At 45.7% G+C, this 71,725-nt stretch overlaps 2 protein-coding genes across 3 annotated transcripts; one reads left to right on the top strand and one right to left on the bottom strand.

Moving 5' to 3' along the window:
- Positions 1–12,005: 12,005 nt before the first annotated feature.
- Positions 12,006–34,925, top strand: LOC120034514 (MAGUK p55 subfamily member 3-like). Of its 2 annotated transcripts, none has more exons than XM_038981105.1 (18): positions 12,006–12,064; positions 12,297–12,415; positions 18,749–18,826; positions 19,354–19,434; positions 20,450–20,587; positions 20,826–20,907; positions 22,673–22,758; positions 22,954–23,028; positions 25,965–26,161; positions 27,030–27,094; positions 28,579–28,599; positions 30,324–30,365; positions 32,688–32,846; positions 33,315–33,395; positions 33,530–33,623; positions 33,737–33,845; positions 34,141–34,281; positions 34,555–34,925. In XM_038981105.1, the coding sequence occupies exons 1-18, from the start codon at positions 12,028–12,030 to the stop codon at positions 34,732–34,734; spliced, it is 1,785 nt and encodes a 594-aa protein (XP_038837033.1). In that variant the 5' UTR covers positions 12,006–12,027; the 3' UTR covers positions 34,735–34,925. The 2 variants fall into 2 exon arrangements, with proteins under 2 accessions (XP_038837033.1, XP_038837032.1); XM_038981104.1 differs by having other exon boundaries at positions 18,749–18,830; positions 19,313–19,434.
- Positions 34,926–37,607: 2,682 nt separating this feature from the next.
- Positions 37,608–62,120, bottom strand: LOC120033956 (sterile alpha motif domain-containing protein 14-like). Its single transcript, XM_038980356.1, has 9 exons — positions 62,081–62,120; positions 55,740–55,897; positions 52,995–53,328; positions 52,538–52,637; positions 52,349–52,417; positions 52,044–52,200; positions 48,030–48,158; positions 44,221–44,376; positions 37,608–38,485 (listed from the first exon to the last, which is right to left on the bottom strand). The coding sequence occupies exons 1-9, from the start codon at positions 62,118–62,120 to the stop codon at positions 38,321–38,323; spliced, it is 1,308 nt and encodes a 435-aa protein (XP_038836284.1). The 3' UTR covers positions 37,608–38,320.
- Between the last annotated feature and the right edge of the window lie 9,605 nt (positions 62,121–71,725).

The raw sequence follows: 71,725 nt of genomic DNA, 5'->3' as shown, positions 1-71,725 counted from the left end.
ACCGTAGGGATGGTGCCAGGTTTCCTCCAGATGTGATGCTTGGCATTAAGGTCAAAGAGTTCAATCTTGGTTTCATCAGATCAGAGAATCTTGTTTCTCATGGTCTGAGAGTGCTTTTGGTGCCTTTTGGCAAACTCCAAGTGGGCTGTCATGTGCCTTTTATTGAGGAGTAGCTTCCGTCTGGCCACTCAACCATAAAGGTCTGATTGGTGGAATGCTGCAGAGATGGTTGTCCTTCTGGAAGGTTCTCCCATCTCCACAGAGGAACCCTGGAGCTCTGTCAGAGTGACTATCAGGTTCTTGGTCACCTCCCTGACCAAGGCCCTTCTCCCCCGATTGCTCAGTTTGGCCGGGCGGTCAGCTCTAGGAAGAGTCTTGGTGTTTCCAAACTTCTTCCATTTACAGTTTTTTTGCGAATGCTTACACACTTGTTGCAGAATTTGGCTCATTGTGTCAAAACAAAGACACAACACTTGGAGATAAATATCTCACTTCTACGTCCAAATGAAACTCTGCCATCAAAATCTAACAATCCTTTTTCAAAATGGCATTTTTGCAACAAAATGAGACACACCTGCACCATTTGAATTACTCTTTCAAAGCAGCAGCAACACACTGATGGACTTTATACAAAACACTGCTGTCTTTAGTACTTTGTAAACCTTTTTCATTTTTCTCATACAGGCTTCTGTGAAAGATTGTTCCAGCACAGTACATCTACTCACATTTCAATGAACACAAACATAGAAAGGCTTCAGAAAGAAATATATACAGCTTATTTATGGCTTTTGCCATTGCAGGTTTTTAAAACAACAACAAAAACACAAAGAAAAGTAGAATTACAGTATAGTTATCAATACTATATGTTACTGTAAACTCACAGAAACAAAAATAATTACAGTAAAATTACAGTGCGATGGTGAACAAAAAGCATTGTAAGGGATTGTAAGAGATGGGGTGGATGGTTTATGGATCCCGCCTTCTGTTAGGGTCTGGTCACATCACCTCATCCACATCACAAACAATGTCCTCCCTGGCTGGGCAACAGAGAGAATATTGCCTTGCATCCAACCCTGGACTGATCCCACCTCAATGTCTCCGCATGCCTCTTCCTTTGCTTGCAGAAGAGGCAGGTGGTCATGTGGTTGGCGGTCATACACTTTCCAACGCCAAGCCGAAAGTAATTCCTCAATCGGATTGAGAAATATGGAGTCAGGGGGCAAGTATACAACTGTGAAGTTATTGTGGTTGGTGAACCAGTCCCTGACCAGAGCAGCCCGGTGGAAACTAACATTATCCCAGATGACAACAAACCGGGGCTGCTCTGGTCCGTCCTGTACAGCTGCATTATGTCGTGCATCCAGAAATATAATAATGTGTTGCAGTATTGTAGGGACCCAGGTTACCATGGTGATGGAGAACTCCTTGCAGACTAATGGTGGCACACAAGGTGATATTTCCCCCACGCTGCCCAGGGACATTCACAACGGCTCTTTGTCCTGTAACATTTCGGCCCCGACGCCTGGTTTTAGCTAGATTGAATCCAGCTTCATCAATGGAAATGAACTCATGAGGCTGTGCAGCTGCATCAACGTCCAAGACTCTCTGTAACAGAAAATGCAAACACTGTACCGTGAATATGGTGTAACTCAAAACACAGGACTACAATGTCTATGGGGGTGGGGGGTGGGGTGGGTTGGGTCAGACACATTCAGTCAAAACTACAAGCTACCGGCTGTCATACTGTACACAGTAACATCAAAACTGTATTACATGTACTTCACAGCACTATACCTATTTTGTTGTTCATTGAGGAGCATAGACCTAATATTGTAGGACAACTACGTTGTATTGTACTGTGACGCAGAATGATGTGCAACAATTACATAGGTACAGTCTAGTGTAGAAAGTTGAAGACATACCTGTTCTCCAGTCTAAATGTCCGTATTCTGGATTTACCGTGTAGCGACTCAGGTTGGGCTGGACTCTCTGCCTCCCTCATCATCAGGCCATGATTTATGACATGGTCCACCAAAGTGGCCCTAATGTCGTCGGAAATACGTCTCCGTCTATTGCCTGGTCCCCTTCTTTGTTCTTGTCCTCGTCCTCCTCCCACTCCTCTCTCTCTTCCTCTTCCTCTCGCTCTCACTGCCTCCATGTTTGCAAAGTTCTCACCAAAGAGGTGATGTTACCTGAGGTCTATATGTAGCGCTGAGGCTGAGACTAACTGGTGTTCAATTACTGTAGAAGTGTTTTCATGTGTGTGTGGGTGTTGCCAATTTCAGGTATGTTTTGCATTTTGAATAAAAGTGTTTTCCCGATGATTGCAAGAGATTTCATTCTTCAACGAAGTGTCTAATGTAAGAAACAGTGTAGTGTTGTGCAGAATTGCAAACAAAGTGCAAACAAAGTGCAAAGTGTGTTGCAGAATTGCAAACAAAGTGCAAAGGAGAAAATGTGTTTGTACTTTTGGTGCCTTTGTTTAAGGCATGGTTACAAAAGGTTTGATGCTTTTGTCTAAGCATTCCCTTTCAGTGTGTAAGCAATCGGCAAAAACTGAAAGAATGATGGAGGCCACTGTGTTCTTGGGGACCTTCAATGCTGCAGAAATGTTTTGTTACCCTTCCCCAGATCTGTTCCTCGACGCAATCCTGTCACGGAGCTCTACAGACAGACAATTCCTTCGACCTAATGGCTTGGTTGTTGCTCTGACATGCACTGACAACTGTGGGACCTTCTATAGACAGGTGTGTGCCTTTCCAAATCATGTCCAATCAATTGGATTTACCACAGGTGGACTCTAATCAAGTTGTAGAAACATCTCAGGGATGATCAATGGAAAGAGGATGCACCTGAGCTCAATTTCGAGTCTCATCGCAAAGGGTATGAATACTTACTTTGCTTTTTATTTTAAATTTGCACCAAAAAAAACTGTTTTCACATTGTCATTATGTTGTATTGTACGTAGATTGATGAAGATTGTTATTTAATCCATTTTAGATAAGGCTGTAACATAACAAAATGTGGGGGAAAAGAAGGGGTATGAATACTTCCAAATGCACTGTATGTGGTGACGGGTGGTCCAGTCCATATGAGACATTGAATCCTTCTTTCTCATTCTAACCTGAATGATATGAATCATAGAAACAACACAAGATAGGTAGTATTAGTCTGTCTCTCCCTCAGCTGTCTTTGTAGACTGAGATATCAGTGTGTCACGTGTTAATTGCAGACCAAGTCTCTGTGACCTATATGTGAAATGGAGGGCCGGCTGAGAAAAGGAGAGAGGGGGAGAGGGATGCTATGAAGAAACAGACAAGCACATAATGTACAGTACAGAAAAACAGACAGATGGTAATGCCCCTTTTTCTATTGACGACCCCCCCCCCACACACACACACACTCCCCAAATCCCTCCATTGGTCCATCCTTTCTCCCCAGAGAGGATGAGGTTAACAGATGCCTGTGAATCAGATAGACCAGAGACCCATAACGACCTCTGCTGTAATTAACGAAGTCTGTTGTTGGCAGGAAGGAGGACACCCCTCGTATCATGTGACCTCTCAGAGGCCAGGGGTGTCATGATGCTGTTATACACACGTATTCCAGGTCACGACAGCAACAGCGTGTGTCTGTGGGGGTGTGGGGGTGGGGGTGTGGGGGTGTGTGTGTGTGCTTGCCCCAGTGTCAGTGCACAAAGTCATAACATACAGAGAACACACTAAGACAGAGGAATGGCTGTCTGTCACATCTTCATCCTTTATTGATGTGTGTAGGTCTGTTTATGTTGTTTGTTTGGCACAGCGGTCTAAAGCACTGCATCTCCGTGCAAGAGGTGTCACTACAGTCTCTGGTTCAAATCCGGGCTGTATCACATCCGGCTGTGATTTGGAGTCCCATAGGGCGGTGCGCAATTGACCCGGTGTCATCTGGGTTTGGCCGTCACTGTAAATAAGAATTTGTTCTTAACTGACTTGCCTGGTTAAATAAAATAAGTACAAATATGTGAGAATGTGTTTCTTTATTTGAGAATTATGACTGTCTTTGTGTGTGTGTGTGTGTGTGTGTGTGTGTGTGTGTGTGTGTGTGTGTGTGTGTGGGTGTGTTTCTCTGTGCTGCTCACTTGTTACCCCGAGGACCCTGGGAGAAATCCTCACATGACACAAAAGCACACAGACAACACTTATTACCATGAGAATACAGGGGGGGAACCCCTTATTCAGACGATGTGTGTCTCTGTGAGAGAGCTGCACGTTAGCGGACAAAGGAGAAGCGGCCGCTAGCTAGCCATCGTCCATAGCCTCAGCCAGCCAGCAGCCACAGCACCGACACAGGAGGAGAGGGGGAGGGGACAGCACTCTCTCTCTGTCTCTTTTTCATCCTCTAGACTGACTGTAAATGAGAGAGAGAATGAGCAGAGTATCGAAGACAGCCGGGTGAAGACAATTAACCAGGAGGGCAGAAAGGAGAGGATAGGAGAGAGGGATTGAGAAAACAGAGGGAGAGAGGGCTAACGGAGGAGAATAGATGCTCTGTTCTGGAGGGTACTGACCATATACAGTATGCCCTGCATATGTCATAACAGATAGCAATATAAAGATCCCAGCTGTCAGCTCCAATACAGCTCCAAAGCAGTCTCATGAGAGAGAGAGAGAGAGAGAGAGGTAGAGTGAGAGAGCTGGTGAAAGGGGAGGGGAGGGAGGACCTTGAGGGGAGAGTTGAGAGAGAGAGAGAGAGAGAGAGAGAGAAGGGAGGAGGCGGACATTCTGTAGCAGCAGGTTTGTGAGCGCAGAAGCCGGGGGAGGAATCGGAGCGAGAGAAACAGTGTGGCTGCAGTGAGGAAGGAGAGACACATACAGAGAGAGGACAGAGAGACAGAGAGAACGGTAAGGAAACGTCTGTGTGTACATTACTGTCATGTCGGCTCCTGATGTTTTGTGTTTCTAGTCTGTCTGTGAAGCGTCAGCTAGAGGAAGACACTCTGTGTTCCTTCTCGGCCGGCCGGCCGGCGACGTGAGGAACGCAGAGCATCGTAGCACTGCAGAGAGAGAGGAGGATGACAGAAGGAGGGAGGAAGAGGGAGAGAGGGCGCATCAGGCAGAGGATGCTACGCAGACAGAGGAAGTGGGGATGGAGAGAGGGAGAGGAAGAGAGGAAAAAGAAAGTGAGCCTGCCTGGCCATTAGAACGGTGTGGATGTTTTAGTGTGTGATGGAGAAGAGAAGAGGGACGGGGGGTGTTTGACTGACACCATGCAGCAAGGAGGATGTGAAATGTCAACACTGAAGGTTTTCCACCATATTACACATGGTGACCACACTGCGACCTGGACCACACTGCTACTTCTCCTGTGTGTTCTCAACATGAGATTCCTGATGTTGTCACCTCCCTCTGTGTGTGTGTGTGTGTGTGTGTGTGTGTGTGTGTGTGTGTGTGTGTGTGTGTGTGTGTGTGTGTGTGTGTGTGTGTGTGTGTGTGTGTGTGTGTGTGTGTGTGTGTGTGTGTGTGTGTGTGTGTGCGTGCGTGCGTGTGTGTGTGTGCGTGTGTGTGCGTGTGTGTGTGCGCGCTTGCGTTTATGCGCATGTGTGTGCATGCCTGTGTGTGTGTGTGTGTGTGTGTGTGTGTGTGTGTGTGTGTGTGTGTGTGTGTGTGTGTGTGTGTGTGTGTGTGTGTGTGTGTGTGTGTGTGTGTGTGTGTGCGTGTGTGTGTGCGTGTGTGCGTGCGATTGTACAAAAGAGACAGGGTTTTGGCTGTTTGCCAAGGTACATGTCCCAGCTGCTGTAAAATACATGTCGATTAGAGGAAGATTGAGGGGCCAGTAGTGAGGGTAACGTGTGTTGCATGTGAAAGACACATTTGGACCTTGCCCAAGTCTGCTAACCGCTGCTGTCCGTGCTGTTTAGTGGCAGTGGATTAGTTGAGTGTTTGTTCAGACAGTAGCCAGTGTCGTAGAGCAGAGGTGTTAGACAAGACACAGTCTGCCTCATTATTGATCAGGGCTGTCAGTGAGAAACTGTTCATCACTTAGTCAGTGTGGTGGCAGGGGTACGTTCGTGCAGGGGGGGGGGGGGGGGTGGTAGGTTTGTCATCACTCACTGATTTTAGAGTTTGTATGCACCTCGTGTCATCACCCACTCACTGACTGTTGTGTAGAATGTTGATGTGCTGACATAGTTAGTTAGAAGCTATTTGGTATTGGCATCAGGCCACTCTCTACAGCATTTGGTGCCTGCAACATTACATTTGGTGCCTGCAACATTACATTTGGTGCCTGCAACATTACATTTGGTGCCTGCAACATAACATTTGCATAATATAAACCCACAGGCTCAGAACGGAAGCATTTGACCCTAAAATTGGGACAGACAGTGTTGACCCAAGCCGTGAACTCGTCCTTCTCCAAACGGTAATCTGTTAAAACAGATTTGTTTCGTCATTTGGGACGCACACGCACCCTACAGCCATAGATCACTGAGCTTCTAGTCTACGTACAGTATGTCCACTGGAGCAGCCCTCTGAGTCTCTCCTCATGCTGTATTCTCACCCAACGTCATCAGCCCAGCCACAAAATCTTTGCTCTCAGAAATCGCTGCCGTTTGCTGTGACAACGCTAGAACGACAACAACAACATACGTTGAGGAGTACGTAACACTCTAAAAAGGGCCTGGTAGGCAGGTAGCATACGGTGGCTGTACTGTAGTAGCCTGCCTGAGGGGCTCTTATGGATGCAGTGTTGATAGAGAAGGAACAAATGGTGCTGGGTCGGTTGATAGCAGAGAGACAGAGAGACAACATTATGTTATGTGCAGTTATGTGCAGTGGGGTACCAAGCTCCTCTCACTGCTGTAAAGATGCTATACATTCATATTCACCTAGGGATGGTCCCCTACTCATTTGTCCTCTGCTTAACACTGCTCCTATCCAGTATGCTGGCTTCTGTTCTATTCCGTTAAATCTAGTAGAGTCATTATAATCTATGCTATAGTATGGATTGTAGTCTTTGATGTGGTTGGTGGTTAAAATGATGAAGATGATGACAATGTTCTGCTGATGTTTCTTCCGGGGCATACTCTAGCCTATCAATCAATCAAATGTATTTATAAAAGCCCTTTTTACATCAGCCGATGTCACAAAGTGCTGTACGGAAAGCCAGCCTAAAATCCCAAACAGCGAGCAATGCAGATGTAGAAGCCTATGACCCCTGTATCTCGTTGCCTGGGGCGATGGGGTTGTAGAGCAGTATGGTGCCTGTCATACAGTATGGTGCCTGTCACACAGTACGGTACCTGTCACACAGTACAGTGCCTGTCACACGGTACAGTGCCTGTCACACAGTACGGTGCCTGTCACACGGTACGGTGCCTGTCACACGGTATGGTGTCTGTCACACAGTATGGTGCCTGTCAGACTAGGAGACCCCTGCTGTTCCAAGAGAGAGGCTGAGGCTGTGGCAGGTCTACCCAGGCCAAGGTTACAACCTTGCTGTCAGCACAGGAGGTTGGTGGCACCTTAATTGGGGAGGACGGGTTCACAGTAATGGCTGGAAAGGAATACATGGAATGGTGTCAAACTCATGATACTAGTCCATTCACTAAAATCCAGCCATTATTATGAGCCGTCCTCCCCTCAGTAGCCTCCTGTGGGTTGTCAGGTATACCCAGGCCTCTAATCAACACCCTCATTATCGCCTGGTTACGACCTAAGGTACTGATGCTTCTGCTACCTTGCTAAGGTACCACGTGGGCCTGCGAAGCGCTGTGTGTGTGCATGTCTCTCTGTTTGTGCGTGTTTCCCTGTCCTGTCCTCAGGTGTCTTTCTGTGTGCACGTCTTAGAGGCCCTTTCTCTTTCTAACCTCATATTTGTGGGTATCTTTGTGACTGCGTGGTTTTTCACATGTTCATTTGAGAGGATGATAAGTGTGTTGGAGGCACTGTGAGCCTGTCTTTCCTCTCTTCTCTCTGCAGCGCCAATTCTCTCGGCTGTCTTTGTGCTTAGATTTATTAGGCATTCACACCCTGTCTTTATTCATCTCAGTCTCTGCACATAAGAAAATGATCTCTCTATTTCTGGTCCCCATCCACTGACTCTGCTGTTCAAAGGAGCGGTTAGAGGGAGGAGGGGAACTTTTAAAAGGATTACATACCCATCGTAGGTAATAGGCACGTATAACACATGTAAGTGAACGTTGATGTTGAAGCTCTCATGCAGGGTTTTGTCACGAGTTGTCCTTGATTATAAACTGGGTGGTTCGAGCCCTGAATGCAGATTGGCTGACAGCCGTGGTATATCAGACCATATACCACGGGTAGGACAAAACATGTATTTTTACTGCTCTAATTACGTTAGTAACCAGTTTATAATAGCAGTAAGGCACCTTGGGGGTTTGTGGTATATGGCCAATATACCACGGCTAAGGGCTGTGTCCAGGCACTCTGCGTTGCGTCATACTTAAGACAGCCCTTGGCCGTGGTATATTGGCCATATACCACACCTCCTCGGGCCTTATTTCTTATGTATACTGCTTCAGTTAGATTGTTACCGACTGTCATTCTGGTGTATCTCCAAGAAAGAATTGTGTTCGTGTTTCTTCTTGTTGTCTTCAGTTTCTTAGTGAACAATGGCCGCCCTTGTGGTGTGGCACTTGGGAATAGAAGTTTCTATTCTCACAGTAGGTACTAAACAAGAAAGAGGCATCCATCCTCCCTCCCTCCTAACCTCCTCATTCTCTCATCTCTCCATCCCTCTCCCACTGTTTCATTCTCTCTGTTCATAATTCATGAGCTGGTTGCTGTCTCAGTAGGAGTTAAGCCTGCTGTAGTGATGGAGCATCGCAGCAGCACGGTGAGGAAGGATCTGAAGCACACTAGGAGAATACACTCTGGGTTGCAGCGCTGGACCTGTAAAGAGCTATTATTGTACCCGCTTAAACCGTACATGAAGAACGCTCCACCTCACTAGTTATTGTGCATGCAGAGCTGAATGCCGCCTGTCCTTATAAAACATCAAATACAGCTTTTATATATCACATATATTATGCTGTATAACCGTTTCCACGAGTGGAAGCTCTGTTTCTGCCAAGAGAGATGTGAAAGTGGGCCATGGATGTGTCAGTCTTTTGCATGAGAGAGAGAGAACAGGGCAATGCATTGTTATCCAACCCTATACTATGTTTTATTTTGGTTTGACATGGAAGTTTAGCATCAACACCCTCGCAGGTGAGTGACAAACACCTCCATCCATCTCTCCGTCCACTTGCTCTGCCGCCTACCTCCTCCTTTCCCCTCTTCCCCTCCAGCTCCATCTATTACAGTTACTTGTGTTACTCTCTCTCTCTCTCTCTCTCTCTCTCTCTCTCTCTCACCCCCCTCTCTCTCTCACCCCTCTCTCTCACCCCTCTCTCTTTCTCTCTCGCTCTCTCTCTCTCTCTCACCCCTCTCTCTCTCTCTCTCTCTCTCTCTCTCTCGCTCTCTCTCTCGCCCCTCTCTCGCTCGCCCCCTTTCTCTCTCTCTCTCCCTCTCTCAATTCAATTCAATTTAAGGGGCTTTATTAGCATGGAAAACACATGTTAACATTGCCAAAAGCAATTGAAATAGATAATAAACAAGAGTGAAATAAACAATAAAAAATGAACAGTAAACATTACACAAAAGTTCCAAAGGAATAAAGACATTTCAAATCTCATTTAAAATGTCTCTCTCACACACTCTCTCTCTCCCTCTATCTCTCTATCTCTCTGTCTGTCTAGCTGGTTGGCTGAGTTGATGCTGGGGATTCTGTGTTTAGCTTGAACAAGTCAGGTCCTTTGTGGCCTCACTGTTTGAAGTGCCTGCCTGGCATCTGTGAGTGTGACTGCGACCTGTGAGTGGATCTGCCTGTGTGTGTGTGTGCGTGTCTGTGTTTTTATGGGTGTAATGGGGGTAATTCAGATGCATAAGATGCACTTGCAGAAGTGGTCATTGTTGTTTATTCAAGCCTGTAAAACTGTTAGTTGAATTTCAATAGCGTTACAATAGTATTGAATCAGCTGTGGCTGTAGTGGTGGCATCAGTGTTAACACGGGCCTTGCTGGCAACAGTGGCTGAATATAGTCTACAGTACAGTGACACTATGCCGCCCACAGTCTAGATATGCGTTCCAAATGGCACTCTATTCCAATAGTGCACTACTTTCAACCAGGGCCCATAGGGCTGTGGTCAAAAGTAGTGGACCATATAGAGAATAGGGTGCCGTTTGGGACACAGTAGTCTGGGAGGGAATATACCGGGTGGCTGTCTGTGATGTAGGCAGGTTAAAAGATGGAGTGCATAAAGAGGAGTGGAGATGGGGATTGATCCGTAGGCCTGGTGTAATATTACTCTGCGTTACCGTACATTATTGTACCGTATGCCTGGGTTACCCCAGGAGAAGAGGGGGAAGAGAGAGGGCTGGGGGAGCTGGGAGAAATATGCTGATGCTGTATTGGAATCAGTGTTTTTTTGTATGTGTGTACACTTCTTTAAAAAAAGGTTCCAGAAGGGTTCTTTGCGGAGGGAACCCGTTTTGGAAGACAAGGGTTCTAACTAGAACCTTTAACATCCTAAGGCCCGTTTTTGGAAGAAAGGGTTCTTTGATGATTCTTTGGAAAGCAAGAAGGGTTCTACTTTTCCCAGCATGCTCTATTGCAAGGTGAATTTCAGAATTGTTTGTTTTGATGTCTGTGTGTTTGCATGTACATTGATTGATTGATACATTTTATGCTACACAAAGATAAAGAGCATACATTTTTTAAAACTAGTCCAATCTGTTAGTTGGACTTATTGCACCCGTTACTGAGATGGTTTTTCCAGTTAAGATGAGTGAGATAGTCTCAGTATTTAATCTTTTCTACCATGGCAGTCATTCTGAACAGAGGTTGCGGTTGATTTAAAATTCCACTTGTTGGATATCCTAACTCAGGCTGGATTCCAATAGGAATTAAACATCACTTTGCAAGCCAGCATAATGTTACTTGCATGACTGATGTAGCCTGTAAACCAGGAGATTCCTAACACCCCTGTATTAGGTCAGGGGTTCCCAAACGTTTTCACTCAGGCCCCCTTTCCAGCATTGGGGAACATCCAGCGCCCTCCATGAGCATGCGCCACATCTATTTCTATGGGCACAATCACTGTTTGCAGATTTATAGCACCTTTCATAGAGGGTTCTAGTAAGAACCCTCCAAAGATAAAAGGGTTCTCGGTAGAACCCTTCATGGAGGGTTCTAGGAAGAACCTTTAGATGATAAAATGGTTATTGGTAGGTCCCTTCATAGAAGGTTCTAGGTAGAACCATATACAGGGCGTTCTCTAAAGAACCCGACATGAAGGGTTCTAGGGAGAACTAGATGGTTCTATGGTTCTAGTGTACTTTAGAAGTAAACACAATATAATATCTGTTTTGGGAGAATGTTCCAGTTTCAGTATGTGCAGTATTTGTTATATTTTGAGGGGTATATTTCGTTTTATATAAGCATTTTGCTTCATCCAGGACATGCCGTAATTCTCCCTGCCAACAGACCAGGGAGCTTTATGAGCATTCATTGTTAGTTTGACAGTGAAGGAATGGCTGTTTAAAGGGGTATATCGTCATGATTCTCCCACAGCGGACAGCAGACTTGAGTGTAAAGGATGTGGTTGTGTTATTGGTGTTAGTGGACAGACGAAGCAGAAAGGACAGATTCAGCAGACACACACACACACACACACACACACACACACACACACACACACACACACACACACACACACACACACACACACACACACACACACACACACACACACACACACACACACACACACACGGAGGTACACACCTCATTAGAGCATGCAGCACTTTTAGGATCACCTAAAATTGTCTGCAAAGCCCTTAAACAGTTTTCAACCCAGTGACATTCTCTTTAGGAATAACACAGTGTGTATGAGATGAAGAGAACTAAAGGGAGTATGTGACTCATTTTCATCCATTTTCTCTGCTTCTCTCTGCCAGGCCTCACCTTTTTGCTGACCCATGAAAGAAGCCATGCCGGTTCTCTCAGCAGGCACAGGTGAGATTAAATACACCACACATGCTGCAACCTTTATGGATCAAAATCGAATCCCAGGCTTACTATGTAGCTTAGTTGTCCAGGGTAGCGGGTTTTGACTGAAAATCTCTTTGGATAAAAGTGTCTGCTGAATGGTATCTATTATTATAGATTACATTACTCTGTCCGATCTGAGGATGTAAACAAAAACGGATCCCGGTTCCTTCACCCTCCCTCATCTCCTCCTCCGCAGGCCTGCACGAGACTCTGGCCCTTCTGACATCCCAGCTGCGTCCTGATGCCAACCACAAGGAGGACATGGTCTTCCTCAAAGACGTCTTCAGTGAGAAAAGCCTGGGCTACCTCATGAAGGTACACATAAGACTGGGTAGCAGGGGCGCATCTTTTGTTTTAGAAGTGGGGGGGACATAACTATATATATACAGTACCAGTCAAAAGTATTATACATGGAACTTTAGATAAACCTCACCTTAACCCCTCTGGGCCAATAGCCAGGGAAAATACAGCGCGGCATATTCAAATAACATGATATAAAAATCAAACTTTCATTAAATCACACATGTAAGATACCAAATTAAAGCTACACTCGTTGTGAATCCAGCCAACATGTCAGATTTCAAAAAGGCTTTTCGGCGAAAGCATAAGATGCTATTATCTGATGACAGCACAATGTCAACAAAGAGAGAGTAGCATATTTCAACACTGCAAGCACGACACAAAACGCAGAAATAAAATATAAATCATGCCTTACCTTTGACGAAATTCTTTTGTTGGCACTCCAATATGTCCCATAAATATCACAAATGGTCCTTTTGTTCGATTAATTCCGTCGATATATATCCAAAATGTCAATTTATTTGGACCGTTTCATCCAGAAAAACACAGCTTCCAACTATCGCCACTTCTCTACAAAATATATCAAAAGTTACATGTAAACTTTACCAAAACATTTCAAACTAATTTTGTAATACAACGTTAGGTATTTTTAAACGTTAATAATCGATCAATTTGAAGACGGGATGATCTGTGTCCAATACAAAAGAAAACAAACTGACGCAACTTTTTTCGTAACGTGGCTCTCTCTGTCACGATCGTCTTCTTGTGAGAGATTGGACCAAGGCGCAGCGTGTGCAAAATACATCTTCTTTTATTGAGAAGAGAGAGAAAACACAAAATGAACACTATATACAAACTAACAAAACAACAAACGACCGTGAAGCTAAATAACGTAAGTGCACAGACAAGCAACAAACGTTCAACATAGACAATTACCCACAAACACATGATGCCCATGGCTGCCTTAAATATGGCTCCCAATTAGAGACAATAAACCACAGCTGTCTCTAATTGAGAACCAATCCAGGCAGCCATCGACATACAAACACCTAGACAAGACATTACCCCATTAAACCTACAAACCCCTAGACAAACCAAAACACATACTTCCCCATGTCACACCCTGACCTAACTAAAATAATAATGAAAACAAAGATAACTAAGGCCAGGGTGTGACATAACCCCCCCCTTAAGGTGCGAACTCCGGGCGCACCAGCATAAAGTCTAGGGGAGGGTCTGGGTGGGCGTCTGTCCACGGTGGCGGCTCTGGCACTGGTCGTGGTCCCCACCCCACCATAGTCACTACCCGCTTTCGTAGCCTCCTCCAAATGACCACCCGCCAACTTAACCCCACTGGATTAAGGGGCAGCACCGGACTAAGTGGCAGCACCGGACTAAGGGGCAGCACCGGACTAAGGGGCAGTACCGGACTAAGGGGCAGCACCAGGATAAGGGGCAGCACCAGGATAAGGGGCAGCACCAGGATAAGGGGCAGTACCAGGATAAGGGGCAGCACCAGGATAAGGGGCAGCTCCGGACTGAGGGACGGCAGCTCCGGACTGAGGGACGGCAGCTCCGGACTGAGGGACGGCAGCACCGGACTGAGGGGCAGCACCGGACTGAATGGCGGATCCTGGCTGGCTGGCTCTGGCGGATCCTGGCTGGCTGGCGGATCCTGGCTGGCCGGCTCTGGCGGATCCTGGCTGGACGGCTCTGGCGGATCCTGGCTGGACGGCTCTGGCGGATCCTGGCTGGACGGCTCTGGCGGATCCTGGCTGGACGGCTCATGGCTGGCTGACGGATCTGGCTGCTCATGGCTGGCTGACGGATCTGGCTGCTCATGGCTGGCTGACGGATCTGGCTGCTCATGGCTGGCTGACGGATCTGGCTGCTCATGGCTGGCTGACGGATCTGGCTGCTCATGGCTGGCTGACGGATCTGGCTGCTCATGGCTGGCTGACGGATCTGGCTGCTCATGGCTGGCTGACGGATCTGGCTGATCCTGTCTGGCGGAAGGATCTGGCTGATCCTGTCTGGCGGAAGGCTCTGGCTGATCCTGTCTGGCGGAAGGCTCTAGCTGCTCCTGTCTGGCGGAAGGCTTTGGCTGCTCCTGTCTGGCGGAAGGCTTTGGCTGCTCCTGTCTGGCGGAAGGCTCTAGCGGCTCCTGTCTGGCGGAAGGCTCTAGCGGCTCCTGTCTGGCGGACGGCTCTGAAGGCTCATGGCAGACGGGCGGCTTTGCAGGCTCAGTACAGACGGGCGGCTTTGAATACTCAGTACAGACGGGCAGTTCAGGCGCCGTTGGGCAGACGGGCAGTTCAGGCGCCGTTGGGCAGACGGGCAGTTCAGGCGCCGTTGGGCAGACGGCAGACTCTGGCCGGCTGAGACGCACTGTAGGCCTGGTGCGTGGTGCCGGAACTGGAGGTACCGGGCTGAGGACACGCATCTCAGGGCTAGTGCGGGGAGAAGGAACAGGGCACGCTGGACCCTGGGGACGCACATTAGGCCTAGTGCGTGGTGCCGGAACTGGTGGTACCGGGCTGAGGACACGCATCTCAGGGCTAGTGCGGGGAGCAGGAACAGGGCATGCTGGACCCTGGGGACGCACATTAGGCCTAGTGCGTGGTGCCGGAACTGGTGGTACCGGGCTGAGGACACGCATCTCAGGGCTAGTGCGGGGAGCAGCAACAGGACGCACAGGACTCTGGGGACACACAGGAGGCTTGGTGCGTGGTGTAGGCACTGGTGGTAAAGGGCTGGAGACACGCACCATAGAGCTAGTGCGTGGAGGAGGCACAGGGCTCTGAAGACGCACAGGAAGCCTGGTGCGTGGTGTAGGCACTGGTGGTACTGGGCTGGAGCGGGGAGGTGGCGCCGGAAATACCGGACCGTGCAGGCATACTGGCTCCCTTGAGCACTGAGCCTGTCCAACCTTACCTGGTTGTATGCTCCCCGTCGCCCGACCAGTGCGGGGAGGTGGAATAACCCGCACCGGGCTATGTAGGCGAACCGGGGACACCATGCGTAAGGCTGGTGCCATGTAAGCCGGCCCGAGGAGACGCACTGGTGGCCAGATGCGTTGGGCAGGCTTCATGACATCCGGCTCAACGCTCAATCTAGCCCGGCCGATACGTGGAGCTGGAATGTACCGAACCGGGCTATGCACGTGTACAGGAGACACCATGCGCTCTACTGCGTAACACGGTGTCTGCCCGTACTCTCGCTCTCCACGGTAAGTACAGGGAGTAGGCGCAGGTCTCCTACCTGACTTCGCCACACTCCCTTTAAGGCCCCCCCCCAAGAAATTTTTGGGTTGTACTCACGGGCTTCCAGCCTTGCTTCCGTGCTGCCTCCTCATATCGCCTCCTCTCGGCTTTAGCTGCCTCCAGCTCTTCACGAGGGAGGCGATATTCTCCCGGTTGTGCCCAAGGTCCCTTACCATCCAGTATCTCCTCCCATGTCCATGAATCCTGTGTAGGTGGGTCCTGTTGCCGCTTGACACGCCGCTTGGTCCTAGATTGGTGGGTAATTCTGTCACGATCGTCTTCTTGTGAGAGATTGGACCAAGGCGCAGCGTGTGCAAAATACATCTTCTTTTATTGAGAAGAGAGAGAAAACACAAAATGAACACTATATACAAACTAACAAAACAACAAACGACCGTGAAGCTAAATAACGTAAGTGCACAGACAAGCAACAAACGTTCAACATAGACAATTACCCACAAACACATGATGCCCATGGCTGCCTTAAATATGGCTCCCAATTAGAGACAATAAACCACAGCTGTCTCTAATTGAGAACCAATCCAGGCAGCCATCGACATACAAACACCTAGACAAGACATTACCCCATTAAACCTACAAACCCCTAGACAAACCAAAACACATACTTCCCCATGTCACACCCTGACCTAACTAAAATAATAATGAAAACAAAGATAACTAAGGCCAGGGTGTGACACTCTCAAAAAATGTACTTCATGTGACCCTCATTTACGATAGCCCTACTTCTTCAGTACACAAAGGAATAACCTCAACCAATTTCCAAGGACTGGTGACATCCAGTGGAAGCGGTAGGAACTGCAAGCAAGTCAATTAGAAATCTGGTGTCTCTAAAAAAGACAGTGACATCAAAAAAATACAAATTCTGAATGGTTTGTCCTCAGGGTTTTGCCTGCTACATAAGTTCTGTTATTCTCACAGATATGATTCAAACAGTTTTAGAAACTTCAGAGTGTTTTCTATCCAAATATACTAATAATATGCATATCTTATATTCTGGGGATGTGTAGCATGCAGTTGAATTTTTGCATGCTATTTTTCCGAAAGTGAAAATGCTGGCCCCTGCCCACAAGAAGTTAATTAATGCAACCGCTGTGTCAGATTTCAAAAAAACTTTACGTAAAAAGCACACCATGCAATAATCTGAGTACAGCGCTCAGAGCCGAAACAAGCCATGAAGATATCCTCCATGTTGTGGAGTCAACAGATGTCAGAATAGCATTATAAATATTCACTTACCTTTGATGATCTTCCTCAGAATGCACTCCCAGGAATCCCAGTTCCACAATAAATGTTTGATTTGTTCCATAAAGTCCATCATTTATGTCCAAATACCTCCTTTTTGTTTGCGCGTTCAGTACACAAATCCAAACTCACGACGCGCAGCCAAGTCCATGCGAAAGTTCAGACGAAAAGTCATATTACAGTTCGTAGAAAAACATGTCAAACGAAGTATAGAATCAATCTTTAGGATGTTTTTAACATAAATCTTCAATAATGTTCCAACCGGAGAATTCCTTTGTCTTCAGAAATGCAATGGAACGCAAGCTAACTCTCTCACGTGAACACGCGTAGTCAGCTCATGGCACTCTGCCAGAGCCCTGACTCAAAGAGCCCTCATTCCCCCCTCCTTCACAGTAGAAGCATCAAACAAGGTTCTAAAGACTGTTGACATCTAGTGGAAGCCTTAGGAAGTGCAATATGACCAATATCCCACTGTATATTCGATAGGCGATGAGTTGAAAACCTACAAACCTCAGGTTTTCTCAGGTTTTTGCCTGCCATATGAGTTCTGTTATACTCACAGACATCACTCAAACCGTTTTAGAAAATTCTGAGTGTTTTCTATCCAAAGCTACTAATAATATGCATAAATTAGCAACTGGGCCTGAGTAGCAGGCAGTTTACTCTGGGTACCTTATTCATCCAAGCTACTCAATACTGCCCCCAGCCAAAAAAAATGTTAATTTAAATGTATTCCAGGTGACTATCAATCAATCAATCAATCAAATGTATTTATAAAGCCCTTCTTACATCAGCTGATGTCAAAGTGCTGTACAGAAACCCAGCCTAAAACGCCAAACAGCAAGCAATGCAGGTGTAGAAGCACGGTGGCTAGGAAAAACTCCCTAGAAAGGCCGGAACCTAGGAAGAAACCTAGAGAGGAACCAGGCAATGAGGGGTGGCCAGTCCTCTTCTGGCTGTGCCGGGTGGAGACTATAACAGAACATGGCAAAGATGTTCAAATGTTCATAGATGACCAGCAGGGTCAAAAAATAATAATCACAGTGGTTGTAAAGGGTGCAACAGGTCAGCACCTCAGGAGTAAATGTCAATTAGCTTTTCATAGCCGATCATTCAGAGTATCTCTACCGCTCCTGCAGTCTCTAGAGAGTTGAAAACAGCAGGTCTGGGACAGGTAGCACGTCCGCTGAACAGGTCAGGGTTCCATAGCCGCAGGCAGAACAGTTGAAACTGGAGCAGCAGCTCATGAAGTTTGTTGAGAGAATGCCAAGAGTGTGCAAAGCTATTATCAAGGCAAAGGGTGGCTACTTTGAAGAATCTCAAATATAAAATATATTTTGATTTGATTAACACTTTTTTGGTTACTACATGATTCCATATGTGTAATTTCATGGTTTTGATGTCTTCACTATTATTCTACAACGTAGAAAATAGTAAAAATAAAGAAAAACCCTGGAATGAGTAGGTGTGTCCAAACTTTCAACTGGTACTGCATATATATATATATATTTTATCCAGTTGGATAAACACTCCAAACAGCTTACCTGACCGCTCGGAGGTGTCCGCATGGTCCTAAAGCACATCGTGGCCTCGTTTGTATCACATTCCAATTATAAAACCCCGGGGTGACCAAAATACAAATTCAGAATGTGGGGGAGGCATGTCCCCACCATCCCCAGTGAAAGTTGCACCCCTGCTGGGTGGCAACGTTGCCAATGTTAATGGAAGTTATGGTACACCTTATGTTGTTTAATTTGTGTATGTGTGCGTGCGTGTGTGTTGGACCTCCCTGACCTCTCCTGTGATTGGCTGCGTGTTGCAGATCCATGAGAAGCTGAGACAGTACGAGCGCCAGAGTCCTACACCTGTCCTTCACAGCGCCGCGTCCTTGGCTGAGGATGTAAGTTGAAGAACACACACACCACACACACACTGCCAAAGTGTGAAGCGCCCGTCCTATAGAGTCAGTCCCAGTGTGTTTGCTGAGACCGAGGAGCGGTAGATGCAGGTAGTAAGGTACAGAGATTTATTAGGTTACCGTGCGGTAATGTGTTGTGGTCTGAAATTGCTGATTCATCTAAACACTAATGAGACTCTCTCCACATCCTGCTTCTCCTCTCTCTCCTCACGCCAGTTAAGTGGGAAAGTGCTGAGCCATAAGTCCTGGCTGCTTATTCTCCTGTGTGTGTATTTGTGTGTGCAAGCACACTCTGTTTATTGCTGCTTTAGGCAACAGCCGTGCAACTCTACAGTATATATATCTATATTTGTGGATTCTATTCCAGACTACTAACAGTCTGCTACACTTTCAGTATATATCTGCTACATTTTTCAGTTATATCCCAAGCCCACACTGTTGAACACACAGGTTAATACCAGGTCAGAGGTCATGGTCTGACTGGCAGCTCTCTTGTGATTTGGCGGCAGGTGGCAGAGGAGCTGCAGAGTGGACCAATGAGTGTTGAGGAGAAGGAACTCCTACAGCTGTTGACGTCCCCCCATCTCAAGGTAAACAAAACACCCAATACACACAGAGAGACCTGGTTATGGAAGGTGGGGTGGCTATTCATGCATCCATTTGTATTGGATCGCTCAATCTATGTCAACCTCTATGTACACTAAGTATACAAAAGTGTTCCTAATGTTTGGTACACTCAGAATCAGTGGTGGAAAAAGTACCCAATTGTCATACTGGAGTAAAAGTAAAGATACCTTAATAGAAAATGACTCAAGTAAAAGTGAATGTCACCCAGTAAAATACTACTTGAGTAAAAGTCTCAAAGTATTTGGTTTTAAATATACTTAAGTATCAAAAGTAAATCTAATTGCTCAAATGTACTTAAGTATAAGTCATTTCAAATTCCTCATATTAAGCAAAGCAGAAGGCCACATTTTCAAAAAGAAAATATTTTATTTATGGATAGCCAGGGGCACGCTCCAACTCAGACATAATTTACCAACAAAGCATGTGTTTAGTGAGTCCCTGTAACGATGTACGCTGAGAGTCGGAAGGAGCAAGTTCAGGGAGTGAATACATTTAATAAATAAACAAACATGAACAAAACAAGAGACAGATACAGAAACAATCACGCCTGGGGACGGAACCAAAGGGAGTGACGTAAATAGGGCAGGTAATCAAGGAGGTGATGGAGTCCAGGTGAGTGTCAATAAGGGCTGGTGCGTGTAATAATCAACAGTCTGGTGACCCAGAGGCCAGATAGTGAATACACGTGACAGTCCCCTAGATCAGAGATAGTAGGGATGACCACTCTTGATAAGTGTGTGATCCTTTTCCTGTCCTGCTAAGCATTCAAACTGTAACAAGTACTTTTAGATGTCATGGAAGATGTATGGAGTAAAAAGTACATCATTTTCTTTATGAATGTAGTAAAGTAAAGTACAGATAGCCCAAAAAACGACTTAGTACTTTAAAGTATTTTTACTTAAGTACTTTACACCACTGCTCAGAATGCAGTTCTGCAATTCTAACATTAATCCATCTCTCTCTGTCATCTCCCATCAGGCAGTTTTGTCAGTTCATGACACGGTTGCCCAGAAGAACTTTGACCCCGTGTTGCCACCACTGCCTGACGACTTCGAGGACGAGCTGGAGGAGGAGTCAGTGAAGATTGTCAGACTGGTCAAGAACAAGGAACCACTGGTGAGTCATTGTAACAGAGAGGATGACAGAGAGAAGAGATACAATTGTAGAGGATGGGAGGATGAGGGGATGAGGAGATATAGGGGTGGGGGAAGTGGGAAGTGGGACTGGGGCTGTGTTGATTGATTGGTTGATTGTAAAGAAAACAAAAGAATACAAGGAAGGAACAGAAAGAATAGATGGGAAGAATGAGGATACAATCCCGGGAGGAGGAAACATCCATCTCTCTCTGTTCCAGGGGGCCACCATCAGACGGGATGAGACCACAGGGTCTGTGATCGTGGCCCGCATCATGAGGGGCGGGGCTGCAGACCGGAGTGGTGAGTGATTCAGTCCCATCCTGTCCCTCTCTGTGTCTGGTCTTAACCCATACTGTCTGACACGTCCTGATTCATCATCCCCTTCCTCTGTAACTTGCACAGACAAGACAGTATGTTTTTGTTGGTCTGTCAACTGAGATCTATGGACTGCTCAGATAATATTACCAGACATAATATGTCTGAAAGCATGGCTAACCGAGACGATGTAACTTCGACAAATAATCAGAGGTCTGGATATAAATGGCCTTCTATGCAGCAGTATACTGTAGCCTAAAGTATGTCAGTGGATATACATTTGAACGGTAACATCCTGTATAGAAACTGCAGCTGGGAGAATCCTCCACTGATGATTCCGAGATGTTGCAGAGATTAAAGCAGCAGCATAGCGAGAGAGAGAGAGATAATGGTAGACAGAGAGACAGACAGACGAGGATCTCCGTCGTTATCAGGCTGTTTGAAGCTGTGTTCTGTCTTTCCCCTGAGAGCCAATCACATATCACACATTACACACTCTCTCTCCAACGAGCTGACCGCTGCTGTTACCATGGAAATATCATCTGCAGACGTGCGTGTCTTTAATATGTTTGGTGTGTGTTTAGTTTGTGTGTGTGTAGTGTGTGTGTGTGTGTAGTGTGTGTGTGTGGGGGGGGGGTCGTCAATAGAAAAAGGGGCATTACCATCTGTCTGTTTCTCTGTACTGTACATTATGTGCTTATGTGCCTGTCTGTTTCCTCTCTCCCTTTCTGCCCTCTCTGCCCTCTCTCCCTTTCTCCCTCTCTCCCTCTCTGCCCTCCCTCCCTCGCTCTCTTTCTCCCTCTCTCCCTCTCTGCCCTCCCTCGCTCTCTTTCTCCCTCTCTCCCTTTCTGCCCTCCCTCCCTTTCTCCCTCTCTCCCTTCCCTCCCCTTCTCCCTCTCTGCCCTCCCTCTCTACCCTCCCTCCGTCTCGCCTTCTCTCCCTTTCTCCCTCTGCCCTCCCTCCCTTTCTCCCTCTCTGCCCTCCCTCGATACCCTCCCTCCTTCTCTCCTTCTCTCCCTTTCACCCTCTCTCCCTCTCTGCCCTCCCTCGATACCCTCCCTCCTTCTCTCCTTCTCTCCCTTTCACCCTCTCTCCCTCTCTGCCCTCCCTCCCCTTCTCCCTCTCTGCCCTCCCTCGATACCCTCCCTCCTTCTCTCCTTCTCTCCCTTTCACCCTCTCTCCCTCTCTGCCCTCCCTCCTTCTCTCCCTTTCACCCTCTCTCCCTCTCTGCCCTCCCTCCTTCTCTCCTTCTCTCCCCCTCTCCCTTTCACCCTCTCTCCCTCTCTGCCCTCCCTCCCCTTCTCCCTCTCTGCCCTCCCTCCCCTTCGCCCTCTCTGCCCTCCCTCCCCTTCTCTCCCTCTGTGCAGTAATGAGATGAATTGATCCCATCGCTCATCCCTCTTTGTCAGGTTTCACTGTTGTGACTGCAGTAGATCATGACTGAGGAGAGTGATACCACCACTCCCAAGCCCTATTGTCCATATCTCATCCCAGTTAATAGTGGCATGATTGATATAGTACACCTGCTACTGATACACTGCAGTGCAAGATCTCCTCGATACACGATACGGTGTGCAACCCAAATGGCACCCTAATCCCGACACAGTCCACTACTTTTGACCAGATTCTATAGGCCCTGGTCAAAAGGAGTGCACTATATAGGGAATAGGGTTCCATTTGGAACACAGACATAGATCTCTACTACAGCTCGCCTGTTGTCTCCCCTCACCACCTCCTCCCCTCCATCCAGGACTGGTCCATGTAGGAGACGAGCTACGGGAGGTCAACGGCATCTCCATCATTCACAAGAGGCCTGATGAGATCAGTCAGCTTCTGGTGAGACTAGAGTAGAATACTTCATGTCTTCCTGTTATTTTAGACCACCAGCTCCAGCAGCGCTGTTTTCCCTTGATTTCTGTTGGCAATGCATGCAGCATCAACTCTGTTGGGAAGATGCAGGAGTTGAAATTGTGTTCGAATTGTATTTCTGTGAAGCTAACATCCTGCTCCTCTCTGTGTGTTGCCGTTCAGTCCCAGTCTCAGGGCTCCATCACCCTGAAGATAATCCCAGCCGTTAAGGAGGAGGACCGTCTGAAGGAGAGCAAGGTGAGGAACACAACACAACGGTCTGGGCACGCTCAGTACAGACAAACACAGACACAGCTGCTCTGGAATGGAGGATGGGTCAGAATACAACCTGGGTTCAGGCTCACACATACAGCAGTAGAGTCAATGGCAGAGGAATTAAAACAGTTTGTGCCAACATGCACTGAGATGTGTAGGTGTAATTCGAGACGTGTTTCAGACACACTACATGACCAAAAGTATGTGGACACCTGCTCGTCGAACATCTCATTTCAAAATCATGGGCATTAATATGGAGTTGGTCCCCCCCTTTGGTGCTACAACAGCCTCCACTCTTCTGGGAAGGCTTTCCACTAGATGTTGGAACATTGCTGCAGGGACTTGCTTCTACTCAGCCACAAGAGCATTAGTGAGGTCGGGTACTGATGTTGGGCGATTGGGCCTGGCTTGCAGTCTGAGTTCTAATTCATCTAAAGGTGTTTGATGAGGTTGAGGTCAGGGCTCTGTGCAGGCCAGTCAAGTTCTTCCACACCGATCTCGACAAACCATTTCTGTATGGATCTTGCTTTTTGCATGGGGCATTGTCATGCTGAAACAGGAAAGGGCCTTCCCCAAACTGTTTGCCACAAAATTGGAAGTACAGAATCGTCTAGAATTTCATTGTATCCTGTAGCGTTAAGATCTCCTTAAACTGGAACTAAGGGGCCTAGACCGAACCATGAAAAACAGCCCCAGACCATTATTCCTCCTCCACCAAACTTTACAGTTGGCACTATGCATTGGGGCATATAGTGTTCTCCTGGCATCCACCAAACCCAGATTTGTTCATTAGACTGCCAGATGATGAAGCGTAGTTCATCACTCCAGAGAACACGTTTCCACTGCTCCAGAGTCCAATGGTGGTGAGCTTTACACCACTCCAGCCGTCTCTTGGCATTGAGCTTGGTGATCTTGGGCTTGTGTGCGGCTGCTTGGCCATGGAAACCCATTTCATGACCCGCCCGACAAATAGTTTTTGTGCTGACATTGCTTCCAGAGGCAGTTTGGAACTCAGTAGTGAGTGTTGCAACAGAGGACAGAAATTTTTTACACGCTATGCGCTTCAGCACTCGGTGGTCCCGTTCTGTGAGCTTGTGTGGCCTACCACTCTGCGTCTGAGCCGTTGTTGCTCCTAGACGTTTCCAATTCACAATAACAGCACTTACAATTAACCGGGGCAGCTCTAGCAGGGCAAAAATTTGACGAACTGACTTGTTGGAAAGGTGGCATCCTATGACGGTGCCACATTGAAAGTCACAGAGCTCTTCAGTAAGGCCGTTTTACTACCAATGTTTGTCTGTGGAGATTGCATGGCTGTGTGCTAGATTTTATACACCTGTCAGCAATGGGTGTGGCTGAAATAGCCAAATCCACTAATTTGAAGGAGTGTCCACATACTTTTGTATATATAGCAGAGGTGGGACCAAGTCATTGTTTTACAAGTCACAAGCAAGTCTCAAGTCTTAGCACTCAAGTCCCAAGTCAAGACAGGCAAGTCCGAGTCAAGTCTCAAGTCAAGACCGTCAAGTATCAAGTCAAGTCTCAAGTCCTAAACTTTGAGTTTCGAGTCCTAAACAAGTCATAATGTCCTCGTCGCCAAATGTAATACCACTTCAAGTAGTAGAGTAATAGTTAGTATATTACATTTACGCAAATCATGAATGATTTTAAAAATATCTATATATTTATTACTTTCCAAATAAACATTATATTTCCATGGAAATACATGGGTAGAAAGACCCCCCCCCCCCCCCCCCCCTCTGTAACAGCGGGAGAGACGTGGTAGGCTGGGTCGGGTCGTGCGGGGTGGTTGCATAGAAATACATCACCTACAACAGCCTTTGCCATGTAGTGTAGAGAATCGAGTACAGATCTATGTATTGCATTTCTATCTGGAAAACTGTATCTGAATGCGGTGCCTCAGATGAAATAAACCGCCGTTTTTCATTATCAAAGGAGAAAGCTCAAAACTGCAGAGGACAGCAGAGAGGGGGATGGTGGGATTTGTGTGAAGCATAAACACAATCAGAGGTTCAAGCACTCGCCGTAATCAGCAGGTTAGGAAGAGCACACAACCATTCTAGGAGGCACTCTGCCACAAATGTGCTCATTTGATCTTTTCCAGCTCCAAACAGCGTGGTGGCGAGTCATTCTGTCTAATCTAGGCAAGCAGTGAGGAGGGCACATAACAATACAGGCTCCAGACGTCACAAGCCAGCAAAAAGAAACAAGTTACACACACTCATAAACACACAACCTCGTGTGATGGATAGCTGTCGGCTCTATTAGCCACGACTTACCGTTCTTTGTGCAGCTTCTAATGTCTAACAAAGTTGGAAATTGTTGCGCCTCCGTCTGTAATTTTCTTCCTGCATGTTTTGCAAGTTGTAATCCATTTTTTGTTGATACAGCGTCGTCTTTATATCCGAAAATAATAATTTTAGGTATCATCTTTCCAAGGGCTCCATCTGAATTCACCCGCCGACGTTCCTCTGCACTGCCACGCACAACTTTTTCTCAGCTGGCACAATTTGATTGGCTGCTGTCCGATTCAAACTGTAATCCGTTAAATGAAGAGTTGATGCACGGCACACTTTTTTTAATAGCATAATTTTTAATATTTGGGCTTGGGGAGGGTATCAAGTCAGTTTGGGGAGGGTATCAAGTCAGGTCGAGTCATAAGGCTCAAGTGCAAGTCAAGTCACGAGTCATTGGTGTCAAAGTCGAGTTGCAAGTCATCATATTTCTGACTCGAGTCCAAGTCATGTGACTCGAGTTTCACAGATAGACTCTGAAATCTATTTACAAAAGCATCACTTTCCCTCTCTCTAGTTTGAGGTGATCTGTCAATTATTTTATATACATACCGTATGTATTTCTGAGATGGTTTAACAGTTTGTGTGTGTGTGGTCTCTCAGGTCTACATGAGGGCCCTGTTTGACTACATCCCTGCTGATGACAAGGCCACACCCTGTCAGGAGGCGGGACTTCCCTTCAAGCGAGGTGACATCCTGCAGGTGGTAACCCAGGACGACCCCACCTGGTGGCAGGCCAAACGGGTGGGCGACAGCAACCTCCGGGCTGGACTCATCCCCTCCAAACTCTTCCAGGAGAGGTGAGACTATAGGCAGAGAGGTCCATGGACAGGTGTTAGCTCATAGCTCAGAGAAGAGTCTAAGTACAATATGAAAATGATCAGATCAAGCCTAGTGGTTGTACTGTACTGTGTCACATTATGCCTCTTATGCATGTACTGTAGGACTCTTATATCATGTGCAGTATGTGGACTGAATTGTTTTCAAAACAGTGCAGGTATCGCCATAGAGCTGTCTCTATCTGTTCCATATTCATGTGCTCCACTTTCAGGGGTCAAATGTGTTCTTAAATCAAGTATCAGAGCAGCTTGGATCTTGACACATGGATCTAAACTTAGGCTGGAATAGGAACAGTCCGTTATGTCAGTGTCATAATCCCTCAATAGGATGAATATGTAAACATGTGGGGGTGCTCTGCATTGGGGGTATTAACACACCCAAGCCCCAACCCACTGCCCACTCTGTATTCATCTTAGCTAAGCAGGGGGGAGTGATACCGGCGGCTGCAGCCTGATTGCGGACACACACACACACACTCAAACCCTCACACTGTGTTGGATTAATCGTGGTGGCTGAAATACAGAGAGGGGAACCTCAGCCAAGCCATGGGTTTAATCTCTCATACTAGCTTTGCTCCTTTCACTGAAAACACATTTGAGGCAGGGGTCAATATGTGTTATATCTCTCTGTCTCTCTCATGGTCTAATCTTCTTTTTCAATCTCTTTGCCTCCCTCCTTCACTGCCTCTTTTCCTCCTATCTATGTTTATCTCTCTGACACTGTCCTGGTCTCTCTCTTTCTCCCCCCCCCCCCCCCCCCCCCCCCCCCATCTCTCTCTCTCTCTATTATTTCTTCTCTCTTTCTGTCCTCCTCTGTACATTTTCTCAGACGGCTGGCTTACCGGGTAAAAACGGGCACACTTCCGAACCCTAAATCCCCTAAAAATCCTACCTGTAAGTGTCCACAAATAGGTGCTATCAATAACCTTAAAGGGTTCTTCGGCTGTTCCCATAGGATAACCCTTTGAAGAACCTTTCGTTGGTTGCAAGTAGAACCCTTTTGGTTCCGGGTAGAACCCTTTTGGGTTCCATGAAGAACCATTTCTACAGAGGGTTCTACATGGAACCCAAAAGGGTTATCCTATAGGGACAGCCAAAGGACTCTTTTGGAACCCTTTTTTCTAAGAGTGTACAGATATACAGACAAGTGTTCGCTGTTGTACCCAATATCAAACTGAAGCGCAAGCATCTCTTTTGAAGTATAACGTCTTTGTCAGTGATGGTTCATGTTCGTTTTTTATAAGATATAGATTTCTCCACCCGATAGATGTTTTTATGTTGACATTTATTTACCCTTTTTTTGCTGGTAATTGGTGTCCTCGGGAGTATTAGTATTGACTGTTTATTCTCTGCTGTCATGAGGATGTGTTTTGAAAAGGGACGAGAGAGAGAGGGAGAGAGAGAGGGGGAGGAACAAATAGAAAAAAGAGTGAGAGATGGCTTTGGGAGGGGGGAGAAGAGAGGGAGGGATCACAAAGATATGAATTAATCTTTCATGTCTGGTCCATCTGGCCGGTGAGCACAAAGTGTGTCTCTGTAGTGAGAGAGACTACAACAGACTAGAACCAATTAACAGGATGAGTGTGTAACAATGTCCATTTTGTCCACTCTGTCTCTCTCCTGCTCTATGTTGATGGGTAATAGTATTGGGTATGTCTGAATAGAAGTGGCCAGGTGAGTGTTCAATGAGAGCGGTGGCGCTTCGTGGTCCATAATCCACAGGCGATCCGATTAGGTCTGAGCCCCAGGGAGACAACAAGAGCTTAGCAATATGTCAGCTAGCCAGCTATACCATGGAGGCCCATGTCTGTGTGGACTCTCTCTACCATTCTCTCTCTCTCTCTCTCTCTCTCTCTCTCTCTCTCTCTCTCTCTCTCTCTCTCTCTCTCTCTCTCTCTCTCTCTCTCTCTCTCTCTCTCTCTCTCTCTCTCTCTCTCTCTCTCTCTCTCTCTCTCTCTCTCTCTCTCTCTCTCTCTCTCTCTCTCTCTCTCTCTCTCTCTCTCTCTCTCTCTCTCTCTCTCTCTCTCTCTCTCTCTCTCTCTCTCTCTCTCTCTCTCTCTCTCTCCTCATTGCCACTAGTGAAGCTCCTGAGGTTGCCTTTTTAATGTGGGTCAGAGGCTCGACCCCTCGATGACGTCATAGAACAGAGGCTGAGACTGAGACAGTTTGTGCATTTTAAAATCTATAATTCCCGTCTCTCTCTCTCTCTCACACACACGTTTTTCTCTCATTCTCCAACGACTCACCTGCTAGAAAAGGTATATTTTAGAGAATGGAGAGAGGAGATAACACCAATATCCCGTGTCCTGTTGGGGTTTCTGTGTAACTGTTTGTCAAAGATTTCTCATCATCCTCCTTTCCCTCACTGCTTACCTCAGATGACCAGGGATGTGACAAAGGTGGGTATACTGGTGCAGAGATGTCTGCAATCCTCTCTCTCTTCTCTCTATCTCTCTCTCTCTTTGTCTCTCTCCCTCACTCACACATAACCAAGATCAGGGAATGAGGGCAGTGTGCCACTAGTTTTATTGCCACTGTCAGTGATTAGACAGGACATGGACATGCAGAGAATACTAGTAACCATCCACAATTAGGCATAATCAAATACATGGACATGTGGTGACAGTTTATGTTCTATATTACTCTTATATTTCTCATGACTTCCATTTGACAATTTGAGCTCCGTGTTTTGAAACTGCTTGGTATGACTACGAGAGGACGGTTACTGTCTGCTTGCAGGCTCCTACTAGAAGGTATATTAGTAGAGGCATCAAAGCTCTCAGCCGTCTCTCTTTCTTTTGGTGTGTGTGTGTGTGTGTGTGTGTGTGTGTGTGTGTGTGTGTGTGTGTGTGTGTGTGTGTGTGTGTGTGTGTGTGTGTGTGTGTGTGTGTGTGTGTGTGTGTGTGTGTGTGTGTGTGTGTGTGCCTGTGCTGCGGCGGTGGATGAGACCCCATGGGTCCTGTACTGCTCTGCTTCCAGCTTAAATCCTCCCCCACTATAGGCAGCCTACGAGACCAGAATAGAGATTCACCGCGATTGCAGTGTGTGTGTGAGTACGTGCGTGCGTGCGTTCTAATAACGGACTGGGCACACTCCAAAAAATCATTTATTTTAAGCATCTTAACTCAAAATGTTCTGGTATGCGCTCCAACCTTCGTAAGGTATTCACTGTCTAAGTCGTGGACCAGCACCTACCCTACCTTATAAGAACATTACGTAAAGCATATTATGGCAATGCTTAAAGAGCCCATACTTTGAGAGCCCGTACCTTATTGTATGTGTGTAATGCTAAGGCAGGCCTGCAGACTGGAAAGCACGGCCTTAAAGATAGCAATGACCCATCCTCTCCATCATCATCATCATCAGCTTCTATTCTTTTGTTCTCTCTTTTCCTCTTCTCCTCTGTAATTCATCTTGTTCTGTCTACTGCAGTTTGCTATCCTCTTCTTCTCCTCACTCCTCTACTGTGTCTTGGCGACCTGTTCTTCTCCTTGCAGAAGATTTCTCGTTCTCCCTCTCCCTTCTCTGCTGTCGTCTTTTCTACCTGCCCCATTTTTCTCTGTCAGCTATTTTCTAATCAGTATCTCTGAGTTGTGAATCTACCATTGTCAGCACTTTTGTTGCATGTCCAGAGTTTCAGAGACATCAGATATTATTGCTTGGTTAAATATTGAATTCAGCAGTTCTGGAGTTGTAAATTGCAAAGGTTTTTGTATGCTAGCTACCATAGCTTTGTGAGCTGTCCATTTCACAAAGCCATGTGTGTGGACCAGGGAGACCCAGTTCCCTTTTCCAGTCGACTGCCTCCAGAAGTGCTCGGTGTGTCTGTGTGGTGTCTGTCAAACCTCCCCCATCATGGCTGCCACAGTGGCTGCGGGCTCCGGCTGAGGGCCTGTCCTGCTGAAACCTCCCTGTTCTGACCTGCTGGCTTAGTGACCTACCCTGCGCCCACCCCTCTGCCCGCCGCCCGCCTGCCCGACCCTGCCTGTCCTGCTTCGGGGCCCGCAGCCCCCCCCCCCCCCCCCCCTCTGTACCCCCTTCCCCACCCCTCTGATCCTTCCTCGAGGTTACTTACCCTCCGCTCACCCCCGCCCCCCTCTTCTCCCTGCTTGCCTCCCTACAGAGGACTGTGATTGTGAGGGCTATTTCAATGGACAGTACATAGGTGAGAGCCTGCACGTCTTCCTCCTTCTGCCACCTTTACCTCTTTTGCCGTCTGATGTCTATGTGTCCGCCAGGACCTTGCCGTGTGCTGCTGGCTAACTGAAATGCCGCTTTGGGTTGGGGAACGTATGGATGTCCTGAGGGTGGGACTGGCTGGAGTTGGGGTGTCTGTGTGGGGAAGTGATGGAGAAGGGAGGAGAGAGGTGGAGGAGAGAGGTGGCGGGGGGAGACAATGCTGAGAGGAGACGGAACTGATCCCAGTTCATTTGATAGGGAAGACTAGTATTGAAGGAGAGAGTGTGCGTTCCAGCACCAGATTAATATGAAAGAGGGAGGGCGAAAGAGGGGAGTTTAGTCTCTCACTCCTTCAGGTGTCGTTAACAAATCGGTCTCGTTACGTAATTAGGGTAATGAGAAAAGTGCCGAAGAGGGTGTGATAGAGTGCGAGTGCCAGACGTGAAACAGTTTTATCTCCAGTAGATATCGAGACACATGGCTGCTATGCGTCTCTGTCAGAGTATTAACAGGCTCATTAGGCTCATTATCAGTTCCCCAGACACCAGAGTAGCAGTCATTTGTCACTACTTGCTAATGAGCGCTATCAATTGGATTTAACCCTCAAGCTACCGACCTTGGTAAATACAGTTTGCATCCAGACTGAAATTGCATTGGCACGACAATATAACGCTTTTCCCATAATCCTCAGCCCCCTGCTGCCCTCCCACTGTCCTCCCCTCGCCTCCTTCACCCTTACATGACCTTGAGGCCCCTCCCCTTCCCCCATACCCCAGAAACTGTTGGAGTGAAAAGCAGAGCACACGGAGTGATCTGAACACAGCTGACAGTCAAACACTGCCCTCCCATGGCAATAAGACCAACTGTATTAGTCTACACCTCATTTGGGTGCCAGTAATCAAGGAGGTAAACATGTTTGTTTACCTTCGTAATGACACAGAATACTGACAACAACCAATCAGGTTACTCCTTATATATGGAGATTAAACTCAGCACCCTTGCCTTGCCCCAAACTGAAGCAGTGTTTGGATCCCCCTGAGACTCCCCTCTTGCCTCTTGCCTCTGCTGCTATGGCTGATGTGCACCCCTCGTATCCTCACCCCCTACGAGGGCCTTGCTGCGTTGGACGCATTGCACCCTCAACCAACCAGGCACGTTTTGCTGCTTGTTTCACCCTGTGTGGAGACTGAGGCGCGAGGCTGGTTTGTGTGATGCTCTAATGCCAGTTATAGTCTCTCCTAAGTGTAAAGCAGTGGCGCCCTCCTGTGGCCAGGTGTTTTCCTGGGAATTTTATTCAGGTACTGTTACCGGCTTGTTCCCTCAGGTATTCCCACTGTCCGCAGGCAGGGGGGATGGGCACCCTTGGGCCTGGAGAGACTGTGTGTGCGGTCTGCGTGTGTACGTGCGTGCGTGCGTGTCACTCCCACTACACCGTGGTCTCCAGAGTCCGGCTGCCCTATCCCTCCTGGTCCACTCCTGTAGCTTCTCTGTCAAGCAGCATGTCTCCGTTGTACTGTATACTCTTACATGTGTTACAGACCAGACCATTGTCCTTCCGTGGCAAAGAAGCTCTCTCCTTTATCTTTACTGTAGCATTATTAGCTGTTCGTTGAGAGAAGCCAAGTCTCCTTTAAAACGAGAAAGGAGAGGCGGGAGCTTGATATTGATAGGAGAAGTGTGTTCGCTTCACTCTCAGTCCCAGAGCTTATTTCTCACTGTCCGAGTGGAGCTGCCAAACCCCCTTGTCAGATATCAGCTGCATGTGACTGATACGTGTTGGACACACGCGTGTAAATGAGCAGATTCAGTCGATATCTCACAATGCCGCCGGCAGCCCATTTACCTTAGAGATAAGCACGGGTCGGGCTGTCGAAACCTGTAGTACCACGCACTGATTAATGACAGATCACAGCTTACCACTCGTGTTTTAATGGTCACATGGTTCACTGGGGGTTTTTAATGCATGATTATCAAGGGTTGCACTTTCTTTGTTATTTGATAACCAACACGTGATAGTAATGGTATGGTTACGTTAGGGTTTGATCTGCATGATAGCCTGATATGATGTCCTGATATGAAAGGACACTGGTATTGTGCATTTAAAATGTTTGTCAGCAACACTAGTTGCCAAGTGAGAACAACTACAGGCGCTATCTAAAATGCCTTCGAGAATACAGTTCATGATGTAGAAAGAGCATGTGTTAGACAGTGTATCAAATCACTTGATGATCATATCTGACCTTTTGACCCTGTGCCTCCCTGCCTCACTTTGCTCTCCCTGCTCCTTCCACCTGCCTGTCCTGCGTAGCGGGTCTGAGGAGGAGTTTCCGTCTGAGCCGAAAGGACCGGTCAGGATCCCTCGGAGGGGCCACCTCCGACCCCACCGACCCAGACTTTGCCACCTACGAGGAGGTGACTCGCTACCAGCACCGGCCCAACGAGAGACCCCGCCTGGTGGTTCTGATCGGTAAGACAACAGCTTCAGGATGACTATGGCAGTGTGGAGTCATTCTACTTTGATGATACTGCCTTCTAGTGGCCAATACTACAAACAGCAACTTCCTCTAGTTGTGTGGTAGGCTTGTGAGAACCAGCCCGATCTCGCAGCACATATTTTTGTTCACTTTAAGCAGTCAGTCTGCTTGACCAGGCCTGTGAGGTTTTATCTACAGTACCTAATGCTATTTAGGTTTCTGATAAGTTAATTAATCAAAGTGCACAACAAACGGCACATCCAGTAACTAATCAGTTGGACTTAACTTGATGTTGATGCGGATTTTTCTCAGCAAATATCGATGATTTGTCCCTGACAGTTCTGTTTAAATAACTCTGCGTCACTCCCTCTCTCTGCTATCTCTTTCTGTTTCTCTGTCTCTCTCTCTCTCCCTTTCTTTCTTTCTTTGTCTCTCATTCTCTCTCTCTCACTCGCACAAAGGCTCCCTGGGAGCTCGTATCAATGAGCTGAAACAGAAGGTGATAGCAGAGAACCCACACCGCTATGCTGTGGCCGTACCACGTGAGTTACACCTTCTGAAACTCGCCCTCTTCTTTCTACACTGACGACACCCTCTGACACCCTAGTAAAGAACTGTTACACCAGTAAAACCATCACAGCTTTCTCGATTTCCCCCCTATCACTTGTGTCTCCAGATACCACCAGGCCCAAGAAGCCTCATGAGAAAGAGGGGTTGGAATACCACTTTGTCACCAAACAGGCGTTTGACGCAGACGCTCTGAGCAACAAGTGAGTTCTCTTTGATACTATATGGCTGATCTGTAGGGCCGTACTGTCCCTGTCTCTATAGTACTCTGCTTTGTTTTGTCTGTTTCGTACTTAGTTGTGTCCTGTGTGTCTAGGTTCATAGAGCATGGGGAGTACAAGGAGAACCAGTATGGTACCAGTATAGAGGCTATCCGCTCTGTACAGGCCAAAAACAAGATGTGCCTAGTGGACGTGCAGCCAGAGGTAGGGCCAAGGCACATTCTCTGCAGTGAAGCATATCCCATTGTGTCATAATGTCTGTGTCACACCCTATTCTATGATGGCCCCTGACGTTTCTCCTGTGGTCTCTTGGTGAGAGTACTTTCTGTTTCAGTCAGGCTGGCTGCCACATTCGCTTGTGTCACAGTTATCCGTAGCATCTCTGACATCTCAAGAGGACATTTCTCTGATAGTATCTGTTCTCTAAACCCTGTGTACTCTGTGTGACATCCAAAGCAGACTGTGTGAAATTGCGTCTGACTGTGTCCTGGCCCCTTAGGCTCTGAAGACACTGCGGACATCTGAGTTCAGGCCCTATGTTATCTTCGTCAAGCCGCGTGTCCCGGAGAGCAGACGTCGTCGTAGTGCTGCCACTTCACCAGCAGGGGGAGATCATGGGCGAGTGACGGTGAGACCTGCTGTCTCTTTTTGTTATAGCGAGCGGAGTCTGAAATGTGCTCATATGAATGTATCAATGAGTTATTTCACCTTTTTTTCTGTTACTCAATCTTTCATTTTGCATGGCATGCTTTCTCCTTTCCTAATTTCTCCTCTCCTTAATCTGATATCACCTTTATAGCCTTCCTCACTCTTATGCTTCCTCATTTTCATGTCTGTCTGTCTGTCGGATTCTCCTCTGTCTGTTTGTCTGTTTGTCTGTCCGTCTGTCCGTCCATCCATCCATACCTGTCAGGATGAGGACCTGCAGGAAATGCGTCAGTCAGCCCAGCAGATGGACCAGCAGTATGGCCACCTGGTCGACCGGGTCCTAATCAAGGAGGACTCAGCCAGCGCCTGCACAGAACTCCGAGGCATTCTGGAGCGGCTGGAGCGTGAGACCTTCTGGGTGCCCCTCTGCTGGGTGCGGACCTAACCCCTCTCCCCAACCTCCAGAGGGGGGATCACAGCCCCCCAGCCCTTCCTCCAGCAGGACCCCTACCCCATCCCTTTTCTGATCTCCTGGACCCCTTGGCTCCAATGGGCCAGCCTGTAGGGTGTGGAAGATACTGCCCCAAACCCTGGCCTGATACCGGGCCAGCCACACACTGGCACTAGGGGAGAAGGGCATGCGGCAAAACCCTTTGGAACATTTCTGTGTTTGGAATGTTCAAAGGGAAAGATTGTTGTTCTGGCTACTCCCCCCCCCCACCCACACACACACACACACACACACACACACACACACACACACCATTGTTCAAATTCATGTTTTTCATATATTTATTCAAGTTGTTTTTTTATTATTTATGTCAGTCAGTCAGACAGACAGACAAACATACAGACATCTTTATCGTGGAACCATGTGGAGTGTCATCTGTAGCTTCCTTTGGCCCGCAGTGTCTAGTACTTGAGTTTCCCCTTAATATAATAATATATGCCATTTATCACACGCTTTTATCCAAAGCGACTTACAGTCAAAAAACTCGTACAGGAGTCCTGCAGGAAATCCTACACAATTTCTTCACAAAGACAACATGACTGTTTTGTCAGGTTTCCTCACCTATTTCCGTTGCTCGTTGATACAATGCATTCTGAGTGAGGCCTAGCCATTGTTATGTTGTTGAAATGTTATCCAAAAGCCAATCCACCTGCTTCCATTATACCTGGAGAATGAGTAGAAATGCATACATAGTACGATTAACCAACACACTCTGTCAATAGTACAGTAGGATAGATGTAATGATACAAAAATAAATATATTATTTTATAATGCTTTATTTTATCAATTATTTTATGATTTGGACGACAACTTAATTATTTAAATCGCAGATGTAAATATTCTACATGCAAATCCTACCGTGCCAACGAACGATCTCGTAGCACTTCAATGCAACCTGCTGAACTTTGACCCTAAGTGTCTAATCCTCAGTATGAATTACTTCAGTTCTGGGACTCTGGATGTGTGGATGTCATGTACACACACACACAAGTGCACTAAAACATGCTATGCTCCTTTTTGTGTACCAGGGAATGCACTTTGTATAGCTGACATCAGTCACATGTTTAAACGCAGGTGCAGTGTGGGTAATAGGGTTTTGAGAGGGGGGGGGGGGGGTGTTCTATGGTCCATCTTGATCATCAGGGTCCTTGTTAAATTGTTCTGTATGAGTTTTTATCTACAGGCGAGGACACTGGGATTAGTGGGATATGGACACCTCCAAGTGTGATTGCGGGTTCAAGCAGTCATTATAAATGCACACAGATGTGACGTGTTTCTTTGACGTTATCGTGGTGTTTACAGAGACAATGTGAAAAGCCATTTCAAGGTTACAAGGTAATACACGAGAAAAACAAATGACTCATGCTAGTCAAACTGTTGTCACTTGACTAAAACAATCAGCGCCGTTTGGTGAAACTCCACCTGTTCTGTCTGTATATTGGCTCTGTCGTTCTGACCTACTGGTGATCTTCTAGAGACTCTGTATTCTCTCTCTCTGTGGGTGTGGGTGTGTGTATGGACTTCAAGTCTTGTTTCATGGTGCAGAACTGAAACTATCAACAGGAGCTTCCAGATCCTCCTTTCTCATCTTGTTCTCTTTTTAACATGCAATGTGTTCTTGATCTTTTACTGTGCTATGTAAACCAAGAAATCCAGAATGTTGACTTTGTAACGTGACATGTATAAAGTGCCATTGTAAAACCAGATGAACCAAGTGCTACTTTGTGTATGTTTTGTTATAGTCAGATCCTACCAAATTTTTAAATTGGATAAACCTATTATTTTGAGTTGGACTACATTGTTATTTTGAGTTGGGTTAGGGTTCTAACCACACCCCCGATGTATCAGATGCGTTGCATATCAGTTGTACAAACCGAGTGTGAATCAGCCCACATGTTGAACTGAGAGACCAGAGATGAGAGACCAGACGCAGCAGAAGTTTGGGAGTGCTGACATGCATTCTGCATTTTAAAACATATTTAATACATATTTCCATTTGACAGAGGAGTTGAACATAAATGAAGCAACCGCATCATGGGAGGACGGAAATCAAGGAACGAGTCCTAAGGATCATGTATGTGTAAAACCCGGAGCTAATGTCCATGTCACTGATTCTACTGACCACAAACCAGTCCAAGAATTCCGTATGAAACCTGGGCAAAATGGGAATACGGTTTGGATAGTATGTTTGGATAGTATACGGGGCGCTGAATCCTCCAAAGAGGATCGATGTGTCTTTCTTGTCTTGTTCCAGCAGGATTCAAAAACTTTGAGTCTCTCAAGACAAAAACATCTAAGATGACGATTGGTGCAACGTGGGAGTAGAGACAGAAGATTGACAACACCCAGAATTCTAACGTGGCCACCTCAGAAGACTCCTTTCAGGAGAGCCAGTCCCATCCCCCATACAGTCGTTACCAAATAAAATTACCTCAGATAGCACATATGCACACATAAACAGACAGTATATCGTACGTCACAAACATGCACGTACACCACAAACATACAGTATTTATAAATATGCTCAAAAATCACATCTGTCTCATCAGCGTCTTATCTTGACAATGTCCTGGACAAATCTTCATGTTACTTCAAGTTTAACTCCTGTCCACTGACAGTATTGATGCATACTACAATATGAATGTGGTTGGGTGTTACTGGCTTGTGGTTATGAGATTTTTTTTTAAAAGCTCAATTCTGTGATTATATTCTTTGTAAAATAAATAAATGCTAATTTCTGTAATTATATTATTCCTATAATAACTCAGACCATGGTTTAGGTTTTGATAGTGTGTTATTTGCTAGAATGTTCTGTATGCGAGTACAGTCAAAAGTTATGGGAAAAGTATGATTTTGTCAATGCATTGAATGTGTGTAGAAGTCACATATAACACATATTCATTTCGAGTAACAAAATATTTGTCATTTTCCACAAGGGTGGATAACCTTACTGATTGACAAAGAAGAACACATTTGTCACAGCCAGGAAGAATGAGACGTGTGAACCCAAATATGGGCGGGACCTATCATGTTGCGTCAACCACTGATTGATCGGTCTCAAACATGGGTTCTTAAGCTCTTTCACCTCTGGACCCAAATTAGAAATTGACAGTCCTGCCGTGACCCAAATTGTCCCCCAACTACCCAAATTAAGAATAAATAGTGTGTGATTGTAGATGTATTCTCATAACTCGCGACCCACCGCTCACATGCCCACTTTGGGTTCCGATCTTGGTCTAAAATAAAGCCGTTTGACAAGAAGTTAATGGAGCTTTCATTCTGTTATTGATCATGTGTCAGTGATAGACAACACACTGTCCCGCCCATCACAGGGTTCAAAGCCTCACATCCAAACCGGAGGTACAGTACAAAAGTCTATGTGCAAATTCCAACGTTTTGCACAAAACTCCACTTAGCATCAATGCTATCATGATAATGTGAAAGTTGGAGATGGTCCCCCAGCACCAGTTTCTAGTCAGGAGTATTTCTGTGGTCATTTAGCGCCATCTGGTGGTTATGTCTAGCTTGTGTTTAGCCTGCGTAGTTCCTGTTCCTTTTTGCGCTGTTTCTCTTTCTGGCGTTCCAGTTTGTCCAGAGCCTTGCGCTCCTTTTCCGTTGCTGTGTGAATGTCTTTGATCCGCCTTTTCAGGACACTGCGGTCCGTCGAACTGTTCACTCCCAAACCCTGAGAATAAAATATAATAAAATATCAAATTTGTTTTGTCACATGCGCCGAATAGAACAGGTGTAGACTTTACCGTGAAATGCTTACTTACAAGCCCTTAACCAACACAAAAAAGAAGAACATTTTGTTAAATAAAAAAAGGTAGTTAGCTATAATAGTTCACAATAAAATAACGAGGCTGTACAAGGTGCACTGGTACCAAGTCAATGTGCAGGTGTATTTATTTAACCATTATTATACCAGGTAAGTTGACTGAGAACACATTCTCATTTACAACAACAACCTGGAAAATAGCCAACTGTTAACTGGGGATGATTAGGTGACCGTGATGGTAAGAGGGCCAGATTGGGAATTTAGCCAGGACACCGTGGTTAACACCCCTACTCTTACGATAAGTGCCATGGGATCTTTAGTGACCACAGAGTTAGGACACCCCTTTAACGTCCCATCCAAAAGACAGCACCCTACAGTACACAGGGCAATGTCTGCCCTGGGGCGTTGGGATATTTTTTTTTAGACCAGAGGAAAGGGTGCCTCCTACTGGCCATCCAACACCATTTCCAGCAGCATCTGGTCTCCCATCCAGGGACCACCCAAGACCAACCCTGCTCAGCTTCAGAAGCAAGCCAGCAGTGGGATGCAGGGTGGTATGCTCTGGTAATTGGGTAGGAGGTATTTGAGGTACGTAAAAAAGAAACGTCCTCTCACTGTCAACTGCATATATTTTCAGCAAACTTAACATGTGTAACATGTGTAAATATTTGTATAAACATAACAAGATTCAACAACTGACAAACTGAACAAGTTCCACAGACATGTGATTAACAGAAATTGAATAATATGTCCCTGAACAAAGTAACAGTCAGTATCTGGTGAGGCCACCAGCTGCATTAAGTACTGCAGTGCATCTCCTCTCATGGACTGCACCAGATTTGCCAGTTCTTGCTGTGAGATGTTACCCTATTCTTCCACCAAGGCACTTGCAAGTTCCCGGACATTTCTGGGGGGAATGGCCCTAGCCCTCACCCTCCGATCCTACAGGTCCCAGACATGCTCAATGGGATTGAGATCCTGGCTCTTCACTGGCCATGGCAGAACACTGACACTCCTGTCTTGCAGGAAATCACACACAGAACGAGCAGTATGGCTGGTGGCATTGTCATGCTGGAGGGTCATGTCAGGATGAGCCTGCAAGAAGGGTACCACATGAGGGAGGAGGATGTCTTCCCTGTAACGCACAGCGTTGAGATTTCCTGCAATGACAACAAGCTCAGTCCGATGATGCTGTGACACACCGCCCCAGACCATGACGGACCCCCCACCTCCAAATCGATCCCGCTCATTCACCCCTGGTGAGACAAAATCGCGACTCGTCAGCGAAGAGCACTTTTTGCCAGTCCTTTCTGGTCCAGCAACGGTGGGTTTGTGCCCATAGGCAACGTTGTTGCTGGTGATGTCTGGTGAGGACCTGCCTTACAACAGGCCTACAAGCACTCAGTCCAGCCTCTCTCAGCCTATTGTGGACAGTCTGAGCACTGACGGAGGGATTGTGCGTTCCTGGTGTAACTCGGGCAGTTGTTGTTGCCATCCTGTACCTGTCCCGCAGGTGTGATGTTCGGATGTACCAATCCTGTGCAGGTGTTTCACGTGGTCTGCCACTGCAAGGATGATCAGTGCTGTCTCCCTGTAGCGCTGTCTTAGGCGTCTCACTGTACGGACATTGCAATTTATTGCCCTGGCCACATCTGCAGTCCTCATGCCTCCTTGCAGCATGCCTAAGGCACGTTCACACAGATGAGCAGAGACCCTGGACATCTTTCTTTTGATGTTCTTCAGAGTCAGTAGAAAGGCATCTTTAGTGTCCTAAGTTTTCATAATCGTGACCTTAATTGCCTACCATCTGTAAGCTGTTAGTGTCTTAACGACCGTTCCGCAGGTGCATGCTCATTAATTGTTTAGGGTTCATTGAACAAGCATGGGAAACAGTGTTTAAACCCTTTACAATGAACATCTGTGAAGTTATTTACGAATTATCTTTGAAAGACAGGGTCCTGATAAAGGGACGTTTCTTTTTTTGCTGAGTTTGTGTATGTAGGCTTTGGTGTGAAGTACTTAAGTAAAAATACTTTAAAGTACTACTTAAGTAGTTTTTTGGGGTATCTGTACTTAATTATTTATATTTTTGTAAACTTTTACTTTTACTCCATACATTTTCCCTGACAACCTAAAGTACTTGTTACATTGTGAATGCTTAGCAGGACTGGGATATGGTCAAATTCATGAACTCCTCAAGATAACACGTGGTCATCCCCACTGCCTCTGGCAGACTTACAAAACACAAATGCATCTTTTGTAAATAATGTCTGAGTGTTAGAGAGTGGCACTGGCTATTCATACATTTTAAAACAAGAAAATGGTGCTGTCTGCTTTGCCCCTTTACCCTTACCTACATATTACCTCAACTAACCTGTTCCCCAGCACATTGACTAGGTACCTGTACCCCCTATAAATACACACACTGTAGCCTCGTTATTTTATTGTGTTACTTTAGTTTATTGAGTAAATCTTTTCTTAACCTTATTTTTCTTAACTGCATTGTTGGTTTTAAGGGTTTGTAAGTAAGCATTTCACGGTATGATCTGCACCGGTTTTATTCGGTGCATGTGACAAATACATTTTGTTTTGATTAATATAAGGAATTTTAAATTATTTATACTTTAACTTTTGATACTTAAGTATTTTTAAAACCAAATACTTTTATACTTTTACTCAAGTAGTATTTTACTGGCCGACTTTCACTTGAGTAACTTTCTATTAACATTTACATTTAAGTCATTTAGCAGACGCTCTTATCCAGAGCGACTTACAAATTGGTGCATTCACCTTATGATATCCAGTGGAACAGCCACTTTACAATAGTGCATCTAAATCTTTTAAGGGGGGGGGGGGGGGGGGGTTAGAAGGATTACTTTATCCTATCCTAGGTATTCCTTAAAGAGGTGGGGTTTCAGGTGTCTCCGGAAGGTGGTGATTGACTGATTAAGGTATCTATACTTATACTCAAGTATAGCAAATGGGTACTTTTTCCACCAGTGCATGTAGGTAGGGGTAAAAGTGGCTAGGCAATCAGGATAGATAATAAACAGAGTAACACAGCATATGTGAGAGTGTGAAAGAGTGTGAAAGAGTGTGAAAGAGTGTGAAAGAGTGTGAAAGAGTGTGAAAGTGTGTGAAAGTGTGTGAAAGTGTGTGAAAGTGTGTGAAAGTGTGTGAAAGTGTGCCACAGGAGGTTGGTGGCACCTGAATTGGGGAGGACGGGCAAGTGGTAATGGCTGGAGCGGAATGGTATCAAATACTTCAAACACGTGGTTTGACAACATTCCATTCTCTACGTTCCAACCATTATTATGAGCCGTCCTCCCCTGAGCAGCCTCCACTGGTGTGTGAGTGTGGGTGTGAATCACAGGAGGTTGGTGGCACCTTAATTGGGGAGGATGGGCTTGTGGTAATGGCTGGAGCGGGAGTAGGTGAAATGTATCAAATACATCAAACACATGGTTTCCATGTATTTGACGCCATTCCATTTGCTCCATTCTAGACATTGTCATGAGCCGTCCTCCCCTCAGCAGCCTCCAGTGGTGAGAATAGAATATAACTATATGTACACACAGAGACTTGCCTTAGGCTTCAACTCCCAATTAATGTAAACAGACGTTAGAGAAACAGACACACAACCCTTGACGTGTAGTTTGGGAGTTATGCCTAGCTAGTACTTACACTTAACAAAAATATAAACGCAACATGTTTCATGAGCTGAAACTAAAGATCCCAGAAATCTTCAATATGCACTAACAAAATAGCTTATTTTCTCAAATTTTGTGCACAAATTTGTTGATATCCCTGTTAAGTGAGCATTTCTGCTTTGGCAAGATAAACCATCCACTTAACAGGTGTGGCATACCAAGAAGCTGATTAAACAGCAAAATAATTACACAGGTGCACCTTGTGCTAGGAGAAATAAAAGGCCACTCTAAAATGAGCAGTTTTGTCACACAACACAATGCCACAGATGACTCAAATTGAGGGAGTGTGCAATTGGCATGCTGACTGCAGGAATGTCTACCAGAGCTGTTGCATGTTAATGTCTCTACCATAAGCCACTTCCAATGTTGTTTTAGAGAATTTGGCAGTACATCCAACCAGCCTCACAACCGCAGATCACGTGTAACCAAGCCAGCCCAGGACCTCCACATCCGGCTTCTTCACCTGCGGGATCCTCTGAGACCAGCCACCCGGACAGCTGATGAAACTGTGTTAGCAAAACCAAAGAATTTCTACACAAACTGTCAGAAACGTCTCAGGGAAGCTCATGTGCGTGCTCTTCGTCCTCACCAGGGTCTTGACCTGACCGCAGTTCGGTATCGTAACTGACTTCAGTGGGCAAATGCTCACCTATGATGGCCACTGGTACGCTGGAGAAGTGTGCTCATCACGAATTAATACCAGTTTAGACTGTACCGGGCAGATGGCCGACAGTGCGTACGGCGTCGTGTGGGCGAGCAGTTTGCGGATGTCAATGTTGTGAACAGACTGCCCCATGATGGCGGTGGGGTTATAGTATGGGCAGGCATAAGCTACGAACAACAAACACAATTGCATTTTATAGATTTTATAGATTTGAATGCACAGAGATACAGTGACGACATCCTGAGGCCCATTGTCATGCCATTCATCCATCGCCATCTCCTCATGTTTCAGGATGATAACTGCCCCATATCGCAAGGATCTGTAAACAATTCCTGCAAGCTGATCATTTCTGGAGTTCTTCCATGGCCTGCATACTCACCAGACATGTCACCCATTGAGCATGTTTGGGATGCTCCGGATCAACGTGTGCGACAGCATGCTTCAGTTCCCGCCAATATCCAGCAGCTTTGCACAGCCATTGAAGAGAAGTCGGACACACATTCCAAAGGCCACAATCAACAGCCTAATCAACTCTATGTGTCTAAGTGTCACGCTACATGAGGTAAATGGTGGTCACACCAGATACGGACTGTTTTTCTGATCCACGTCGTTACCTTTGTTAAGGTATCTGTGACCAACAGATGCATATCTGTATTCAGTCATGTGAAATCCATAGATCGGGGCCTATTGAATTTATTTCAATTGACGGATTTCCTTATATGAACTGTAACTCAGTCAAATCTTTGAAATTGTTGCATGTTGGGTTTATATGTTTGTTCAGTGTAGTTCACAGATGGCATGGAAGGGGTCACTCTCACCAGCAGAGGGCAGTGAGATCATACTTAAAGAGACCATCTGTAAGTTGTTGTAGGTGGGTGTTAACGTGTTTGTTTTTGACTGGACAGAGTCAGAGATACTCTATGTTTTACTTTGATCCTATATGCACTCACCTCCTCTCATCCCTCTCCTATACCTTATCCTCTAATCTCGTCGTCACCTCTCTTCCGCTTCTCCCCTTTCACCATCTGTTCTCGTCAGCCCACTCATACCCATATGCCCTTCCTCTTTTTTCCTCTCCTCCACTACCATTTTCTCCATCCATCGGCCATCCTTCCTCTCCTCCATCTGCCCTTCTTCCTCGCCTCTCCATTCTCTGACCCTCTCCATCCATTTACCCTCATCTCCTCTGCTCCTTGAACTTATTACCCTTCCTTCTATCCTCCCCACTACTCTCCTCCCTCGTCTCCTTCCCTGAACCATCCTCTCACCTTGAGCTTGGTGCCATCCATCAGGAGGAGCTGCTCCCCGTCGATGTCCCTGGCAGTGAACTCTGAGATGTACTGCTCCATGTTCAACCCTTTCAGCCACTGGCACACCTGCTGGGTGCTCCACGACGACACTAGGCACAGTGGCTCGTCAATAGGCTGAAAGGAAGGTTGCCCAAGATATTCAGTTATTCAGTACAATTGCATTGCTTCAGCTCCCTAATAGGAAAAATAGCTTTTTTGTGAGGTAGCAGTCTGAAGAGCATGTTCATCTGCCCCCTGGTGGTCATGAATAGCATGAAACAATGTAGCCTTATACCCCTCTCCTCAGTGCAGTGACAGAGCTAACGTTCTGCCTTATTACACCCACTGATATGACTCTTTAGGTTGCAGTGACAATTACAAAGCTGCCTCTATAGTCTAGACCCCTGTCATGACGTTGCCCTCTTTGGACACAGCGAGCACCATCCCCCTACCTCGGCACAATCTCTCTCTGTCTCCTACAACCAGGCTGCTGTGGTCAGAGAGGTCGTAAATTCCTGGAGGAGATTATCTCCTCATGGCCACAGTATAGAGAGAGAGTGAGTTTCATAGAGAGAACAAAGGAATTTCTTCCACCTGGAGAACTGGAGAACCGAACGACATTTATGTTCTGGAGAAGGTATAAAAGATCGGTGAAGAATCCAGCTACGAACTGGTCCATTTGGTACAATTTTGTGAAACTCATGGGAGACAATACGGCCACATTACCATAACGCTGTTAATACAATAGCCTCAGTTATGAGGCTTACATCTAATTGTTGTATAAGATGAATGAGTGAGGATGATACTGTTTGTGAAATTGTGTAATGTGATTTTGGACTGTTTAATGAAGGAAACTCCAATTCCCTAAAAACTTTCACTAAGTCATTGGCACGCCCCCAGGGGCACAGACAGGACCTGGCGTCATGAGACAGCCTTTTTCTATGTCCCGAATAAAACCCCCACCTGGGTTTTCTATCACCAGACCGAGCTTACCTCAATTATGAGAGTGCTAAGGGTTGAGACGATTGCTGAATCTTTTAACCATCCCACGTGGTTAAACTCTTAGACTATCGATACCGACAGAATAAGAACAAGTCTTTGATATTAATTACTAGTCTGCAGCTAGGAATTCGGTATCATTGAACGCGAAGACCGACAACCGCCGAAACATCTATTCTATAACGTCATGAATGAATGTCACTCTGAACTATTCATTCTAACCATGACAGAGAGAGAGAGAGGGCGGACAAACTCTACAACAGAAACAAACTTTTCAACAGAGATCCCGATGACACACTGAGCGTAAATATATATATATTGCTTGCAATTATTCCCGAATGAGTGAGCGTTCATGTGCAAAGGATTAGCATTTTAATTGTTATAATTATCACTCCATGCCGGTTTAGCCCACTAGGGCACATCCCCCTATCATTTCTTTGTAACCATATCTACTTTGTTTGTTTGTGTGATGCATTTCTGTGAGTACTTAGTATATAAATGATTTAAGACAATTGACAATTGATGTATTGATGACTCATAGTGAAGACTGGGTTCGTGCAGATAACCAACAATTTAAATAATAATTCATTAATTAATAATTCATTAATTCGAAGACTAATTGATCAGATATTAAAATATCTGAAAGTTATATTAGGAAAATTATAACTTTGTAATCTGAATATTTACCTTGGTGCCCCGACTTTCTAGTTAATTACAGTTACATGATTAATCAGTTTAATCGCGTAATAATAATTACAGAGAATTTTTGATAAAGATAAGTCTTCAGTTTTAATGATGCCAAAGACACGACACCCCCTTGCGTCACACACATGTACGCACGCGCACACAAACAACACTGTTTAACTGATCTAACCCCTAGCCTGGTGGCTAGCATGGTCCTGTCAGGTTGGCTATCTCTGTCTGCCAGGCACTGAGGTGTTCTCAGAGTGTCTCTCCGCCGGTGGTGAAGCACAGGAACAAGTGAAGCGTTGCTAAAATTAACTCTGGGTAATAGAAGAGGATGTAGCCGGCTGAGTGCCAGACGGGCAGGGTTTGCACTTTTGAGACTATTCCATTGGTTCCTTTGTGCCAGACATGCGCCACACAATCAAGTGCAATTAAAGTAGTCGAAAGAAAACAAATACTATCTGTACCCAGGTCTGACGTGCATCCTGCATCCTTCTGTAATGACAGCTTAAGGAGATGAGGGAGAGAGTCATAAGCCCCTCTGAAAACCCAATATCCCCTCCAACAAGCTGAGCTAAATCAGATGTGGTGGGAGAGAGAGCTAGTTTACCGAAGGTAATTGATTCTCTAATCACTGTGTAGCCGTGTCTGACAGCATCTGGCCAGGGAGTGTTTTTGAGGTCGCAGAGCACTCACCATACTCGAGCTGTGTTCAAATACTCACACTAACCGCACTATTTGTGACTTGAATTGAGTATGCTTATTGGTCATAGTATGGATATAGTTAGCATGCCAAAAGTTCCCGGATGTGGTACTAAATTCGCCACAATATGAAGTATACAAGCAGAGGACACTATTTCCGTACTTTAGGGCCCATAGTACAATTCTTCATGAAATGGACGTGGCTTCACATCGTTTCCAGATTTGAACAAAAATTGCGGAAAATATGCAGTCGAAGTACAATGACAGTGGATACATATTCATTGCTTTAACTAATTATGACAAACGTTGAGCAATGTAATAAAGTAATGACTTTTCAAATAAGTTACCTTACACGTTAGATTGGCTGACAATTTGTTAGCTACGCTGTCCTTACAATTCACATAGCGTATCATTACAGCAGTAACGTTAGTTGGCTACTTATACATCAAACTTGCCAGTATATTAACTATCTAACTAACTACCCAACGTTTATTGTCTTGATTACTCCATGGACATTCGGGGGCTTTCGTAAATTTGCTCTGGCTATCTGCTCCAATTTCAGAGCACTCTTGTCTAAGAGTTCCAGAGTGCAGAATAACTAATTTACGAGGCTCAACACCTGTTGAATATGGCCAGTGTCAGTAAATGTCGGCAAAAAAAGCGTAATTAAATTGTTGCCAGCAACACAGTTACAGTCACCAATGCTCTGGATAACATGAAAACTGCCTAACCAGCTCTGCTAAGGCGAGTAAATTGGTCAGAGTGGTCTCATTTGTGTCTGCAAGTAGCTAGCAAGCTAGCCAATGTTAGCTGGGGTGCATGACTGCCATTGCGTCCAGTGTGCGCTCCGGGAGCGAAACGCTCAGAATTTACAAAACGGACAATCTGACAACGCTCTGAATTTAAGAACACACCCGAAGTCATAAAATGTCTAACTAATCATTTGTTATGCTAACTAGCTAGCAAGAGGTTGCATAGCAACAGTATTTACAGTATATTAAAATTAACTTATAGTATGTAGTATATACACTCATTAAGTATGTAGTATACAATATGTTAGTATGGGTATTTGAACACAGCTTCAGGCTTTAAAAACAACAGGACCACACACTCTACACTCCTACTGTTATGGATTTAAGTGAACTGTTTGGAACTTCAAATTGAATGCAGTGTGTGCTATAGTATAGTGTAAGCTAGTTGCCACCGGTAACCAAGAAGACATAACTACAGGATGTCCAGTTAGGGTTATTTCAGGTAATGGTACACATTTTACTAGAGAATAATTCAGAGTTTTGTTGGTACGATATTAGAGATTTGAGAACTGAAATCGAGTTTAGATCCATTTAGTCCTAGGCCGAGAATGCCCACTACCACCACTACTGCATTAGGAAGCCCTTTACCTCGTCTGAGGACTGGGAGAGGGTCTGGTAGCGTTGTGAGGAGCGGGAGGACGAGTCGGCTGTGGTCCCACTGGAGGCGTGGGGGGGACTATGGGGGGGCGGAGAGAACTCATCACTCAGGGCAGACTCCTGGAGGGGAGAGAGAGGGAGAGGAGAGAAATTATCCAACCATGATAAATTAATACCGTTTTCTCCGCATTGTTTCCAGTATTCTTTGACACACTGGGATTAAGTACAAGTGCACAGTGATATTTTCATTGAGTGTGACCACTGTGGTCAAACAGTATTGGATCGATTGATTTGTCCAGTTTAAGATCAATTACATCTGACATTAGAAGGATATTAATGCATTGTTCGTAAACCTTACTTTCAAACAGTTTAAGCTTAGAAAGATCAAATGTTTGGTCACAGCAGTAACACTTTTTTTTTTAAATACAGAAATATATTTTGGATTAATTGCCCTCTCAAATGATGCCCCTCCAAACACATATAAATGCACAGACACACGCAAAAAAAAGTCACACAGACACACAGCCCTATAACGGCCCTTGACAGTCCCCTTGAGAGCCACAGTACAGAGGTCCAAATCTCCAGTGCAGAGGAGGAAGGCAAAGTCACGGGTATCTGCCTCCTCTCCAGACACCAGGCTTATTAGGGCTACGTCCCAAATGGCACTCTGTTCCCTATATAGTGCATGTCTAACTAGTCATTTTAAAATTAACTTATAGTATGTAGTATATACTCATTAAGTATGTAGTATACAATATGTTAGTATGGGTATTTGAACACAGCTTCAGGCTTTTTTTTTGACAGTGGTGAAAAAAGTACCCAATTGTCATACTTGAGAAAAAATAAAAGACACCTTATTAGAAAATGACTCAAGTAAAAGTGAAAGTCACCCAGTAAAATACTACTTCAGCAAAAGTGTAAAAGTATTTGGTTTTAAATATACTTAAGTATCAAAAGTACATGTAATTGTAAATCGTTTTTATTTTATTTATGGTTTGCCAGGGGCACACTCCAACACTCAGTCATCATTCACAAACAATGCATTTGTGTCTAGTGAGTCAGTACAGATACCCCAAAAACTACTTAAGTAGTACTTTCAAGTATTTTTACTTAAGTACTTTATACCACTGACTTTTGACCAGGGCCCATAGGGCTCTGTTCAAAAGTAGTGGACTATGTAGGGAATAGGTTGCCATTTGGGACCCATGCTAGAGCTATTATCCCAGCTAGACAGGCACACAGTGGTAGAAATGTAATGGCCCTCTCTGCTTTCAAATGGGAAGCTGCAGCTTTAATTGCCTTGCAGAGCGAAGGGCCCTGGCCTCCATGCTGATGACTAAGTGCATCTGGGATGCTTTGCATAGCTACTCCTCACTATTAAACCCCATGGATCTCTGTTCTAAATGGCACTCCAGTCCCTATAAAGTTCACAACTTTTGACCCGTAGTCAAAAGTATTGCACTTTATGGGAAATAAAGGTGCTATTTGGGACGGGCCCATGCTCCCAACATGTTGCTACTGGGGCTTTTAGATGTGTCATGGTGCAGGTGTTAGAGAGTATAAACACTCTCCCTGCCCCAATATTTGGGAGGGTTTTAACTCAGAATGGATCAAACCAAGTGAAGCGGAGAGGGGTGGATGGGTGTTTTCTCCCATAGAGGGCTATATTCATGAACTCACCGAACTGCCATTGGTTGATTCAAAAGTTAAAATGTTTTTTAAAGCATATGTAAACAGGGGCATTAGAATATTTATTAGCCACTAAGTGGAAATGTGTTCTGCTACTTTCCTACTTTTGTTAAACGGTAATCTAGTTGTCTTGACATTGTCGTTGTGGTTAGCTAAAATCATCGCAGTGGTCAAGTCTCCAAGGTGAGTGAATCAACAGCATCGATTGCATCATGGGATTTCTGCATACAACTGCAAATGTGTGCAGAGAGCCATCCAACAAGAAATATATGTATTGTAAGGTGTCCTGTGCATGTGCTTACTGGTTATACGTTTTAATGGCAAGGATATGAACAGGCTACACATGAACATATTCGCAGAAAGAATGTCATCATCTGTGGAAGAGCTATACCTCAATATGTAAAATATCATATTTGTTGTGCTGACAACGGCTTATAAACACCTTTGATTTATAAAGCAATTTGTGCACATAAGCAGAAAAGCTATGAAGCTCAAAGAGCCAGGCATGCTTTTAACTATACGTTTGACAGTGAAATAAAACAAATTAAACTTTGTAATACGGAACACACACCTTGTTTTGTTACATCAACGGTGTGATTGGACGACTATGTATTTCCTACCAGTCCTTTCTGTGCCTCTTAGCTAAACAGCCATTGGCCCACAAGCTTCTGAAATATTATCTATTTCCCTTAGAAATACTTAGGCCTTTGGCAGAGGCTTTAATTAGCTGATGCAAAGTCAGTGGGAGGCATATGTCTGCCTTCCTGGGTATTGAACAGACAACCACTATAAGCCTATCTTCTTCCTATAACCCTGTGCCTCAGCTTCTTTTTTCTGTATATTAAGCTATGTTTTCCATCCAATAGATGTGCATGCACCTAACCATGTAAGAGGAAGACAACACCAAAATCCCTCAACGTGGTCAATCGGATCTATCAACTGAAGTGTCTTGCATCGAAGCTATGTTCTTGTTTTAACTCCTGAAGTCATCCGTCGATTTGACACGAGTATGTAACATTGTGCCGCACAAAAGGCCATCGATTTCCCCTCTGTGTAAATGTGGCCGTGCTTGTCGATAAATGTCGAATAGCAGCACCCTCTTGGAGGAAAACTCGCCTTGTTTCCTAATTGGGTTTCAATCCCCTCAGACTCTCCACAGGAGCTGTCACACTATGGGCCGCTTCAGATCAATTATATATATATATATATATATATATATATATATATATATGTGTATGTGTGTATGTATGTGTATGTGTGTGTGTGTGTGTGTGTGTGTGTGTGTGTGTGTGTGTGTGTGTGTGTGTGTGTGTGTGTGTGTGTGTGTGTGTGTGTGTGTGTGTGTGTGTGCGTGCGTGCGTGTGTGTGCGTGCGGGAGAGATGGATGGATAGTGAGGGTGGGAGAGAGATGGAGAGAGAAGAAGAGGGGGAGAGAGAGGGAGAGAGGCTTATGAAGGATGACGAACTTGACGATGCTAGTCGCATCTACGCAAGACTGTTTATAGCAGTGTAGCAGTGTTATATCGCTGATGTTTGCTTCTCTTATCTGTTGACCGTTTTCATTTGATGTGCATTTGAAGCTCAGACCCAGTGGGAGAAAGTTTTCACCTTCTTGGCAATTCATTTGAAAAGATTTGTTAAAAGCATTTGGCATATCTCCAAGGGTAACAGCAGCATCCTTTTCTCGGTTATTTAAACTGTGGAATGTATAGACGGGTTGGTTGTTTAGCAACGAAACCGACGCATGCACAACTACAGTATGGGGAAAAACAGGTGTTGGCCTAGATTGTTGACAACATGTAAACTATATTTCGGCTCCAATGTTTCTTGAAAACATAAATACAGTTACACAATGAGCACTTATCTCTCAAATACATCATTACAGTTGTTGGTTAGCTAGCTATCTAGCATTTCCCCCCCCATATTAGCATAGAGGTGACAGTCAAAACATCTCAAAACAAGACATGGTATCAAGAACAAGTTTAAACGAGCTGAAACGAGCCACTTACGATTCACCACATGACAGTTTCTTGTCATTGTTGCTAACTATCTGGCCATCCAGAACCATAACAACACACGGCCTTCTGTCCATTTGAAGCGCGCGCATCATTGTCGTGACGTTGTCAGACGTGGCAGAAATCTCAATGACAGACATGAAATGAAGACTAGCCTATATGCTAATGCTAACATAAACACAGGAGGCCTCTGATAATGATAAAAACACAAAGTGGACAATGGTAGTAGTAACACAATAGCGCAGTCTGACCCAAATATGGTATCTGGATGTGTCTATATCTTATTGTGGATGTGAGTTACCTGAGAGTTGGACTTGCGAGGGCTGCAGTCCTGTGAGACCAGTTTAGGGGAGCAGGGCGGGGTTGCCCCGGAGGACACAGAGCCCCTGGCGCTGTCAGTGAACCAGGAGAAAGGCACGAACGAGCCAGAGGACCTGGACGGGCTCTCAGATGACTCCCTGTGCAGTGAAAGAGAGATATTCAATATGCTAACTGAAAGAGACAAAATTATGCCTCTCATGTGCTAACTAGGTCTAATAGAGCCAACATTTTGCCTCCTGTATTGAAACAGAGGGACAGAGCCAAAATGGCTTCCCATGGACTCACCGGCTTCCCATTGACAGTCTGTTTGACTTGTCTTTTCTGACTCTCACATAGGAGCGTCTCAATGTGACCCTTCAGAAGAACAAAAAAACAGTGGGTTAAAATCAACGGAAAGCACCAGTTTTGAAACTGACCAATTTACAATGTGTTTACAATGTAAACAGTTTAAATGTCTCAATATTGAGCACTTACCCCAGGTCCAAGAACCTCCTCTTTGTCTTCTTGTCGAAGATAAGGCTGTTGTTGCCGGGGTCGGCCGGGCTGGTGTCTCGACTGTTTTCTGAAACTAACACTGCGAAACAATGAAAACTGGCAATTGGCACATTAATGATTAGACAAAGCATTTTTTGATACATTAACTCACCATTACCAACATGTTGGTGTGGCCTTAATGGTATGGCAGTAATGGTGGTTGTGTATCAATACATTTATGGCTTAGCCAATAATCCACTTAATTGCTGTGTGTGTGTGTGTGTGTGTGTGTGTGTGTGTGTGTGTGTGTGTGTGTGTGTGTGTGTGTGCTTTGCCTCTTTAGGCTTAATATACCATAGTTAATATCACAGGGCATTTCATTCTTAGTGTGGGGATTTGGACTGTAATAACTAGGATGAGGATTTTCTTGCCCAATGCGGATGGCTGCCTCTCTTACCCTCACTGTCTGGGCGTCGTGCCCGTCGAATGTAAACAGGCGAGCAGTCCGAACTGGGACACGACTTGGAGGGAGAGCTGTTGGGCGTGGTCAACAGGGCCTCCTGAGACGTGGCATTTGTCAGCTGGCGGTACCGCCCCCGAGGGGCTAGCGACCCTGTCCCGCCCTCCTCCGGGGAGCGCCGTAAGGAGGAGGTGTCGAAGGAGAAGACGGGGCTCCGTAAGGTGGGACAAGGGGAGGACGAGGAGAGGAGCGAATCAGGCGAAGGGGAGGAGCCTCCTCGCAGGGTGGAGTGGAGGGGGGAACGGACGGAGTGCAATGGGCTGTCCAGACACTATGGCACAAAGATTCAGAAACACCACAACATGTTTATATGTGAACTGACTGAGACAAACAATAAGCACACCCACCCAGACACACACACACACACACACACACACACACACACACACAGACAGACACACATACATACACGCACACAAGCATGCGCTTACATATATATATAAATACATGCACGCACCCACTCATGAACACAATTAGGGACATATGAGTTTGGGTCAATTCCATTCCATCTCCTGTATAGTAAGGAATAATTGGACATGAAATTTGAATGGGAAAATGCTCATAACTGTAGTATGGTACTTTTCAAATTGAGTTCCAGTCCAATGAAATGCCTGACTGTGCTGGAATGCAATTTGAATTGACCCCAACTCTAGTGAGAGAAAATACTCAAAATGACCAAACAACAGATATGAAGAGAGCGAGACACACTCTCCAATGCCCTCCAAAATAGCCTAGGCCATGGAGACATTCTCTCTTCTGATAATCTCCGTATCATCTGAACGAAGTTCCAGGACTAAGAAACGGATTTCATATGGATGGTTGCACGGTCTTTGACCATCTACAACTAAATGGGTTTGAATCTAAAGAATTCAACCATAAAATCGGATTGTCAAGTGAAGCAGTGAAACATGATTCAATGCCTGATCGAGTCAAGTTTTGTTTATCAACCAATCAGGATCTACTCACGAGTGTAGGCATGTACAGCGCTGTTAGTAATACAGCTCTAGTTGCTTAGCTACATGTGTGCAGTATTATGGTATATTGACCACATAAAATGCGTAATAAATACCTAAAGACTCCCTTGGAGCTGTCTATACAAAGATATCTATCTATACAAATCACATCAAATCTTACTGGTCACATACACATGGTTAGCAGATGTTAATGCGAGTGTGGCGAAATGCTTGTGCTTCTAGTTCCGACAGTGCAGTAATATCTAACAAGTAATCTAACAATTCCCAACAACTACCTAATATACACAAATCTAAAGGGATGGAATAATAATATGTACATATAAATATATGGATGAGTGATGGCCGAGCGGCATAGGCAAGGTGCAATAGATGGTATAAGGTACAGTATATACATATGAGATGAGTAATGTAAGATATGTTAACATTATTAAAGTGACTAGTGATCCATTTATTAAAGTGGCCAGTGATTTGAGTCTATGTAGGCAGCAGCCTCTCTGAGTTAGTGATTGCTGTTTAGCAGTCTGATGGCCTTGAGATAGAAGCTGTTTTTCAGTCTCTCGGTCCCAGCTTTGATGCACCTGTACTGACCTCGCCTTCTGGATGGTAGCGGGGTGAACAGGCATGTACTCGGGTGGTTGTTGTCCTTGATGATCTTTTGGCATCGGGTGCTGTTGGTGTCTTGGAGGGCAGGTAGTTTGCCCCTGGTGATGCGTTGTGCAGACCTCACCACCCTCTGGAGAGCCTTGCGGTTGAGGGAGGTGTAGTTTCTGTACCAGGCGGTGATACAGCCCAACAGGATGCTCTCGATTGTGCATCTGTAAAGGTTTGTGAGGGTTTTAGGTGACAAGCCATATTTCTTCAGCCTCCTGAAGTTGAAGAGGCTCTGTTGCACCTTCTTCACCACACTGTCTGTGTAGGTGGACCATTTCAGTTTGTCTGTGATGTGTACTCCGAGGACCTTGAAACTTTCTACCTTCTCCACTACTGTCCCTTCGATGTGGATAGGGGGGGTGCTCCCCATGCAGTTTCCTGAAGTCCACGATCATCTCCTTTGTTTTGTTGACGTTGAGGGAGAGGTTGTTTTCCTGACACCACACTCCAAGTGCCCTCACCTCCTCCATGTAGACTGTCTCGTCGTTGTTGGTAATCAAGCCCACTACTGTTGTGTCGTCTGCAAACTTGATGATTGAGTTGGAGGCGCGCATGGCCACGCAGTCATGGGTGAACAGGGAGTACAGAAGGGGGCTGAGCACGCACCCTTGTGGAGCTGAGCACACACCCTTGTGGGGCCCCAGCGTTGAGGGTCAGCGAAGTGGAGATGTTGTTTCCTACCTACACCACCTGAGGACAGCCGGTCAGAAAGTCCAGGACCCAATTGCACAGGGCGGGGTTGAGACCCAGGTGGTGAAGGTAGGAAACAACATCTCCACTTCGGGGGTTGGGGCGCAGTCCTTGTTAGCGGGTCGTGACGGTGGCACTGTATTATCCTCAAAGCGGGCAAAGAAGGTGTTTAGTTTGTCTGGAAGCGAGACGTCTGTGTCCGTGACGTGACTGGTTTTCTTTTTGTATTACCAAGGCAAGGCCCTTGCCTTTTGTTATCACATGCTACAAGGTCATCATCAGACTACAAAGGAATGTGTATGTGGGTGTGCCTGTCCCTTTGAAAGTCCATGTCATCGATTGATTGGCTCTCATGCCTGTCACTCACCTTCCTCTCAAGACTGTCATCTCCCTCTGTGGAGCTGACGCTGTCTCGGAAGCGAGAACGAGAGGGGCGGTGCCTCCTGGCTTTGACGGACAGCTGGGCACGCCCCTTCTGTATGCTGTTGTCCAGCAGCTCTGTCTCTGGGATGGCCTCGTTCAGGTCTGAAAGTAGAACGCAGAGAAAATTACGAAATTCACAGAGAAAAGCTCAAATAAGTACTGGAGACAGATTTCAGAAGTGCTTTTTACAGATCCATGCATAATGTGTTACAAGGAAAGCCCAGACCTAAACATTAGACTACAGCTATTTTTATATATTCCTTTCACCTGGGACCTAGAAAGATAAACTACTGGGCAAAAGCTAAATCCATGCATGTAAAAAAAAATCCTCTAATGTCTGTGTTACGAGAAGGTTCAAGATGAGATTATAACCACCATACCACCTTTGCATGTCACACTGTGGAGTTTAATTGATCAGGTGAAATGTGTTTCTGATCCTCCTCCTGCTCAAACATCCTCTATCTGTGGTGAACCCAGAGGAATGATCCTTTTGCCTTCAACCTCTTGACCCCAATCTGAGAGCCCTTCAGCGTTTCCATCAATTATCTCTCCCGCCCCTCCCCTCATCCCTCCATCCTTCACTCCATTCATCCAGCCCCCAAATACATGACAATGAATCTATTTAATCACATTGGGCGTTCTCCTGTGACTGAGTCCGCAGAGGATTGTGGGGGATGAACATTGACCTACCTAAAAACATGTTTTCACTTTATTATGAGGTATTGTGTGTAGATGGGTGAGATTTTTGTCTTTTTAATTCTAGCCGTAACACAACAAAATGTGGAATAAGTCAAGGGGTTTGAATACTTTCTGGAGGCACTGTATCGATCCACAAACACAGTGACTCTAACCCTCGACTAAACATTAGCTTTTTACTTGGGAAGCATTGACACTGTCGTAGGGATTCATGTATTACAATTACCTAATCAAACATGTATGAAAGTCAAAGCCCCGGACAGAATTCAATTGATCTATTACTTGTGAGAAATATTTTTTTTTTTTTTTTTAAACATATGTAATTCAATTGTATTAGTGTTTTTTATTCTTCCCATCTCCCTCTTCAGGAACAGGTGCACCAGTACAGTGATGGAGAGACACAGAGGGGCCAGATTTGAGTGAGTCAACAGCTAAGTGCTCTTGTTACTGTTGTTGTTTCAGAATGGAGGCCAGTGATGATTCATTGCCGGCCACGCTGCAGTGAAAGTGCCAACTAACAGGATTCATCCGATACCCCTCTCTCACCATGCTGACGCTCAGATCTCATCACAGACTGTACTGCACAGACTGCTCCTACACCAGAGGATCTAACACCGGCCGAGACAGACTAAAAATAAGATACAACGGAGGAAAGTGGTGGGACCTTTCGTCAGCTGTGAACAACACAATATCACTGAAGTTCTCTTCTCTGGTGCTCACTGCAGTCATCCAGGTTTGGGACAGATTTTTGAAATATATAGTATATAGTAATTATTATCTTGTCCTGGACAATATTGGGCTAAATAGCTGAGAATCTATTTTCAAAGGATCCCACCACCGACACCAAAAGTAATATAACTCGGGGGGGGAAAAAATAAGCGAGAAAAATCCAAGAAGAGAGAGAGAAAATATGACTCAAGTCTTTGCGAGTTGTGTGAGAATTAAGAGGAAATCTAAAGTTCGACTCATATTTCTTGACGTGCATATCCTATTCCCTCTCTCCCGTGGCTGAGTGCTCACTCTAATGTAATTGGTCTTTAGTCATGTAAAAATGCCCAGGCAGCACACTGTCCATGCAGGCGGGGTTCAGAGACACCGGGATAATGATAAGGAAGGGAGCGTTGATGAACACACTCGGACACCAAGGACATGAGGTGCAATGAAGTATATTAAAAAAAAAAATCTATTTAATCTCCTTAACTACACAAATGCGACCGATTTATCTACAACTCATTTAAATACATTGTTTAAGAACAGTTTTTTTTTTTAAATATTCCGAGTCAGAATGTGAGGGAAGGTTTCCCTGAACTGAATTGTGGTGCAGACAACTCCTACTGTTTTTCCATTGAATGCAGACAAAAAATTTAAAACAGCATTTCAGTTAATGGTCATTGCACTAAAACAAACATCAAGAATGACTCTTCAGGTAAACCTTATGCGCTATCGGATTATGCATATGACTCATAGCATTGGCAATAACAAATTGTTATATCGCCATTGGCATGTCACTTCTGAACAGTCTGAGTAAAAAGGCTGGTGTGGCAGATCACGCACAATTACCAGAGATCCATTCTCATCTAAGAAAAGCACAACGAGCTCCAAAATATTGCAGCACTTCCACTGGACTCGGTACAGGTGGACTTGACTGTGGTCGGGCAAATATGGACGCCGCGCTCTCTGTCCTAGCTTACGACAGTGTCTTAACATGTGAGGTTGAATTTGAAAAGGAAAGTATATATGTCTATATGACTCACCATGGCTACATTCAGTGGTTGTGTCCCAAATGGCAGCCTGATCCCTACATTTGCACTACTTTTGACTTGAGCTCTATGGGCCCTAGGGAATAAGGTGCAATTTGAGGTGCACTCTAAATCAATCTTCGTGCTGCTCAGTGATCCAGTCAAATGGAGGCAGAGTGACATTTTCCATCCATAGTTCTATCATCAGCCTACTGACAAGGAAGGTTGAACCCCCAACTGGCCTTTTGCCCGCTCTGTGCATGTTATGGGCTACATGCTCAGAGATGAAGGGGACCTGTCTCCAATACCTTTTCATGCACCTCACAGTTGATGAAAGGGAACCGCCTTCACTTCAGAAAACACGACTCAACAATAGCCATCTGCTATCTTACAGATTTATTGTATTCGGTCCAAATTAGAAACAGCTTACAGTACAGTACATATCACCAGGAGTTGTAAACGGTTCAGGGAACAGAACTGAAAACCGGAAAGTAGCGCATTTTTCGAGGAACAGAATCAAAACAGGGAACGAAAGTGATCTATACTATTCTGGAACAGAACCGTTATTTTAAAAGCATGGGAAGCGGTTAATAACATTATTTTACGTTCCGGGCATCCATTCGCACAAAAAAACAACGCAACAAAGCTGCTATGCAAAGCCCTCACTCTTATTCTAGTGTCTGCCTGCCTACTACTGTTTGATTCAGAAATTAGGAAGAGAGATTTTTTGTTAGAGAAGAATGGGATACATTTTTTCAACTGTAGTTAAGGATACTAAATAGTTATCACGTTTCACATTGGATTTATTCACTACAAATGTTTTATTTTTATTCTGGTGTCGCTCTGCACACACAAGCTAGCTAGTTAGCTTTGGTACAACGTTAAACCAACTCTCTGAAGTTCAAAGACATTCAAAGTTCCTTTGTAGAAGCCGCTCCTCCAGAGATATAATTCTGATTATTAGAGGTGACTTTTTTGGGGTTCAAACCAGTTCAGAACTTTATTTTGCTGGTCGGAACAGTGGAACTGAAAAAAATATATACTGGTTCTTGTCACGTGTGCTCCCTCTCCGCCCTCTAGGTCACCAGGATGCTCGTTATGTCGCACACCTGTCACCATCATTACTCGCACCTGCGCGTCGTCAGACACCTGGACTCCATCACTTCCTTGATTACCTTCCCTGTATGTCACTCCCTTTGGTTCCTTCCCCAGGTGTCATTGTTTCTGTTTCTGTTTCATGTCTGTGCGTTGTTCGAGGTTCTTGTTTTGTATTATGTTCCATTTATTTTATTAAAACACTCACTCCCTGAACTTGCTTCCCGACTCTCAGCGCACATTGTTACAGTTCTGTTATGAACGATAAGGGAAAGTAAATCGGTTCCAACCCCTGCATGTCACACATCTCTCCAGAAATAGAATTGAGCACAGAAGTGAATTGCTCTAGTAGTGTAGCCGAGTGGTAACGTCCTTGCACAGCAGGCTAAAACTCAAGCAGCACTCAAAGCTAATTTGTCTAGATAGACACCACTGGGTCTAGCTTGGGCTATCGAGTCCAAAACCACAACACTCCAACTCAGTGTGGTAGAGTGTAAGGTTCATTAAATTCAATTTTACGCAATCTGGGGGTGAATGGAATTGAGTGCTTTGCCGTTTCGGATTGGTGCTGCATTCCTCAAGCTGGTTAGGTGGTGGGGGTTGAGGTAAAGCTAGCAATCAATGCTACGGCTACAGCAACAGCAGAGGGAGTTCCCTGCAGGCCAACCAAACACTGATAATCATCCATACTACAGGCCCCTGATTCAGCCCTAAAACAGGTCATTTTCTATCTCCGTGGGAACGTAGCTAGGTTGGAGTGTGATACAGGCTCTGTTTACGGTTGTACATGTTTGGTTTAGCTCCCTGAGTGGTAATGTAAAGGCTGGTTTGCTATATGATACATGCTTTGTATCGGGAAGCAAGGTTTGGTTCAGTATAACTGAAGCCTTAAACAAGCTTTGTATAAAGAATATCAGCGCAAGGTTTGAGTGGATATGAATTCTCAGCCTATAAGATTGAACTGTATGGCGTTAGGTTGGGTTCAGTGTGTTATGGGCTGTGTGCTACCACAGCACTGTGACTGCTAGTTCAGTATGACATTGTCTTTGTGGTTCATTGGATGAGCTGTGTATTGGCTGGCTCCGTGGTTCAGTATTAGAATGTACACAGCCAGTAATGAAGGCAGACAGGCCGAACTGCCGCAGAGGGAAACTGTTCCGCTCGCCCCCCGCCTATGTTCTCTACCGCGTTTCCACTGAGCGAGTCAAGGGAGACCAAGCACAGCGACCCCAAAGACAACAGACAACAACCCAACAAGCTATTTTACCGGATGAATCCCTCACATTTAAAAGACTACATTTCTTGGCTCCAGTATATCAACCCTCCTGTTCACAACATTATACGAGACTACAAGGAGGAGTAAAAGGGGGTGAAGGAGGATGGTGAACTGAGAGGCCCAGAATCACCTCTCTATTCTGTTTCCTTTCTGTTTCCTTTCTGTTACCCCCTGCGGTGCACATTATCCCCCTGCTCTTATTAGACCTAGTCTCTGTGCTAAGAGGCACCATTAAATATTGACCAAACCAAGCCCCACCCCCCTCTCATCCCCCATAAGCCATCATCCCACCCCTTATTGGATTCTACACAGACCATACAGTACATAGAGTAGGTGGGAGAAAGATATACTACAACCCACCCCCATTATAGGTATACAGAGCGCACTACCCCCGACTCTATATTTCCCTGTGGGCCTTTCTGGAGAGGTATGAAGGTCAATCTCACAGGCGCATCACTAGAGGAAAGCGGGGGTGGGTGTGTACAGTATATTAAGAAAACGGCAGAGAACTGGCGAAGCAAACAAGATATGGGCAGTTCAAAAATGTGTATTAGTGTCGCCCACCGCCAACATTTCGAGACTGTCAGGCTAATCCACTGGCTGTTTTGTTTTGTCTAATTTAGTGACTGAATATCTGAAAGATGTGCTGTGGGAGACACACATAAAATGCAAACACACTCTAAATATACCTCACATCCGAGGCAGCGAATGACAGGCAGGTAGATGCACGTTTCAATGTTAGCCAAGTGAATCCATAATACCGTTGCAATTTCTGGTTTTCAGAGGAGTTGAGCTCATTTGGGGCGTCTGGGCCAATAAGACAGTGTCAGAGGGGTAGAGGGGGGCAGGGGGGCAGGTATGCACTAGTCGGCACATTGGGGAATTGGACCTGACACCGCTGAGACCCAAACGGCTGAGTCCACACAAAGGGTGATGTTCCACATTAGTGCTGGGGTGTCTTATTCAGGGAGAGAGAGGTGACCTGGGAGCTGTTCCAAAGGGGAATAGGGAGTATTTATAGGACTCTGACAGAGGTTGCTTGGTCACTGCTGGTTACAACGTTATATACAAAAGGTGCTGTGATGTAGAAGTCTGAGTCATAGCCTCTTTAGGAATTGATTTTCTTAAAATAGGACATGGAGTGTTCGTGTGTGTGTATGTCTGCATGCATGTGTAGCCTGACTAGACCGCCCTTTCGGCTGAGAAGGGCAGTCATGAGATTTCATAGCATAGGCCTTCCCACGTATCATTACAATAACAGACCCCCTCATGTTCCACAGATTTCCCTGACCCACGGAATTCAGAAAGTTATAGGACCAGCGCACAGCACACACAGCTTAGGTCAGACACACACCACGTCTGTGTGCCTCATATTGTGTATCTTTCTTTGATATACACACAAACTTCGTTTGTGTGTCACATGTACAACGCTCATTAAATGTGCGAGACAAACACACACTCAGAGAGAGAAACACTCACCAAAAACATTTTCTGTCTCCTCCAGCTGTGTGGCAGACATGGCGCAATGGGCACTGTGAAGAGAGAAAGAGAAAGAGAGAGAGAAAGGGGGATAGAATTCTAGATTAGGTACTGTAGAAACATAAACATAACAGACTACAGTGCAGAGAGCGAGAGAGACAGAGCGCAATGTGTCGATGCATTTATGTATATCGACAAGTTTAGTCTTCCTGCAGCCCTTAGCTTAGCTTCACCACCCCATCATCTAACAAGCCTCCTCGTCTTGTCTGTCTTCTACAATGCTTAGCCCCGTGGCTGTTTCTCCCTGGAAGAACCCTCAAGGAAATCACATTAGGAATTCACCAGAAAATGAGCAGCGACCCCCCCCCCCCCCCGCCCCATTTCTACTCACTCACACGGACATAACAACACACTCATGCGCTAATGGGCACGTCTGCCCGGGAGCATAGTCATCAGGGTGATTGATCCCGAGTGCTCAGCTGATCATCACACTGCTGACCCATTTCCCTGCTAGCCAGGTAATTAAACATGCAGCTAAAGCAGAAAGAATGGAGAAGATGGAGAGATGAGAGGAGAGCAAAAACACACACAGGGGATTCCACACCTTCCTAAAGAAATGGCTGCATGATAAAGATGGACGATGTATGTATTTGGGCTGGAAAGGGGTTCATGCATTACATCTCAAATGGAGAGTGTTACACTGTAGTATAAAGTATAGATATTTTAGTGGATCAAATGTGAAATATATATCTTAGACTTAACTCCACAAACAAAACGAATAGAACATCCAGGATCAAATGAAGATAAATAAGGTTGTGGTAAGATTGTTGCAAATGAAGATGATTAAAGTTGCCCCGAGCTAGCTTGGGTTGTCCTGCGAATCACCCAATCTTGTGCCCGTTAACCCCCCTATCTTATCTGTGAACTCCAATCGACACTCTGGACAGTATCCTTTAGGTCTATTCTACCTTATCAGAAAACGCCAATGGATGGTAGCTCTGTGCTGTAATGGATGCTTGGGGAACACAGTTCTGGTCATTATATAGCTACAGTAACAGTTGTAAGCGTTGGACAGAGTAGTCTGTGAGAACAGTCTGTGAGAACAGTGGCCGATTATTATTATTTTAAACATAGCTGGGCTTTTGTTTTTCTCTTCAAAATCCACTTCTACCAGAACTGGCCTGGGGGTTAATCCAGCCAATAATACACTTACTGCATTAGAGTTTGCAACAAACATCACAATCTGTGATTAACTGCCTCAAGACACTTCATTCTTCGCATTCAAAAATTCTTCAGACAAAAAAAAACTTCAGACAAAGAAAGTATTATCCAAAAGTGCAGCTTCATCATGAATGATGCACCCTCAGTTTTTAGACATTCAGTTACTCATTGAATATGTGACACCAGATCGCTCCATGCTCCTATCATTTGCCACATGAAAGCCAAGCAACCCCCCTTGGTTCCACCTGTGCAGTCTTAGAGCCATGGTCAAAATGGCTAGAAACGGTGACCATTTAATAGTAATGGACAGCCAGTCATTTAAATCAATGATCATCAGAGAGGAAGGAGATGAGGAAAGGAGACCATTTGATAGAAATGGGACTCAGCCTAAATCTCCCCTGGTTTGTAGATGGAGAAGCCACTAACAGTGTGCTGACTGCACCAGCCCAGAGGGGAAGAGGGGAGGTGAGTGGGCAGGGGCCCATGAGAGAGAGGCCATCTGCTGCCTACTGCCCGTGGCCCTGTAGCCCTGGCAGGACACAGCAGCATGGTTAGCGCAACACAGGAATATGTGTGTGTGGGAGGGGGGTGAATGCTCTCTGTGCATGCGTGCGTGCATGTAGCTGTGAGTCCCGGTAAGAGACAGAAAACATATGGAATGCTAAGATAAGTCCTGTATTTGAAAAGACAGACATCAATAAACAGACAAAAAGGGCAAGAAAAACATGTACACTAGTGGGATGAAAACATCAATGTTAGCTTAATGAAGGAATCATTTACCAGTCCAAAAAGTTTGGACACACCTACTCATTCAAGGGTTTTTCTTTAGTTTGACTATTTTCTACATTGTAGAATAATAGTGAAGACATCAACACCATGAAATATATTTTATATTTGAGATTCTTCAAAGTAGCCACTCTTTGCCTTGATGACAGCTTTGCATTCTCTCAACCAGCTTCATGAGGTCGTCACCTGGAATGCATTTCAAATCAACAGGTGTGCCTTGTTTAAAGTTCATGTGTGGAATTTCTTTCCTTCTTCACGAGTTTGAGCGAGTCAGTTGTGTTGTGACAAGGTAGGGGTTGTATACAGAAGATAGCCGTATTTGGTAAAAGACCAAGTCCATATTATGGCAAGAACAGCTAGAATAATCAAAGCGAAATGAGAGTCCATCATTACTAAGACATGTAGGTCAGTCTACCTGGAAAATGTCAAGAACTTTGAAAGTTTCTTCAAGCGCACAGGAAAGGAAGACAGAGAGTTAACTCTGCTGCAGAGGATAAGTTCATTAGAGTTACCAGCCTCAGGAATTACAGCCCAAATAAATGCTTCACAGAGTTCAAGTAGCAAACACATCAACATCAACTGTTCAGAGGAGACTGTGTGAATCAGGCCTTCATGGTCGAATTGCTTCAAAGAAACCACTACTAAAGCACTTGTGCCAAGAAACATGAGCAATGGTCATTAGACCGGGAGAAATCTGTCCTTGGTCTGATGAGTCCAAATTTTAGATTATTGGTTCCAACCCATGTGTCTTTGTGAGTCACAGAGTAGGTGAACGGAGGATCTTCGCATGTGTGGTTTCCACCGTGAAGCATGGAGGAGGAGTTGTGATGGTGTGGGGGGGTGTCAGTGATGTATTTAGAATTCAAGGCACACTTAACCAGCACGGCTACCACAACATTCTGCAGCGATACGTCATCCCATCTGGTTTGCGCTTAGTGGGACTATCATTTGTTTTTCAGCAGGACAATGACCCAACACACCTCCAGGCTGTGTAAGGTCTATTTGAAAGAAGGAGAGTGATGAGTGCTGCACCCGACCTCAACCCAATTGAGATGGTTTGGGATGAGTTGGACCGCAGAGTGAAGGAAAAGCAGCCAACCAGTGCTCAGAATATTTGGGAAGTCCTTCAAGACTGCTGGAAAAGCATTCCAGCTGGTTGAGAGAATGCCAACAGTGTGCAAAGGTGTCATCAAGGCAAAGGGTGGCTATATTGAAGAATCTCAAATATAAAATGTATTTTGATTTGTTTAACACTTTTTTGGTTACTACATGATTCCATATGTGTTATTGCATAGTTTTGATGTCTTCACTATTATTCTACAATGTAGAAAATAGTACAAATAAAGAAAAACCCTTTACTGAAGACTTATCTCTTCAGTAGGTCATATGATTGAGTGTAGTCTGGCCAAGGAGTGTGAAGGTGAACGGAAAGGCTCTGGAGCAACGAACCGCCCTTGCTGTCTCTGCCTGGCCGGTTCCCCTCTCTCCACTGGGATTCTCTGCCTCTAACCCTATTACAGGGGCTGAGTCACTGGCTTACTGGTGCTCTTTCATGCCGTCCCTAGGAGGGGTGCGTCACTTGAGTGGGTTGAGTTACTGACATGATCTTCCTGTCTAGGTTGGCGCCCCCCCTTGGTTTGTGCTGGAGATCTTTGTGGGCTATACTCGGCCTTGTCTCAGGATGGTAAGTTGGTGGTTGAAGATATCCCTCTAGTGGTGTGGGGGCTGTGCTTTGGCAAAGTGGGTGGGGTTATATCCTTCCTGTTTGGCCCTGTCCGGGGGTATCATCGGATGGGGCCACAGTGTCTCCTGACCCCTCCTGTCTCAGCCTCCAGTATTTATGCTGCAGTAGTTTATATGTCGGGGGGCTAGGGTCAGTTGGTTATATCTGGAGTACTTCTCCTGTCTTATCCGGTGTCCTGTGTGAATTTAAGTATGCTCTCTCTAATTCTCTCCTTCTCTCTTTCTTTCTCTCTCTCGGAGGACCTGAGCCCTAGGACCATGCGTCAGGACTACCGGGCATGATGACTCCTTGCTGTCCCCAGTCCACCTGGCCTTGCTGCTGTTCCAGTTTCAACTGTTCTGCCTGCGGCTATGGAACCCTGACCTGTCCACCGGACGTGCTACCTGTCCCAGACCTGCTGTTTTCAACTCTCTAGAGACCGCAGGAGCGGTAGAGATACTCTTAATGATCGGCTATGAAAAGCCAACTGACATTTACTCCTGATTATTTGACCATGCTGGTCATTTATGAACATTTGAACATCTTGGCCATGTTCTGTTATAATCTCCACCCGGCACAGCCAGAAGAGGACTGGCCACCCCTCATAGCCTGGTTCCTCTCTAGGTTTCTTCCTAGGTTTTGGCCTTTCTAGGGAGTTTTTCCTAGCCGCCGTGCTTCTACACCTGCATTGCTTGCTGTTTGGGGTTTTAGGCTGGGTTTCTGTACAGCACTTCGAGATATTAGCTGATGTACGAAGGGCTATATAAAATAAACTTGCTTTGATTTGAATGAGTAGGTGTGTCCAAACTTCTGACTGGTACTGTACGTCCTAAGAGCTTTTTATTGTATGAGTCATCCATTCGATAACCTCTTCTAGTAAGAACTGTGCATCAAAGTTAGTGTATCAATCCATCCTGTTGTTGTGGAGAGGGGGAGCGGAGAGGGACATAAACAGAGATTCCTGACAGTGCAGGGTATTGCAGTACACGTAGAGGAAACGCCCTGAGATAGAGCTGTGTGTGTGGCAGACACAACAGTCAGAGACAGAGAGAGCGAGAGCGAGAGCGAGAGCGAGAGCGAGAGCGAGAGCGAGAGCGAGAGCGAGAGCGAGAGCGAGAGCTGTCTGTAGTGTAGTGCAGCAGATGACTGAGATGAGGAGAAAGACAGTGATGAGCAGAACAACATCCTCCATAAACCAACTAGCTAGTGAGCCGTAGCAGTGCAGACAACAGATAATTGAATAGTAGGACGTGCCGTACTGATGGTTTAAAGGGATACAAACTGCATCTGACTCTAGGGAAGGAAATAAATGCTTATTTTCCAAAATCCTGAAGTCCACCTTTAAAGGTGGAATATACTTCATATGCACTCTGCTTATAATACGTGATTTTGGTTCTCACTAATCACGTCGCGTGGTTTGTTTGGGAAAAATAATGTCATTGCCTTCCCTCCCTGGCGGGATGTCTGAGGGAATCTCATCGTATTAGCAGCAGAATTGAGTCTCGCTGGGCAGACATTGCCCCACTCTGATGGTATGTGGAAAAGGAGTGGGGGCTAACAGTCGATTCTGGGGGATGCAATTTAGGCAGCGCACACGCCTAAACCCAACCCCCACTTCCCTCTCATGACCCCATATTCCAGCAAATCTATGGGGTGGCCTCTTCGCAAAACATGCATGAGGTGTGGACAGGACATAGATTGCCACATACACAGATATAGAGATACATGCTCTCACACACTCAGCACACACAGCACGCGTTCATACCCTGGTCCCAAGACTGAGCGTCCCACCATGGATCACTTACAGGGACATAAAACTAGGGAGAGGAGAGAATGAGTGTGGAGGCAATATACTGTGTCTGCCTCCAGGGACTGGTCTCAATATATATGACAAACGGGGTTTAAGTGCGAACACACACACTAAACCTTGATGATAAAGAAATCACAAGACAGAAGATATCAACGATAATGGCCTTACGAACACACACACACACACACACTTTAACACTGTTAAACCAGTTACAGTACAGTAGTAGTACAACCAGTTACCCACTTGAGGAGGAGTCAACGGTGTCAGAGAAGGTAGGGATGATGGATGAAGGGAGGGGCAGGAAATATGGCCTAATCACTTCCTGCAGACAGAGACAGGTTTAGGGGTTGAGTGATGGCCATGGGGCCAGACAGTTGGAGGAACGTGGCCTATTACAAAAGCTCAGTCCTAGACAACTTCATGTACCATTATACACTGTCCACAACTACTACACAACTACCTTATGTTCAGTCCAAGCTGGCTCCCTATGTTTACATTGCTTCACTTCCTTGTAACCTTTCCATGATAACAGAAAAGTGAGACAATAGGATATAACTCTATTATATTTCTCTTACCAATTGAGTCCGCACAGGTCAGTGCCCATGAAGGAAAGGAAACTAGGAAAGGAAGATATTTCAGACTGCAATGACTCAGTCCTATGGGGTGTTATGGTTTATAAGGACGGCGTGTCGTTCCCCATTAGTTGCAGTATTTTATCACTGGACATGATGAGAGGGGGCTTGCTCGTTAGGCTGTGTGAACACGCCGTGTCCCATCTGTGTGTTCACTTGTTAGGAACAACACAAACAACCCTGGGGGAAGACAGACAATCACGTGGCGGCGAGAGAGAGATAGGACGAGGACGATGGAGAGATGGAGAAAGAGAGAGAAAGAAAAGGAGGAGAGGGGAGAGGGAAAGAGAGATGGAGAGGCAGATATTTAGAAAGATACAGATACCCAGAAGAAAAATAAACGCATAGAACACATGAATCTCCTACATTTTAGAGTTAAAATATCTCACTTTCAGAGGATTGCTAAATGTTGCAACAGACTTCAGGAGGGTATATACCTCAGGAGAAATCAAACGAGGGGAGTGAAGGAAAACAGTGAACAGTAGCTTTAATAGCCTGACAACAACCCAGACAGAACTACATGGATCAATGCAGCTGAATATCTAATAAGCTCTCTATTCAGTCAGGGTGAGGATGGCTTGGCGTAAATGACCGCACCAAACGAGACAAACACATCCCAAAGCAAGCACAGCTTGTTCCCAAAAGAGGGGGTTTGTTTCCAACAACAAAAAGCATTGTCGGAGGATAGGGCTGGCAGGCTCAGAGAGGGAGAGGGAGAGAGAGAGGAGCGAGAGATGGAGAGTGGACAGAGATGATAAGAGATAGGCAGAAACAGAGATAAGAGCAGAGAAGGGCGGAGAGAGGAAAAGACTAGAAAACAAGATCTAAAATCGAGACAACAAGGTAAAGAGTCCGGGCGGTAAAGGCAGTGCAGCTCACCTTTAAAAAACGTTCCCCTTAGGTTGGCACTCAGCCGACATGGCAGACTGGCATTAGCCCTCGACTCCCCTGGCAGCACGGCAGGCCCGACTGCGTATCCCGGGTAACGGCAGCAGCGTTGGAAGAGACAGAACAGTATGTATCCACTGGGCAAAGGCTGGCTGGCTGGCTGCTTCCTCCTGCACAACCCGGCACTACAGTGCTCTGCTCCTCCACAGAGCACCGTCAAGGACAGCCGAGAGAGAGAGGGAGGAGGGTGGGTAAGAGAGAGAGAGAGGGAGGGGAGAGAGAGGGGGAGGAGGGTGAAAGAGAGAGGGAAGGGAGAGAGAAGCGGGAGTGGATGAGAGTGTCTAAGGTAGAGAGAAAGGAAAGAGAGAGGGATGGGGTAGAGAGAGAGAGGGACAGGAGAAAAATCAAGAGAGAATGAGAGAGAGGCAGGCTGAGGTCGGCACACACTCAAGCACAGCTGTCTGGTATGATGGAGACGGCATCGCTCTGAAGCAGGTCCTGGTGATTCAGCCCTGGTGTATGTGTGTGTGTGTGTGTGTGTGGGGGGGGGGGGGGGGGGGGGGGGGGGGTAAGAGCCTGAGGGGAGGAGGAAGAAGTGATGGAGGAGGGGGAGGAAGGAAGGAGGGGGGTGTCCGTCAGCAGCACTCCACTCAGCTTATTATGAGGCCGCTCAAGGAGATGTCTCTCGTCTGCCTGGGGAGACACTGAAAAGGAGGAAGAGGAGGAGGATTAAAAGGGGATGGATGGAGGATAAAGGAGATGCACTTCTCAAGACAGGTGCATCTGTTACGGTCCTCCAATAGAGATGTCAGTTGCACCTGGCCATTAAGGTGGAGCTCTGGTGAGATACATTATGGCAGGGTTCGGCAACAAGCTTTTTATTTTTCTCCAGAAGACCAGGGCCCAGATTCTTCTTAACTGACATTTTTTCCTTAACTATAGACTTATGAAGAAAGTTAAGCAAAGTTCCTATTCCTCAAAAAGGTTATTGGAAACGTTCTTCAAATCAAAGTTTGTCACGTGCGCCGAATACAACAGTGAAATGCTTACTTACAGGCTCTAACCAATAGTGCTGAGAAAAAAAGTGTGTGTGTGTGTGTAGGTAAGTAAAGAAATAAAACAACAGTAAAAATACATTTGAAAATAAGAGTAGCAAGGCTATATACAGACACCGGTTAGTCAAACTTATTGAGGTAGTATGTACATGTGGGTATGGTTAAAGTGACTATGCATATCTGATGAACAGAGAGTAGCAGTAGCGTAAAAAGAGGGGTTGGCGGGTGGTGGGACACAATGCAGATAGCCCGGTTAGCCAATGTGCGGGAGCACTGGTTGGTCGGGCCAATTGAGGTAGTATGTACATGAATTTATAGTTAAAGTGACTATGCATATAAGATAAACAGAGAGTAGCAGCAGCGTAAAAGAGGGGTTGGGGGGGCACACAATGCAAATAGTCCGGGTAACCATTTGGTTACCTGTTCCGGAGTCCTATGGCTTGGGGGTAAAAACTGTTGAGAAGCCTTTTGGTCCTAGACTTGGCGCTCCGGTACCGCTTGCCATGCAGAGGTAGAGATAACAGTCTATGACTGGGGTGGTTGGGTTCTTTGACAATTTTCAGGGCCTTCCTCTGACACCGCCTGGTGTAGAGGTCCTGGATGGCAGGCAGCTTAGCCCCAGTGATGTACTGGGCCGTACGCACTACCCTCTGAAGTGCCTTGTGGTCGGAGGTCGAGCAATTGCCGTACCAGGCAGTGATGCAACCGGTCAGGATGATCTCAATGTTGCAGCTGTAGAACCTTTTGAGGATCTCAGGACCCATGCCAAATCTTTTCAGTCTCCTGAGGGGGAATAGGTTTTGTCATGCCCTCTTAGTGTGCTTGGACCATGTTAGTTTGTTGGTGATGTGGACACCAAGGAATTTGAAGCTCTCAACCTGCTCCACTACAGCCCCGTCGATGAGAATGGGGACGTGCTCGGTGCTCCTTTTCCTGTAGTCCACAATCATCTCCTTAGTCTTGGTTACGTTGAGGGATAGGTTGTTATTCTGGCACCACCAGGGCCAGGTCTCTGACCTCCTCCCTATAGGCTCTCGTCGTTGATCAGGCCTACCACTGTTGTGTTGTCAGCAAACTTAATGATGGTGTTGGAGTCGTGCCTGGCTATGCAGTCGTGGGTGAACAGGGAGTACAGGAGGGGACTGAGCACGCACCCCTGGGGAGCTCCAGTGTTGAGGGTCAGCGTGGCAGATGTGTTGCTACCTACCCTCACAACCTGGGGGCGGCCCGTCAGGAAGTCCAGGATCCAGTTGCAGAGGGAGGTGTTTAGTCCCAGTTCCTTAGCTTAGTGATGAGCTTTGAGGGTACTATGGTGTTGAACGCTGAGCTATAGTAAATGAATAGCATTCTCACATAGGTGTTCCTTTTGTCCAGGTGGGAAAGGGCAGTGTGGAGTGCAATAGAGATTGCATCATCTATGGATCTGTTTGGGCGGTACGCAAATTGGAGTGGGTCTAGGGTTTCTGGGATAATGGTGTTGATGTGAGCCATTACCAGCCTTTCAAAGCACTTCCTGGCTACGGATGTGAG

Source organism: Salvelinus namaycush, chromosome 41 (genome assembly GCF_016432855.1).
Source record: "Salvelinus namaycush isolate Seneca chromosome 41, SaNama_1.0, whole genome shotgun sequence".
Taxonomy (NCBI): domain Eukaryota; kingdom Metazoa; phylum Chordata; class Actinopteri; order Salmoniformes; family Salmonidae; genus Salvelinus; species Salvelinus namaycush.
The sequence above is the reverse complement of the archived record's forward strand: the minus strand, read 5'-3'. Positions and strand labels throughout refer to the sequence as shown.

What these genes read in the sequence shown, in the direction of transcription:
- LOC120034514 (XM_038981104.1), top strand. Translation starts at nt 12,028, where the DNA reads ATGAAAGAAGCCATGCCGGTTCTCTCAGCAGGCACAG. An exon ending in TGACGTCCCCCCATCTCAAG is followed by an intron (nt 19,435 to 20,449) that starts GTAAACAAAACA and finishes ATCTCCCATCAG; the next exon opens with GCAGTTTTGTCAGTTCATGA. An exon ending in TGACCAGGGATGTGACAAAG is followed by an intron (nt 28,600 to 30,323) that starts GTGGGTATACTG and finishes GCCTCCCTACAG; the next exon opens with AGGACTGTGATTGTGAGGGC.
- LOC120033956 (XM_038980356.1), bottom strand. Translation starts at nt 62,120, where the DNA reads ATGTCTGCCACACAGCTGGAGGAGACAGAAAATGTTTTTG. An exon ending in AGACTGTCAATGGGAAGCCG is followed by an intron (nt 52,201 to 52,348) that starts GTGAGTCCATGG and finishes TTCACTGCACAG; the next exon opens with GGAGTCATCTGAGAGCCCGT. An exon ending in CTCGCAAGTCCAACTCTCAG is followed by an intron (nt 48,159 to 52,043) that starts GTAACTCACATC and finishes TCTCCCCTCCAG; the next exon opens with GAGTCTGCCCTGAGTGATGA.